This window comes from Myotis lucifugus, unplaced genomic scaffold (genome assembly GCF_000147115.1).
Source record: "Myotis lucifugus unplaced genomic scaffold, Myoluc2.0 scaffold_266, whole genome shotgun sequence".
NCBI classification, from domain to species: domain Eukaryota; kingdom Metazoa; phylum Chordata; class Mammalia; order Chiroptera; family Vespertilionidae; genus Myotis; species Myotis lucifugus.
In genome coordinates, this window is record NW_005871314.1 from 1,407,163 (window position 1) to 1,474,294 (window position 67,132).

General features: G+C 38.3%; 1 non-coding gene across 1 annotated transcript; it reads right to left on the reverse strand.

The window, feature by feature from the left end:
- Window positions 1-36,819: 36,819 nt before the first annotated feature.
- On the reverse strand, window positions 36,820-36,957 carry LOC111828021. The gene has a single exon (XR_002831777.1). It is a non-coding gene; the product is annotated as a small nucleolar RNA SNORA8 (small nucleolar RNA).
- Between the last annotated feature and the right edge of the window lie 30,175 nt (window positions 36,958-67,132).

Below are 67,132 nucleotides of genomic sequence, written 5' to 3' on the forward strand. Positions count from 1 at the left end.
AAAAAGTTACATTATAGAATACTATTAGCATGGATCCTGGTTAGTTTTTACATGTTTCTGTCTGGCTCAAGACTAATTACAAGAAACAAGATGGAACATTTCTGTGGCATAACAGGTTACTTACAGTGACACAACTATTTTAAGGGACTAAGAATGAATTGAGAGAGTGACCATAACAAAGCTTTTAGTATCAAAAGTGTCAGTTAGGCACTGGGTTTCTTCTAGCAGGACTTTCCATTAGAACAACTATGCTTTTCTTCTTCCCTTCCCAGCGGCTCTGTCCTCTCTCCCACTAGCTACTTAGCACTTACACGTTTATTTGCACTGTTAGATTTCTCAAACAATGTTTATTTCAATAATCTTAATTTGTGTCAATTTTTTAAAAGTATGATTTATGATACCCTACATTTTAAGTAAAATCTTTGAGCCAGTTAGAGGTTTTATAGAGAATCATCATTTCAATCTAAGTAAAACTGCCTACCTCCACTGTACATGATGTTTCTGAGAACTTTGTCATTTTAATCAAATCATTGATTGTATCTATTACCAATTCAGGAGCGGGTTTTTAAGTACAGTATGTATTTATTCCAGAGACAAATTGCTAAAGACATAAGCCATGTATGCATTATACTTCCAGGGGTGTAACTGATTGATAATTTGTATGGGGAAAAAACAAACAAACAAAAAATGTGTTTTGAAAGTAAGAACACAAATTACCATCTGATTTCAAAAATACATTTATATATTATTTCTAATAAATGATAATTCATGAGAATGGAAATCAAATATTCAAAAGAAGGGGGGAAATAACACATTGTTTTTTCTGGTCCAATGCCAAAGTAGACTTGTGCAGCTGTGTGTGTGGGGGGGGGGAGTGGGGTTGGGGGAGACGGAAGGCTTTCAAAGACTCAACAGGCATGCTTCAATAAGACATCATACTGTTCTAGAAAATGCCTCAATAGAAAGGTCAGTTTTTAAAGAAATCATTCAAAGGAATAAGCCAAACTTAAAAGAAAATTTGTCTGGGATCCTAGGTAACCTTACTTCGCCCCTTCAGAGCTGATTCTGTTTCATGTCAGAAACACACCAGACAAGTGAATGTGAAAGGAAAGGGCGATTTGAGCTTTATTGGCTGATCCATCACAGCCACTTCTTAGCAATGTTTTCTCCATTGTCAACACTTCAAATAGAAACCATGATATGGATATTGCCAATGAGAGATTTGGAAAAAGCGCCACATCAATGACTTACTCCGCCTCCCGCCACTCCTCCCTCCTCCCAAAAGTATGTCCAAGCTTATTAGTCAGATACTTTAAGAGGAGTTTGAAGCAAAGTAAGAGTCCCCTCCCTGCCTCATTGTCACCTGAGGGCATCTTGGCAGTTTGCAACAAAACCTTTGATGCTAAGTTTTGATTTGGCATTCCAACTCCAGAAAGGATGTTATGGAATTTTAAATGGAAGCCATTTATCCATAAGTGTCAGTATATTCAGGATTTTACTTGAATAGTCCACTGTCTTCAAGTGCAGTAGTTAATAAACTAGAATTGTATGCTGCTTTAAAAATATTTAGAAGGAAGGAAAGACAATTTTTCTCTATGTAGTGATATTGGGGCATCTAAAGAACACACATTATTTTTATTCTTAATTCATTGCTATTTCTAGCACATCATGCTTCCCAGTACCACAATGATGAGTTTTTTTTCTACATTTTTATAGATATTGGAATTTTGGCTCATTGAACTATGAGTTTTGTGTGCTTTGTTTAATAGCCAATGATAAACTCTCCCCACATTGTTTCAGTCTACAACTCTGCTCTTAGAGTTTGCAGATACATATCGGGAATCTACATTTCTACAATCCAGATCGCTCTACTCCCACCCGCATTCCTTTGCATGCTCAGGAAGATAAACCGAGAGAATCCAAAAGTCCATTCTACAAATGAGGTGCCATATTGTAAGACTCTAACAAACTTCACCTCGCTCTCACTGGCTCGATTTCCTTTGTGAGCCCAGTCTAATCAGCATACCACGCTTAGACAGATATTTCGACAACTGAGCTATCCTTGCTTAATCACCTGATGAAGCACCAGTCATGGACTCTCATTTCCTACCCCATCTTGTTCACATACATCAGCCTGACTCCAGCTCTCTGCATAAATAATGCAGCCAAAACCTATGTCCCATTCCTGGAGAACAAAGCAACCTTTCTGGAAGAAAAACTCTCCCTGACTCTTTCCTTTGTCGGTTCTATTTATTCCCAATCTGTGATTTTGATTTTGCTGCTACCTCCCAAGCTAGATGCTTTTGTTGTTGTTCTGAAACTATTTAAATAAAACCGTTATTAATGACTCACCTTTTCCATGGAGACTGCAAACAGGAGAGAGCAGCTCTCTCAAATGTTCTGATTTCACTTAGAGTGAGCAAGGCCTAATTGGTCACTTCATTGTGGACTAAGGTTGTCATGACTATTGGTCTTCTCTTTCCATACTTATGGTAACCTCTGCATGGGTCTCTATAGCTGATAATTATGGGTTGTTTTTGTTTGTTTGTTTGTTGTTAGTGCCTAGTGCTGTCTATATAATTAGGAGCTCCTCTATATGTATATTATTTTTAGCAAAGGTGTGACTTATTTGAGAAGACAGTAGAGAAGAAATGTCTCTCACACTCATCTATAACTCTGTCTCCTTCCTCCCCCCTCTCTGTTTCTCTCTCTTAAGAGATGGCACATATTTGGGGTCAGACAGACAAGAGCTATGTGATTTCATGACTATGTAAATTCATATTAGTTATTGCCTAGTCACTGAAACCCACTAAGTCTCTTTTTCTTTCTATAGATAACAAGATCAGCACCTAACTCACAGTTTATGTAAGGAGAAAATAATATACGTGAGGCCATTAGCACTATTCCTGGAATACAGTAAGTACTTGATAAGTGGTATTTTTTTCTAATCTAGGAAAGAGAACCAGTCAAATTATTATAAGAATAAACCTAAAAAAACATAAACCTGAAAAAAAAACCATAAACCTGGATTCAAATTCTAGCTCTGTCATTTACTAATTTCCTAAAGTCTGTGTGCCTTTTTTTCTCCTTTTCAACATTTGGATAATACTTTCTGCAAAACATCAGGATGATTGAATGGGTAATAAAGATGTGACCAGTATGTCAACAAGCATGCTGTGTGTACACTGTGATCACTGAATAAAGTTTAACAGAGAGCAGGAGAAGATATAACCTTCCGCTGTCCCTGGAGTGAACACTCAGACAGCCTCCTCTGCTCTCCCTCTCATTATTAGGTAAAAGGAGATCCAAATATTACTTTACATTGAAAACACAGGTTCAATTCAGTTACCAGAATGTTTAGTCTGATAGAATAGTCAAAGCTCCAAATCTGATTTAACATGCAAGTTAACCCCTCAACCAGCTGGCACCTGTTTCATGCTGGGACTTACAAATAGTACCGGGTCTTTGGTACTTCTTCCTTCCTCCTAACCATCTCTCCCATTTCACAGCTGCATTTCAGGATCAAAACGGGAGAGAGCAAGAAGTGACACCTGGCTGCTTTTCTGCTTTCTGGTCTGGGCAGATAGTTAATTCTGGCAGCTCTTAGTAGAAGGCCATGAAAATTATGATAGCTAACGTTTCCTTTAGGGGAATTATTAAATAGTTGCTGTGGGCAATCTCTCTCATGGTTCTCTTGGTCTCATCAGATACATTTCTATTTTACTGCCTTGACTCCTGCTTCAGCTAGTCCTCACTAGATGAACATCCTTCCCCTGGGTCTTCTCATGCCTCCAGAAATCCCAAGATAGATGTTGGAAAACCTAAGATAATTCTGCACCAGGGTTCTCTTCCAGATGGCCCACAGCCAGCTCTCACACATCATCTCTTGTTCCAACAAACTAGATCACCGCCCTTTGATCCTCTATCTAGCCACTCTCTTAGATTATAGATTTCCAAGTATGAGTTAGATCTGAGACATAGTCCACTGAAATTTGCTCAGGCATGAGTCAGATATCCATCCTTTCTGTCACTCTTAAGTCCTTATCTTCCCAAACACAAAAGAGAGAAGGATTTCATAGCAAGGGAATTGCTCTCTCTGAAGAGATATCTTACCAAATCTTTTCTCTGTAGCCCCCTTTTAGACCCTTAATCTGGGTGAAGGGTCCAAGACATACAGAACAGGTTCGCATGGCCCTTCTAATGGAACCCTTCCTATGGGGCAGGCAGGTCGGTATCCTAACAGCTATCCTACCATCTATTTTGTTGTGACTCAGTTAAAACTGAGAAGGAACAAAAACTGAGGAGGAATCCTATTATTCATAAGGCATAGAGAAGTGTCTGGCACCACATAATTTTCTGGGCCTGAGCAAAATTCAGATCCTCTTGCTCACAAATTATTAAGAATTTCAAGATGATGCTACAGAGTACTACACTGCCCATCTAAGTGTGGGGTGCTGTGTGACAGTGCAAGTTACATGTCCATGAGGGCAGCCCTGGGAAACAGATGGTACACATGGTCTTTGTTGTCAGTCCTTTGGTCCATATCCCACATAATCCCACTTTGCTCAGATGTGCCCGGATGGTCCTAGCAGCACTGAGATCTCACCGATAATCCATTACCAAAGACCCCATGCAGTATATTTGTGCAAGGCTCAAAACTGATTTCATGCTGAAACAAAAACCAGCCCGTTTAGACCAGAACAGAGTTTCCCCACATTAACTGGCTGCTTCCCTGCTAAGAAAAGAGAGGTTCATTCACATACCCTTTCTCATTTATTTTTCTCCGATATCTCCCATTGAAGAAAGCAAAGATGTGTGAAAGACATATAAAAAGTTATTACCTATAGGGGTAGCCTCTTCGTGTTCGCTTTGAAAACATAATAACAGAGGAATAAGACAAAAAAACAAAGAGCCCTATATCATCAGGAATATTAAGGATGAAAGGACACCGTGCTATCCATCACAGTACCTAATGCGTGTCATTATTCCCATTAAAGTATTTTGTATTGGGAGAAAATAAGACATCGCTTGGAAGGGGGCGGGTCGCCTTTCTAATTCAATGGCACAGAACCCAGCATCCCCGAGGTAAGGTTCAGCGGGAGCTCCTGGAGCCAGCGTGGAGATGCAGACACTGCAGATACCATCCATCTCCCTGACACACGCAGGCCTCATTGTGCGGCTGCCAGACACAGTCGGCGGAGACGAGAATGTCACGGAATACAGAAAAGGAAGCCATGCTGCTGGGCTGGTTACTGCTCTGATCTCTGAATAGCTCCATAAAGCCGCTCCGAAGAGCATTATTCTGAGATGAAGAAATGGAGATTCGGTCCCCGGCCAGCCTAGCCAATGCAGGCAGTCAAGGAGTTAAGTGGAGGACACACTGAGGGAAGGCGGAACCCCTAGGTGTTAGCCGTGATGAGGGGACTGCCTCATCTTCAGAGCAATATTGTTCATGCAGATGCTGAGTCAGATCCGCTGCCGCTGGAGATTGATGGGATCCCGGCCCCTCTCATTCCTTGAATTCTAAACCAAAATGACAGAGATTGCGCCGTAGGAAAGACATCGCTCCATTGTCGTTGGGAAAAAAAGCAATTAAAACGGCAGCGTATCTGTAGAGCAGGGCAGAATACAGAGCGATAAACAGGAATTACACTCCTTGTCGGAGGCTTCCTCACTGATTGAAAGAGAAAACAACAGGGAGAAAAATATAGCAAGTCACCGGGATCAGGCAGACCCTACCAGGGCAAGGGGTGCTGCACAGATAAACATGGCAAACAGACATAGGGTATGACCATTTGAAGTTCTGTGACAAGGAGATGCTTTAGACCAGTCTCAGATGAGGAGCATCTGGGGCGAGGTCAAACCTGTCCCCTATCACACCTCACTGGCATACATGAGGAAGGTAGGGTTTGCTGCTATGCTTTAAAATACATGATTTGACCTGTGCCTCTAAATCTGCATAATATTGATTCTTCTTACAAGGATCTCAGGCTAGATAAGAATCCGCACCTCCCCCTTTCCACCCCATCCCCCACCTTTTATCTTAAACACAGGACTCCTTTCAGGAAAGAGGGCAATTAGTGCAAAATCTATCAGAAGGCGGCTCAACCTGTCCTCCTGTCTCCAGCCAGGAACTCTCTGGAAGAAGGCCATGTAATTCTCATTATTTGTTAGGCCACGGCCTATTTTTCCAGGCTGTTGTATAAGACAAATCCATTGCCTCATTCCTCATAGCCTCTCTACAAAGGAGAAAAGCAGACAGATCTCCCCAAACTCAGACAGAATACTGTGCACAGCCAAGTGGGCTGAAAAAGCACACTGCCAAATTGGCTAGCACAGCTCCACGAATCGCCCTCTTTCCAGAGTTTCAGCAACAACAACAAAGATGCTGATCCCCCAAAATGAAAGAGAGAGCACATATGCTTCTACTTGGATGGAGTGGGGACTCTAAAAAGCAGGCAAAAGAGGTTGCCATCAAGCTCCAGGGCTCTTCAGAAGTATCACAGCAAGGTCTGGTAAAAAATAAAATCTGAAACCAAAAAACTTCATGTCAGATAAATGAATACTGAAATGGTCTAAGTTAGGACCACATACAGGACAAGGCATTGACACAGGAAGGTCCTAGGTCAAGTTCTGCTGCTAATGCATTATCAACATGCCTTGCAAGAACAATAGGGTCATTATAATCCTAATAAATAATAATAGCCACCCTTGATGAGTTGACTAAGCTTGGAACATTGCAGTGAGCCCTCTGCATGGCTTCTCTTAGCTAATTCTCACCACAACCCTGAAATTATTCCAACTTTGCAGACCAGAGCACTGAAGTTCAGAGAAGGTCAGACACCAGCTCCAGCTGACAGCGGCAGTCAAGACTCGGGGTCAGGGCAGTCTGATGCAAACGTGTTCCCCCTGAAAATGCTTCCCCTGCACTGCAGCTGCCCTTCAAATGAACAATTATGGGCTTTTCATCCCCATTGGTGTCACCAGTACTGATGGAGTGCAGAGTAATGAACTTCCGTGACATGATATTTTTGCCCTCAGAGAATTAAAAATTCCAAAGAGGATCTTCTCTACATGAATTTAATTTTGAAGGAAAAAATAGCTTGGAGATTAGCAATGATTAGGAAAGAATAGGAACAAAATCCAGTACTTCAGGTATTTCCTTCCCACATTAGTGGTTGATTTCTCTCTCTTCCCTTCATTTCTCTCTCTCTCTCTCTCTCTCTCTCTCTCACACACACACACACACACACACACACTCATTTGTTTAATCACAGCACTCCTTATGCTAGTGTGAAGGCTGGCTTCCATCTGCCCTTTTTTCTCACAGACCAATAGTGAGGCATTCATACCATAGGGACCACATTCCCAGTTGCTGCAGGGCCACTGGTGGTGGCCAGGAGACTGGAAACCTCTACAGCCTCCAAACACTCCATCAAGCCAGTCAGCCAGTGGCATTTCACATAATGCTACATGATTAAAGACCATGAAGGTTAAACATTCTAAGCAGACACATATGTCTAGCAATGGTCTTTTGAAAACCTCCATTCTGAGGAACCATCTGGACATTCCAGGTGATCTCCATGCCTACTGGTGGGGGTCTCCTCCATCATGCATAATAGTTTGTGTAATCCAGCAGAGAGGGTCTGTGATGGCCCCTTTGTTTTAGCTTCTTTAAGAAGAGAGCCAAAGATTGACTTCACTTTCATCAAAAGAATATTGTTACCCATAAATGAGATTGCCTTGGCTTTGAAAGAGTGTTAGAATTTAGAACTTGTTCCTGAGCAGTGTCAGGACTTAGATTTTAATTGGCACTCTGAAGACTGAGAGAGAGAGAACTCAGAGAATGGACGCTAAAGGTACGGAGGGATAAGTTTCAGCTGGATTCAAGGAATGCCCTTCCAACAGCAAGAGCAGTGCTGGATTTGAACAGATTCTCAGACTGTCAGAGAGTAAGATGTTCATAAAATCCAAGAATCAGATGAGATATTAGTAGTCTCTCCAGTACACTCAGTGCAAAGGAGGAAAAGGTCAGAAGGCTGGGAGCTTCAAGACTGGACCTCAGACTCTTGGACTTCAGATCCATAGGTCAGGACACTTTCCTCAGAAACAAACTTGATAAGTTCAAACAGAGACTGGATTAAAAATCTATTTGGAATGTTGGGGTGATGATTCAATGTTTAGATAAGAGAAAGGGATCAAGTATTATTTTCAAGTCAAATAATCTATTATACTGGTATAATCCAAGTAGGTGACAATATACTAGATAATCTTCTTAAGAATCCTTCCCCATCTTAAGGGCATATACAAACAAAAGCATCATCTGTGACTTTGGAAAATTTTTTTACAGTACATTCAACAAAAATCATTTCACTAGCAATCTATCTGTCCATATATGTATGTATACATATATACTTTATGTATTATATGTATGCAGATATATATGTGTGTACATATATGTATACACATATATACACATGCAATGTGATCCAGATAGTTTTATTCAATCATCTAAATAAACATTGTGCCAGTACAGTACTTTCCACCTCTCTTTAATTTCTTGACATGCATTTTTTATTATAGAGTATAAGATCTTACAAAGAATGTTTAATTTGATTGGAAACTGACTGATTTGTGGAACGCAAAATAGACTTTTATAAAATGTCTCTGAAATGTAGTGCTTTGCAATGGACCACATCTTTCATCGATTAAATATTTGAGGTTTGGAACCTTCAAAATAAACTTTAAGGCCAATGCCATTTTGTGGTGTGCAATCTTGCCGAGTCATGAATATAAAGGTCAGTATGCAAAAAGGAGTCACTTAAGCAGATAAGTGAGATTGTCGGAAAAACACTTTTGCTGAGATTCAATTGAGTTTTTGAATATCTATTCTGTGACATTATCAGCTAAGCAGTATTTCTCATTAAGTTTCTGAAGGATCACTTAAACCTTTCAGGAATGCTTTATTCCATTTCTGTGGGCAATTATATGCCTTATTAGCAGTCATGAATTTGAGGTTTCTTGAACAAATACAAACAGCTCTTGTGGAAGTCCAGGACCTAATATTAATTTTGTAACAAAAGAAGTAAAAATTTAGACTCAAAGAATATAATCTTGCCAGAGCTTTTAGTGTTTTATTTAAACATACATACCACATATTTTTTTACTATCCTTTCCTTGAAAACTTATTTTTATGACCTTATTTGTACATAAATTTCAAATGGGCTGCAATATCTTGCCACATTCAGTACTTGCTAGAGTCAAACGCATGCTGACAGTGGAATGCTGACTAAACTTAATGTTATGTTGTCAATTTCCACTTAAATTTCTTTTTTTTTCATAATGCCATATATTCTAGATTTTACTTATCTTTTAATAAACTGTGCACAAAACTTGTTCCTAATATAAGTTGTCAGTGAATATTACATTCTACATATTTTTAAATTTTTTTATTTTCCTAGCTCTGGTCAGATTTAATTATACTTAGAAGAAGAACTACCTTAATCCTGGCAAGATGAACTGAATCAAGCATAGATACAAGGCCCAGAGTCATAGTTCTGGATCCTGACATGCCTAATCTCAACTGCTTTGCACCCTATTACTGGTTCTGTTTCCTAAGTGCTATTGGTTGTCAATATCACCAACATCTCCAATTACATTCTCACTTATCCGGCCTCTTTGGCCAAGAGGACCACTCTCTTGGTCTTACCTCCCTTCCTTGATCCCATTTCAGCATGCAATGCCCAGAAAACTTGTGGGATGCATTAAATTAAAAAAAATAAAACCCATATCATCACCTTCTCTATTATCCACAGCTGAGAGGTAGGACTTGGACCCAGATGTATTTAACAGTATAGAACCCATTCAAAACACAACTTCAGAATTTGAGTAGTCACTGAAGAAATGTATTCTGTAAGTGACAAATATAGAAGCCATGGCAGTTCATTCTATGGTTTTCTAGTTTTAAGTAGAGTTATTATTTACTCTCTATAATAGTACAATTTGTGCAAGATAGCACATCTCTTTATACATGTGACTATTCTTGTTATTTTTATTATGGTTTTCTTTCTTTTGGTATCTTAGAGTGAGAAGTAAGGATCAAATCATTTGGAGTTTTCCCCCCTTATTTTGTATCAAATGAAACTGTATCTGAATATAGCTGGATCCTGGTAACTATTTACTAGTAACTAGTGATCCAAAAGCTACTGATAACATGGAAATATCCCTGATTGTTATTGATTTATTTTTTGTAGTAGTTGTTGTTGTTGAAGTAAAAGAGTAATTCAAAATAAAACTGTTTTAGTTTTTAATATCACAAATAATTACTACATCATATAGAAGTCAAAATTGTTAATTTCATTGAAATGTCTATACCTAACTGTACTAGACCTTCCAAAGTGGATGGCTTATGCAGATACATGGATACTAGTTTAATAATGTGTATTATCTCCCTCAGAGTTGGTACACTGACATAAACAATGGCTCAAAGTCATCAGCCAAACTGAAAGTGAACTACTATAAAAAGTGCTAACAAATAAATAAATAAATAAAGTGCTGACTGCTTCAATTATGCATTATTTTAGCTAGAATGATGAATATTGTATGATCCTTTAACGTCTCTATTATTCTTAGAGAGTCCTTAAGTAATGTAATGGAGCTAAGCTTAAATGATATTTTGCTGTTCAGCTTATGATTGTTTTGGTGTGTGTGTTTTTGTGTTTTTGCCTACACTTTGGATTGTATAAAATTCTACAGAGGTGAAAAGACCTTTTAAAGATGAAATAGGAGCAATGATAGCTTTAAAGTGATTATTTCCTGGGAAAAACACAAAGCATTTTCACTCATGATAAATGCCTCAAAAATCCCCATTATTTGATTTCTAGGAAAGACAACATTAAAAAAGCATAGTTATAATCATTTTAAAGATCAGGAAATTTAGTGATTATAAAATTAGATGACTTGCTTGAAACTAAAATAGATAGATGATAGATAGATAGATAGATAGATAGATAGGTAGATAGATCTATTATATATCTATAAGGGAAGAAAATTAAACATTAACTGAGTACTAATTGATGTAAATAGGTAACTGTGCCATAAATGATACCTCATATTGATCTTCCTCCACTTAGAATCTTTTTCCAAGCACTAAACCTTTACAAAATTGTAAGCCACTCTTACCAAATCAGTTCTACCATAAAGACTGTTTCCTAGTCATACTTTGTCCAATCAGATATTGTCCCTACCAACCAGACAAAAGCATGGAAGCCCCGACTACTTTTACTTCTTCCCATGACTCACTAGAGAATCTAGTGATGTAGGAATTCCCCCTACATACATTCCAGAGGTCTCTCCTTTTTCTCTCTACCTCCTCCCCAGGGTTCCTTCCCCCTGTCTCCTTTTGTCACTGCCATTGTCAACAGTTGCTCAAATGATGCCCACTCAAGTTTATTATCTATTTAACTCCATCAACCTCTCCCTAATAATAACCATGTTTACAAGGGGGTTTCATTGCTGAGGAGAGTGGACTAATTAGACCCTATGCAGTCACCTTCTTCCTAAAAAAGTGAACTCATCATCTTGCTACACGTGGGCGGACCCTTTCCCATCTCACTGCTATGTGTGGCCTCCAGGGGTGATCACTCTTTCCTGACTTCTTTTCCAACACTTTATGGAACTGGTTTGCTTATTCACTTTTCCCAGGATCCACCCTCATTTACTTTCACAGCTGCAGATAAATGTATACATATATTTTATAGACAGGCATGAATGTTATGTTATTTTATGAGAAAATGCCTTGATAGTTCAACATTCCAACTTATTTTGAAATTAATAAGATATGAACACATCTCATCATAGTCATTTTTTCCTCACATTAAAACTATATTTTATAGGTGTAATGTAAGCCCAACCATTATTTAAATGTAACTATCAAATGAAAGCCTTCAAACATGTATTTATTTCCTTTTGGCCAAAATCAAACTTTTGATATTCAACTTGTCACCATTAGATCTCGACTATGCTTGGAAGTCTACTTTAGATTGCTCTCCTTTTCTTTTTTTTAGCAGATATTGTTTAGAAACAAAACACTTCTATTCCTTTCAGGGAACTGTTACGCAACAGACCAACATCTTGGTGCTAAATTGGTAGGTGAGTAATTCTAGAAGTAGAGGGCTTTATTTGATGAAAGCATTTGGAGTCATGAACTGCTGTTTCTCGATGTCATTTGCTCTCTTTTTCCTAATGAGATTTAAAAATTCATTCTCATCCTCTTTTTGATCTCAGTGATTTTCTCTCTATCCCCCATGCTTCAGATTGTCACTCTAAGACATATGTTTAAATGACAGTGTTCCCCAAAGATCTAGAAACTTCCATTTTTTTGTTAAAAGATTAGCTTGTATTTATTTAAATAAACCATAAAGGAACATTTATGGTTCATTAATCATCTTTCTTCCCTTGCCCTGTTTCTTGTTCCATTCTGGCTTTGGGGGAAAACAGTAAGCTAATAAGGATTATAATCAGATAAAGATACAAGGATAGAGTAAGCTATCACTGAATAGTGCTTGCGTATTATTTCTTTTTTGACTGTGGCTAAAGCAGCACAAAGTGGTGATTCCTAAGTAACAGACTAGATGAATCTGCTAGTAATCATTATTTTAGTAGGAACAAACTCCCTGAAAAAAAAAACACTTCTGAACACTTTCCGTTGCAAAGTAACACAATAAATGTAAGAAAACTCATTCCCATAAACCATGTCTCCTGTTTCTTTTGTATTTTGTTTTTCCAGTTGCTGTGGTTGTTCTTTACATTTTTCTCACAGAATGTTCCCGTATTGAATCTAATCCTGTAGAGGAGCTTGAAGACTTGCACACGGATAGTTAGTACCTGTTTTGAGTAATTTTATAACTAAAGCTGAAGTGCAGCAAGTTTAGAACTAAGAATAATTAAGAAAAAACATACCAGATCATTGGAAAGACCTACCCCAAAGATCATGTATATTTTATATGTTCTATAAAAAGTTTACAGTATTGCTGGCAATTTTAAGTGCCAGTATAAAAAAGATCCAGGCACGATTGAGCTATAACTTATTCAAATTACAATGTCAAAGTTACATTATATTTTGTTAGTCCTTTCATATCATTCCAAATAATCCTCAGACAGTTAACAAGGTCTCAGATATTTTTGTCAAATAAAGTAAATCCAGGAAACTCAGAAAGTTGCAGTTAGCTTAATTTGATCACAAACATCTGTGGTTGGCATGGCAGGCACTGCCTACCTATGTCTCCAATTTAGCGCTCCATGATAGCTATAAATTGCCCCAGTAAACAATCAAATAAAAACCAATCATCGTGAAACATTTTTCAAGTTTTGGTTTTACGTTTTAGTATAAGTTAGCCAACTGTATCTTTTTTTTTTTAATAACTTGACAATCTAAGCTTAGCAGAAGTTCTGTTTGGGGAAATGTGACCATTTGAGGAAACTCCCATTCTGTTGTTAGCTATTAAATTTTTACTAAGGGCTTGTCAGTACAAGTTCAGCAAAATAACTTCATTTTGAACAAATGTTATGTAACCTAAACTCAACATTAGTCATGTAAAACATGTTGCTCAAAATTTGTGTCACTCCTGTCATACAATATTCACAGTCACCCTGAGAAATGTGTTCTTTGATCCCCATTATCGAGGTAAAGAAAGTGAGGCTTAGAAAGAAGTTAAGCAACAGGCTCCAATGCAATGCCAGCTGCTATGAGGCTTACCCAGGATTTGATTTCAGGCTATTCTGACTCCAAAGACATAAATCCAGGTCAAATGCAATTGATATCTCTGCTTTCTTCTTTGCTTTTCTGCCTTTGAGAGAACTGGTCAACCACAGAAAACTTCTCCTTTGTACTATAGAGATTTCTCTTTTCTAAAATATTTCAAAGCATAGATTATTTTAGGGTGTTTTTTGTTGCTCCCATAGCTTTAACGCCTAGTCTTTTGCACACATTGGTAACGAGGTATGTTTTGCTACTTATCAAAATGTCTACTTAACCAACTAATACTAATTTTTCTTCATTTCAGAGAGGAAGGGAGAGGGAGAGAGAGAGAGAAATATCAATGATGAGAGAGAAACTTCAATCGGCTGCCTCCTGCAGGTCCCACACCGGGAATCGAGCCTGCAACCCAGGTTTGTGCCCTGATGGGGAATCAAACCAAGACCTCCTGGTTCATAGGTCGATGCCCAACCACTGAGCCATGCCAGCTGGGCCTAACTTTTCTTAGCAAACACACACTGAGCTAAATGCCATCTAGCCATTATAAATGTATTTCAGTGACACAATTCCAGGTCACCCACCTACTTTTACTCTCTACTATGTTGTTGTTGTGTTTTATTAATTTTTTTTTAGCACAAACAGCTAAATTAGAATTAAAAGGGGGGGGCTTTTTTCTTTCTCTTGGTTCATGAATGTGCCCCTGATCTGTGAAAGGAGGTAAAATATTACCAGAAAACTAAAAGAAGGAAGTCAGCTGCCTGTCTGTTGAGGATGGGATGTAGCCAACTCATTTCAACATTCACTAGAAGCTTTATTTATTTATTTTTAATCATATAATTAGACGGGAGACTATTTTTGCTATAGGTGCTATCCTAGTGCTTTCTAGATTTCTTTCTAGAAAGAAGCAGGGGTGGGCAAGTATGGAGTGCCCTATCTCTGTCTTTTCTGAGGGGTATTTGGAAAGAAAACCCGCTAGCACTTGCTTTGGGTTGGGAATCACCACAGACCTTTTAGTTGTGGTTTTGAGCTATGGATACCTCAGCAGGATGCAAGCTCTTTGGTTCCCGGAAAATGTACTATAAATTTTAATGTTTTCATCTGCCATTGACATATATATTGGAAATTTATTAGTCATGAACCACAGAAAGAACTGCATTTTATAACTGTCCAGATCAATAAAATTAAAACACAAACTTTATCCAAAAAGAAGTAACTGAGATTGTTTCTGAGCCAATGGCTTTCAGCAGTTGGCCTAAGAGGGAGCAGGGTAATGTTTAACCCATACTCATGACTCGATATTTGCCAGCTGCCATGTCCCTTTAATCACTCCAAAGAGAAACTTGTTCTAGTCTCTTGGAAAGAGAACTAAATACCATGTACTTTGGTTACAGGTTTTATGCTTAGTCACCAAATTCATTAGGAGATGTTTAAGATGCAAAGAAATTATGAGGAAAGAAGCAGTTGAAAATTACAGAAATAGTACCTAAAGAAGAGATAAAAATAAAGTGCCTTATGGTTGGATACTGTAAGACAAGGACTCACAATATACTTGAGGGGGAAAAAATTTAGACTTATGAGGAACAATTAGAAAGGAAAGTTTTATATACACTTGTATTTCCAAAAATACAGAAGTAAACAGTTGGGTTGAATAAGCATCTTCAGGGCACCAGACCATCTTGTTGGTAGAGTACTATCTTGTAAAGAATCTCTTTGAAATCTTACTTCCTGAATAAAGCTCCATGAAAACAATCTGCATGCTGTCAATTTAAATATTTAAATTTAATATAAGTTTAAAAATTGGAACTGGAAGAATGTAAGTACCCTCATAAAATCTACACTAATGTCTTCAGGATCACTCTTGATTACTGTGGTAAACAGTCTCTAAAATAGCCTGCCATAGTCCCTGCCTTCCGGTAGTCCCAGCCTGGTGTAATCCCCTCCCCATAAGGAGGCTGGGTTAACTGACTCACTTTTTTAAAATTCCTGTCTTTTTTCTATGTTCATTGAAGTATAATTGACAAATACGTTTAAGGTATATTACTTTATGTTTTGATATGTATATGTACATTGTGAAATAATCGCCACAATGGAGCTAATTAGCACATCCATCATCTCACAGTTACCTTTTTTGTGTGTCTCTGGTGTTGAGAAAGCTTAAGATCAACCCTCTTAGGAAATTTCAAGAATGTCATGCAGCATTTAAGTATCAGTTACATTGTTGTACACTAGATTTCCAGAATTTATTCATGTGGGTTAATTATTCCTCAATTGGAAACATTAATTTTGGAGTTTAGCTAATTATATACATGTGCATATGTTCTCCATATAGCAAAATGGGGTATGAGGAAATACTATATTTTTTCTCACATGGAAATAAATCAAATAATGCCTTTGTATTTGACATTGTAAATATTCCAGGAAGAATAAGTATTAATAATACATATTTAAAAATTGATCATGCACCAACAAAACTATTCTTAAGTAATAGAAACATAATTTTTTTACTATGCAAAGGTGAATAATGCAAAATGCTTTTTACATTTCATATGTGTTTTAATAAAATTCAAGCGGGGTGATGATAAATGTCTGCAAAGCTTCTTGAAAAATCCATTCCTGATATGATCTCATTTGTTAAGTATTAAAATTAATAAAAAAGCAATTACATTAATATGATTAACATAATATACAGTATTCATGCTCAGTAGGCTTACTTTATACTGAATGATAATTAAAAATTGACATTTTCTTACCCAGCATACTAACCAAAAGCTTTTATTTCATCTTGAGAAGATTACATATCAGTGTAAATCCAGAGATTAGAAAACTCTTTGTAATTATACAAATTGTCTCTCTAATATCATGTCAATTTAAATGTTACATAAAGATAGAGCAAGAAAACCATAAAGTTAAAATAAACATTTAACTGCTGGGGAAATGTCCATATAAATGGCACATTGTGTCCTCTAATAAGAAAACAACAAAGAGGTTCAATTTGTTTTTGATCCGCTCATTTCCATAGTGTGGAACCTTCTAAACTATTGAACGAGGGCAGCAGTTCTCAACCTGTGGGTTTCAACCCCTTTGGGGGTCGAACGACCCTTTCACAGGGGTCGTCTAAGACCATCGGAAAACACATATATAATTACATATTGTTTTTGTGATTAATCACTATGCTTTAATTATGTTCAATTTGTAACAATGAAATTGGGGGTCGCCACAACATGAGGAACTGTATTAAAGGGTTGTGGCATTTGGAAGGTTGAGAACTGCTGAACTAGGGGGAAAGGAACAGATAAATTCAAATGTTGCTAATAAATGGTCTCACATCCAGAGGCAAATATAAAACATTTGTTATACTATTGTTTTATTTTGCACATCAAATCAAATCTGTATAGTTGGTAAAATGCATTTCTCATAATATATTGGAGTTATCCTCATATGTTAGCACCACTGATGTCTAAATCTGTAGTCTTTCAATGGTCATATTTAAAATTGTTGCTTTATAATTTTAACAAAAATCAATTAAGAAATAGTTGGGTAGCTAAAATGCTCACTGGTTAGGTAGAGTTGAGTAGGTAAAAGATTCTTGAGTGAGTAGATAATTTCTCATCTTTTGTGTAAGATAAACATAAAAATTCACCATTATCTATATATATATATATATAAAAGGCTAATATCCAAAGGGTCCCCTCAGGAGTTCGACAGGGAGACCGGGAGTTCGATCGCTCACTATGACGTGCACTGACCATCAGGGGGCAGTGCGGAAAGAAGGAAGGCCCCAGCTGGCAGCCAGAAGGCCCCGATTGGCCCTGATCACCAGTCAGGCCTAGGGACCCTACCCGTGCATAACTTTCATGCACTGGGCCTCTAGTTTTTATATAAAGCATCCACAATTCATTCATCGATTAGATTCCAACAAACACTGGTTAAGCACTTATTATGAGACAGATATTATAATAAGTGTGGAACAAAGGAAGACCCCGGCCAGCAGCCGGCAGCCGGGGAAGAGAGCACTCTAGGGAATACAGGGATAAAGAAGAAGATAAACACAAAGAAAATGTTAGAGGTGATCTGGGAAGCATACTATAGATAATGTCATGTCATGAAACTTAACCTCAAGTACTGTATAATACAATATGAAGGTCATTTGTTTTCCAATTTGAAACTTATATTACTTTTTGGAGCTCAGATAAGAAATGATGAAGGGTATTTCCCTGCATAAGTCAGCACCTGAGTTTCCCTTTCTCCTCCTAGACATCATGCAAAAGCCACAGGGATAATAGAACCCTCTCTAACCTCATTTTCAGGGAAACTAGGAGGCAGAATTGAAATGTATGTATCGAAGAGAAGCTACATGGAAGAAATAGCAGAGAAATGCGGGAGTGATAGAATTGTGCAGCAGCAGCATATTTCCGTAAGCACCAGCAAAAAACATATTTCCTGGAGGTGAGTGGCTCATTGTGAATTGGCAAACTAGAGCCCTTTTTTTGCAGTAATGGGAGTGAAAACGGGTCTGAGCGGCACTGATGCCATCCTGCCCCCCGCCCCAACCTGAAGTGGTTTGAATGAAAGAAGCAGAGGAGGGAGCGCTAAGTAAAATTTCCCAGAAATTTTAGCACAAAGCAGCCTAGAGGGTTATTTGTCAGCAGAGGAAAGATCATTTGGAGTATCTGACCCTATAGAAACTTCCTGCAAATAACTTGTCCGGGGAAAGTCCAATTTATTCAGTGATGAGTAATACCAATGGAAGTAGGACAGCATCTATACAAAGATAATATACAAAATGAAGCATAAAGCACAAGACAGAGTAAACACATTTGCTATGGTGCCCACAAAAATCACGAACAAATATGTCAGCATGCACCGTAAAAGGCAAACTCTGAAATAAGAGAGAGCCTCTACTTCCACAACATCAGGCTAGAATCACAAGTGAAAAACTCAGGTAAAAGATGTCAAGAATATTTGAGAGCTGAGACATGGTCTTCCCACAGAAGAAAACTAGAAAAAATAATTGCGGAAATGAACATGCAGGCCATGGAGAATGGTCACTTCAAAAAAGCAGTAGTATAGAGAACAGAAGAGTAAAACATGGAAAATAAAGACTCAAAACATTAGCTATTTAATTTAGGTGAAAGTGCCCCCAATATATGCATAATCTGAGTCCCTGAAGAGGAAAAAAAAAACCCACAGAAAAATACATTTAAAAATATAATTTTTAAAAAATTAATAAAATGTCACAAAAGAACAAATACTGTATGATTTTACTTATGTGATGTATCTAAAGAAGTCAAATTCTTAGAGACAGAAATTTGAATGCTGAATAGTGTTTTCAGGGGTTGAATGGAGGAGGGAATGGGTTTAATGGGTTTAATGGGTACAGAGTTTCAGTTTGAAAAAATGAAAACGCATCTGGCAATGGATGGTGGTAAGGTTGCACAACGATGTGGATATACTTAATGTTACCGAACTCTGTGAAACTTCCGTAGCATAGATGAAGACATAGTCCATTAAAAACACTGGACATTAAAGATACAGAGACAAGCAAAAGAATCACATTATTTTAAAGAGGAAAACAAACCCTGCTGGTCTCCAATTTCTCCACAGAAACTTTCAATCCCAGCAGTCAGTGGAACAATGATCTAAAAGATACTTAAGAAGAGAAGGCATGAACCATGGATTTTATATTCAGGCAAGCTGTACTCAGGCATAAAACTCACAGATAATTGTTTCAAACGTGCAAGAAATGTGGAATTTTATTCCCAAGAGGCCTTCTTCAGAAAACCGCTAGAGGAAGAGACTTCAGCTAATTAAGAAAAGGTTGGTGAAAACATGAGAAGAAAACTGGAAGAAAGCACTGAATATCTTTAACTGCAAAACAAGCACAATGATTAGGGTTAAGTCACAGTAGGCAAAGGTATATTCCTTAGTGATAAAGAAAGAATAAAAGAAAAAATAGGAAAGAGAAGGGAAAGAATGGAAGAGGAATTTTTTAATCGTCTCTTTTGAAATATCTGGGAGCCAAAGAATGTTATTTACAGATGACAAAAGAAATATAAATACATAAGATATAGTATTTGTAATTCACCCATTTGTAATCATGCAAGAAATTAGTGCTTAAGACAAAAATCTTTGATACTCAAGAATCTCCAGTTTGGCTGGGGCAGCTCTGTTTCAGAAAGCAAGTCTGTGGGCCCAAGTCTTCTCCACATGGCTGTCATCCTTTTGAGGACAGTGAGCTAGCGAGACCAGTGTGATCATATGGTTGTAGCAGAGGCCTAAGAAACACACAAGGCCTCTTGAGTTTTAGCCTTGAAAACAAGCCCTCCATTAATTGATGAAGAGAGTCAAACTTCCAGTTATACAATAAATGTAATGGAGATGTAATGTACAGCATGGTGACTATCTTTCTAACAAAGAGGGAATATGCTAATTGACTGTCCCACCCTCAAAGATGGTGGTGCCCATAGCCAATAAGGAGGGAATATGCTAATTGACTGCCCAGCCCTCCATGCACTGGCCTGGCAGCTCCACGTACCTGCCTCCAGAGTCCCCCAGTCCCCTCACTGTCCCAGCTGCCCAGGGCCACTCAAAGCTCAGGTAACCAGGGTCGGTTTAGGCTTGCGATGCCATCAGTGGCAGCAGCAGAGGTGTGATGGGGGCGTCGCCTTCCTCTGATTGCTGGGTCGCCCCCCTCCCCTGAGGGCTCCCAGGCTATGAGAGCGGGGCAGGCCAGGCTGAGCGACCCACTCCAGTGCATAAATTTTCATGCACCAGGCCTCTAGCAATTCATAATACTGTATTGTTATTCAGAAGTTGATAAGAGAATGAATTTTAAAAGTTCTCATCATTTGACCCAGTGATCCCACTTCTAGGAATATATCCCAAGAAACTAGAAACACCAATCAGAAAGGATATATGCACCCCTATGTTCATAGCAGCACAATTCACCATAGCTAAGATTTGGAAACAGCCTAAGTGCCCATCAGCAGATGAGTGGATTAAAAAACTGTGGTAGATCTACACAATGGAATACTATGCTGCTGTAAAAAAGAAGGAGTTATTACCATTTGCAACAGCATGGATGGACCTGGAGAGCATTATGCTAAGTGAAATAAGCCAGTCAGAGAAAGATAAATACCACATGATCTCACTCATTTATGGAATATAATGAACAACATAAACTGATGAACAAAAACAGATCCAGAGACAGAGAAGCATCGATCAGACCATCAAACCTCAGAGGGAAGGTAGGGGAGGGTGGGGGTAAGGGGGAGGGATCAACCAAGGGACTTGAATGCATGCATATAAGCCTAACCAATGGACACAGACACCAGGGGGGTGAAGGCATGAGTGAGGGAGTGGGGGGGTAAGGGGGGGATCAGGACACATATGTAATACCTTAATCTATAAAGAAAAAAAAGAGTTCTTATCACAAGAAAAAAAATTAACTCTGTGTGGTGACAAGTATTAACTAGATTTACTAAGGTAATTATTTTGTAATAATACAAATGTAAAACCATTATATTGTACCCCTGAAACTAATAGAATGTTATATGACAGTTTATGCCAATTAAAAAAAAAAGGTTGCCTAGCCTTTTTGGCTCGGAGGTTGAGTATCAACCTATGGACCAGGATGTCATAGTTCAATTCCCAGTAAGGGCACATGCCCAGGTTTCAGGCTCTGTTCCCGGTTGGGGGCATGCGGGAGGCAGCCAATCAATGATTCTCTCTTAGCATTAATGTTTCTATCTCTCTCTCCCTCTCCCTTCCTCTCTGAAATTAAAAAAAAAATTATTTTTTAAAGGTTTTTTTTAAGTCCTCACCTTTCTGAGCTCATTTGTTTCTTGTAGTTCTTTAGCATACCTAGCTAAAAGCAACAAAATTATACTTCTGCGATTCTTCCTGGAACCATCTTGCCCACCCTTCCATTCTACCTGGGATTATAAAATTATTAGGTATATTTAAAATTGTTCGATTTACAGTAAGTGAATGTTTTATCAAATATTTTGTCACCAACATAGTAAGGAAGGTTGAATAGTGCCCTAACAATGCCACCTCCAAGATGTCCATATCTTAATCCTGGGACCTGTGAAAATCTTACCTTGTATAGCAGAAGAGTCTTGCCCATGTAATTAAATTAGGAATCTCAAGAAGAGAAGATGAGGAGGAGCTATGCAATACTTTCAACAATAAAGATTTAAAATAATAATAATAATAATAATAATAATAATAATAATAAAGGGAAGATGATCCTGAGTCATCTAGGTGTGTCCAAAGTAATCAGTAACAGCCTTTATAAAATAGAGGCAGGAGGATCAGGGTCAGAGAAGATGGTATAATGACTGAAGCAGAGAGATTTGAAGAAAGCACCCTGATGGCTTTGAAAATGGAGGAAGGAGCCATGGGCCCAGGAAGGCAGGCCGACTCTAGAAGCTGGAAAAGTCAAGGAGACAGATTCTCCCAAAGAGCCACCCTTAGGAACCAGCCCTACCAAAACCTTGACTAGAAATGGTGAGACTGATTTTGGACTTTTGACTTCTAGGGCTATAAAATAATAAATCTGGGTGGTTTTATGTCACTAATTTTTTTTGCAGCAGCAGCAATGAGAAATCAATACACATAGGTTACCAATTTCCCAAATTTGTATAATAATTTATTTTCTCACCAATTTTCTAATGTCTTATAATAAATATGACATAAAACTTCATTGGGAGATGGAAAAAAAATGAATCCACAGCAAATCTTATTCACCATCTCACCTAAAATACCTGAAAACTAAATATATCACTTAAATTTAGCAAGTCAATTCATATAAGTTCATGCATATTTAATAGTACAAAGGCAAAGAGTAAAAAAGATAATCAAATGTTGGAAGAGAAAGAGGGGAAGAAATAGAAAAATGTATTAACTTTACTATTATTGGGAACAAATAGACACTGTTGAAATCAGTAAAAAACAAAAAACAAAAAAACAAGGATGTTAATATTATAACAATAGAAAAAAACAAATATTTCTAAACATTAAATACATGTGTGTACATGCATATAATCAAAGAGACTACATTTGAAAGTGTACAAAATACATGGAGAGATGGGAACAGAAAGCATAATTAGAATACTATATAATAAAGAGGAAATATGCTAATTGACCATCATACTCTCACAAGATGGCGGTACCCACAGCCACAAGATGGCAGTATCCAGTCCCCTCAGCCCTCCAGCAGTGAATGTTCTTGCGACCATTACCTTTTTAAAAAATCCTTACCCAGCCCTAACCAGTTTGGCTCAGTGGATAGATCATCAGCCTGCGGACTGAGGGGTCCCAGGGCATGTACCTTGATTGCGGGCATATCCCCAGTAGGGGTGTTTAGGAGGCAACTAATCAATGTTTTTCTCTCATTGATGTTTCTAACTCTCTAACCCTCTCCCTTCCTCTCTGTAAAATATCAGTGAAATATATATTTTTAAAAATCCTTACCCAAGGATATGATTATTTCTTTTAGATCATCTGTTCTCAGGGAGCAGGCCTAAGCCAGTAGGTGGGCATCCCTCAAGGGTCCCAGACTATGAGAGGGCTCAGGCTGAGGTGAGGGACCACCCATGTGCATGAATTTTTATGCACTGGGCCTCTAGTATGAAAATAAAAGGATGGGCAAAAGAACACCAGGCAAATGGAAATCAAAAGAAGCAGAGGCATGATGTCATTATCAACCAAGATGGAACTCATGGCAAAAACAAAAGGGGGAACCTTACAATTCTATAAGATACAGCAATAGCTATGATTATCCATGTACTAAATAGCATAGCACTGTTATTCAGGAAGCATAAATTATAGAATATTCAAGGAGAAATCTACCAAAACACCAGCAGTTAGATACTCAGTTGATCAATTGAATTCAAGTCCACAAATATTTATTGAGTTTCCACTTAGCACTGGGAATATAGTAGTTAAAGAAAAAGACTCCTTCCATTGTGGATCTTGAATTGTTGCTGTGTGGAGAGACAAGTGAAAAATGGTAGCGGGTGATTGGTTCTATGGAGATATTAAAGTAGGGAAATGGGATCCAGAGAACTGGGGGTATGGGTTTTGAATTAAGTGGAATGTGCAAGGGAGACCTCGATGAGATCGAGATTTTGAGTAATGCTTTGAAGGAGGTTACCTTGCTAAGGGTGTGTTAAGAAAGGGGCTGATGAGAAGTAAATAAAAGAGTCAAGGAGTGAATGTACTTTTTAATGTATATTTTTCATAAATTTTGAACCAGTGGTTCTAGTACCCTTTCAAAAAATTTTAGGCAAGCCAGTATGGCTCAGTGGTTAAGTGTCAACCTATGAACCAGGAGATCGTTGTTCAATTCCAGGTTGAGGCATATGCCCGGGTTGCAGTTTCAATCCCTAGTGTGGAGCGTAAGGGAGGCAGCCAATTGGTGATTCTCTCTCATTATTGGTGTTTCTATTTCTCTCTCTCCATTCCTCTCTGAAATCAATAAAAAGTATTTTAATTTTTTAAAAAATTAGACTATACTACTTAGAGAAGTAGGAGGATTTGAAGAAGCAAACAACCATGAGACAAAATATCTGGGTTTTGATTCAGGTCCAGTTACTAACTTGCTTGTGACTGTTTGGATGAGCCACTAAATTCCCTGGTTTTACTAGTAGTTTCTGGATCTGTACAAATGATGAGGCTGGATTAGGTGCCCTTCAAGTCCAATTTTTTTATTTAACATTCCATGGGTGTGTGATTTAATTCAGTGTTCACCAAACTGTGGCCTGGGAAGAGAGTTTTGGAGTCTGGCCATTATTCAACCTTTTTTATCAGCCCTTCTATCCTCTGCTTCCCTGCAACACACAAATGATAAATAAGTGTTTTTCCAATTCTAAAATCACATAAATCAAATCATGTAAAGAATAAAAATTAGAAAAACTCACAAACCAGCACTCTTTCAAAGGGACTCAAAGCAAACGACAATAGAAAAATTCCTTTCAGGCCTCATTATCATCATAATGAAATCATAAATATATTTTAATATCTATTCAATGTAAATCTAAAAAAATTACTTTTTTATTCTTTTGTACATTGTGATATGGCCTTTGGACAAGCCCCAGAAAAAAATGTTCTGTGTATCATAAAATTAAGCGCAATTGAAACAATGGGTAAAATATTTCCTTCTCTATGGCACTTGGTAATTTGTGATGTAGAATCATTTTTGTGAGACTTATAGTTACATACTTAAATTATGACTTCTGTCTGCATTTTATGGAATCATTCCTTAGAATAAGATCTTCCTTACTTCCCTGGTAATTTCCATAGCCATCCTAAGAGCCCTATATAAATATGTACACAAATATGGTTCTATCTTAACTGACCCATGCTATGAGGAAAGACATGAGGTAGAAGGCCATGTGTAGCCCTCTTAGAGGATGACGACTTCTGAATCTTCCTGCTTTGATGTAAATGAGCAAATAAGAAAAATAAGCAAAGTACACAAAATCTCTCCTGCCCCCTAAGCCAGCAGTTCTTCCCAAGGAGAATAAATGTCCAAAGTATGAGATTTTTCCATTTATTCAATAAAAAATTTGCATATCACAAAATTTTAAAAAATGGCATTTTTTTGCCCTCAGATCCAACAGGAATTTGATACCCACGTATTTCCCTTAATAGCAAGGGAAGGAGATCCTGACTGTTATAAATAGCCATTATCTCAAAATATGGATTGAATGAATTTCCTTGAGAGCAAGACTGCCACATTCAGTACAATCTCCATATATCCTCTGGAAACATGGAGTGTGGCTGGTGCGCCATTTTTGTGGAGTGTCTTAAGTCTTTTTCCATAATCTAAATGTACTCTTTGTTTTCCATGGAGACGTTCCTAAAACTGCAGTTTTCTTGTCTAGAAAATGATCAAACCCTTTCAACTCTTGCACCATCCTTGGAATCAACATTCCTAAAACAATAGCCCCACATATTCTCACTCCTATATAATCACAGGTTCATACACTACCTTTATTTCCCATACATGAAAGTACACGTTTTGTGATTTGTTTTTCATCATAAAATTGTATAACTTCCTAATGGCAGAATGGCAGAATGGAATTTTTTTAGCCAGAAAGGAATCATGTTAATAAAAACAAGTTTCAGTCAGGGCCATAACACACAGTCTCACTTCTTTGTAGGTCTGAAACAGCTGCTGTAGCATGGGAGCCAGCAGAAGTTTGGGTGGCTTTCTTCAGAGGAATTCTGGTCTAATTATCCTCAGTTATCGTGGATATCACCTGCTTTGAATTTTTTACTCTTGCTTCTTGACTAATTTTTTATTATATAATTTATTTGTTTGTATGTAGCATGTCAATGACATGTAAAATATATCTAAATATTCTCTTTGTATTTGTCTTCTCTATTCTTATTATTGTGTTAAATCATCATGTGCAAAATTGTAGTATATCTAAACAAAAATAATGGTATATAATATTATTATAAACAATACCAAAAAATGTAATACAGCAGCCCTGGTTGGGTGGCTCAGTTGGTTGGAGCACTGTCCCATACACCAAAAGGTTGTTGGTTTGACTTCCAGTCTGGGCCAGGGCACATACCTGGGTTTCAGGTTCCATCTCTGGTGAGTGCACATACAGGAGATGGCCAATTGATGACTCTCTTTCTCTCTCCCTCTCCTTCCTCGCTCTCTTTAAAATCAATAAAAACATATCCTTGGGTGAGGATTATTTAAAAAGTAATACTACAATAATGACTTAGCAAATTATTTGTCTTTCACTCAAGTATTACAAAACTAAAAAAAAAAAAATGTGCCCCAATTTGTTCAATTATATCCCTTTTCCTTTCTCCCAGCCTTCAGACATAGATGATTAACTAGAAAATGTCTGTATATAGATAAGTAGTTTGTAGAAAACAATGCTTTAAAAATTATAAGTTGGTCAGCTGTTCTTGGGAAATTGAAATCCCATCAATTAAAAAATTCTTTTCATTCCTGAGAAATAGCTGAAACTAAAATGCTATTTTATAGTGCTATTAAAACTAGACAGGAGTTGTTATAAGAAACAAAATCAGTCATTTTTCAAAGTAGAGCAGAAACAAACACAGAAAAGTTGAACTAAGGTAACAAAAAATAGTAAATATTATGTTAGATCCATAAATAAGTCATGACATTAATCTCAAATGAACACAAATTGAAAACCATATTGCCCTGGATGTACCCCTAATGCTGCCTTATTTTCCACCCCAATATATAATGGATATGGTTTTGTTGCTCAAACACAGTTTATGTGGGAAATTTTTAGGATGAATATTTCCAGGGATTTTTGGATTTAAACTTAGGTATCTTGATGCTTCCAGGGGTGATATAGCCCCTGAGATATTGATACATTAATAGTTTTTATCACTTAAAACCATTCAGTATTTTCTGGGATCTTGAATCCAGAAATTGATGAGCTGGCTTAGCAAAATCATAACTGATCACCAATCAACTGTTTTTACTTCTCAGGACGCATGAATTAGCAAAAGCCTTCTGGGGATTCCACATTATCTGCAAGAGAGCACAGCTTGTCTGGAACATCTTCTGGCTAATCACTGATTTCGTTTAAAACCCCTAGGACAGAAGGGAATAAATTCCTTTTTCTTAATGCTAAAAATATATTTTATTTAACCTAATATATTCAAAATATTGTTTCAACACATAATATTAAAAATAATCAGAAATATTTTGCTTTCTTTTTTCTGCCCCAAGTCTTAGAAATCTGGTGTCTTTTTTAATTTTTATTTTCTTTATTGATTAAGGTATTACATATGTGTCCTTATCTCCCCCTTGCCCCACCCACACCCAGCTCATGCTCTTACCCCCCCCTGGAGTCTGTGTCCATTGGTTAGGCTTATATGCATGTATCAAAGTCCTTTGCTTGATCTCTCCCCCTTAACCCCACCCTCCCCTACCTTCCCTCTGAGGTTTGACAGTCTGATGCTTCTCTGTCTCTGGATCTGTTTTTGTTCATCAGTTTATGTTGTTCATTATATTCCACATATGAATGAGATCATGTGATATTTATCTTTCTCTGACTGACTTATTTCACTTAACATAATGCTCTCCAGGGAATAAATTCTTGAACTTTCTTTGCCTCTGAAATCGCAGCAGTGGTCTATTGTAGACTTGAGCAACCAGACCGGAAGAGTTTCTGAGACGTACATAGACTTCTTTCAGGTCTACTCATTCCCAATTTAACTGCTACATGCAAGCCCCTGGATTGTGTGTCATGGAACTATATAGAAGAAAAAGCTAAGATCCTGCCATGTGTGTGCATGTCATTTGTGTGTGTCCATGTAATAGGTGAGGTAATAATTCTAAAGAAACATCTGGATAAATGGTGAAAACTAAACTCACCCAACTTGTAGCTTTATTAATTCTAATTGGACCAAACCTGGCCTTCTCATGCATCTCTTGTTTTAGTAATGATATCCCCCAAGACAGATACATAGCAACCTTCTTAACTCCTCTGTCTTTATCTTACTATCCCCCCTCCCCATGTTTTAGGTAAAAACCTAATCTAAATTATTCCCGCTAAATAATTATCTGAATGCTCCCCCTCATCCCATAATTTTGTAAAATGGCATTTGTAATATGTTCATCTTATTGTACTCCTTATTTACCTACAACCTGTGCTCCAAACTCTTGGGTATAGAAGCTAAGGTTTTTAACACCGTCTCACTGCCTCTCCTGTCTTACTTCTTACCACTTCCCTCTGTACAACTTAAGTTCGAGGCATTCTGAATTATTAAGTTGTCCTCAAATATGTGATTAAACATATGTCTTTGCATGTATTCATCTTTCTGGAATGCCCTGTTGCACCTTGCTGTATACCCTATCTGGTTCACTGTGAACTCTTGTTCAACCTTCATTCTCAGTCCAAGCATTTTACCTTCTATGACATATTTCATAATGTCCTAGATAATAATATAGCCATTCATGTATATAATAGCATTTGTTGTTTTGTATTTACAGAGCATTTTCAACATGATGTCATATTTATTCTCATGTCTGTCTCACAAGATTGTAAACACCTTGAGGGTAGGGGCAGTATGATTTTCCACCTCTTACTGCAACATAATAAATTCAGTAAAAATACAATTACAAAGTAATAACCCAAAAAACCATATGAAAAATGCTATAATAGTAGAGAGTTGATGGCCAATAGGGTAGTGAAGACCTCGGGCGGGGGGGGCGGAGATGGTATGGGCTAGGTGGAGGGAGATAAGGAGGGGAGGGTGAATGGAAGGTATCTGTTATACTATCAACAATAAAAATAAATAAATAAATGTTCTATAAAAATAGCTGAGTTCAGAAAATCAGGAAAAGCTTCATGGTATTAGGTATACTTAAGTCAAACATGAAAAAAATGCATAGAATTTGCAAACATAGAAATGAAATGGAGAAAATACTTAGCTCCTTAGGAGACTGCATGAAATGACAGAATATGAAAAAATATTTTTCTGTATGTGAGGAATTGGTCTGAATGGAGAATGGGGGTCAAGATGAAGAACTATAATAAATAAAGTAGAAAAGTCAGCTTGGAGAAAAGAGTGTTAGGAGCATCCATTATAAAATATTGTGTAGGAAAGTTAGCTTAGAAAGTGTATTATAGAAATTCATATACAATGTTTTTCTTTAGAATATATGTATATATTAAAGCATAAATAAATGATACAGCTACAAGTCATGCTCTAGATATAGCAAGTCATGATATATAGATTAGATATAGATATAGATATAGATATAGATATAGATATACACATGGCATAGATATTTTGGCAAATTGAAGGCCAAGAAATGAAATAATAGGATGCCGACATAGTGTGGAAGAAGGGTTTTGGCAACCTGAACTTAGATAATTTCCATTCAGATTATATAAAATTCTAGAAAAGACAATCTACATAATTTGGTATCTGGTTAGTGGAAATGGAAGTAGAGGAAAGGGAAAAAACAGAGAAGAGAGAGCTGAGTCAAAGAAGCCATTGATTTGGCATCTTTTATCTATTACTTGTATTATTATTTTGCTTTCTTTGCATACACCAGACAAGGTTACTGAAGGTAGGGCCTTCATTATCTATTTTGAAACTCTACCACTCAACAGAGGGTAATCAACAAAATTGAATTGATCTGTCCACAGCTGGATAGTTAATGTGACTTCTGTCTACTATGGCTGCTGTCGTCTATGGCATTTGCCTGTTTTTTTCTTTGAAATTTGGATTCCCTGAGCCATGACAAGGGCATAGCTATGTTGACTTACCTGTCTGTGGTTTGTCTCATGAATGCTGCTCACATATCAATTCCATACACTGTGCCTTTCAAAGACCTGAGACCATAGCACTTAGCTTCAATATTCTTACACAGTTCAATGGCCTCTGCTGTTTAATTTTACTGCACTTGGAGGGAAAAAAAAAGGTGCCATTGGGGGAAGCACTGTCTTATTGTAACTGTAAATACACTGTTTTAGGCTAAACTTAGTGAGAGATACCATGTTTGCCAACAAAGTATTCCTAGCCAAAATAGCAACAATTCTGCATCCATCTAAAGCTCTAAATAAAACACTATTTATCTTTCAATAGTAAAATGTAAATTTAGAAAACCAAGGGAATTAAGGCACTGAATCTTTTATGTCCTCTTTGTTTCTCTTTATGAAAAACAAGCTGTGCTATATTAAGTATCACCTTGAAAAAAATAAAAGAAGAAATGGCAAAAATATGTGTGGCTACCACTTTAAAAAATCCTATTAGCTACTTTTTGCAAATGTGTTCCCTTTTCTTTCCGAATGGTTTTTATTATAATTTAGACATAGAGAAATTACCTCCTGAAATATGCCTGTTCTATCTAGAACAGCTATTACAAAGCTTTCTAAAAACCCTTGTAATTCTTAGGGAGATATGGGGGTTGCCTTTTGAACCAGCAATTTTGGCTTTTCTCTCTCTGTTTCCCTGGCAAATTCTAAAGAATTGGAATGCATGTGTCTATCATGATGTATTTTGAATTTTTAAATGTCAACGTTTTTTAGGGAATTGTCTTTCCATAAAGCGGGTCGTTGCAAAGACACTTGTGAATTATTACTGTCCTTTCTGTATGTCTACCCAGGACAGGATCTCCTGTTCCTATGGCTAATTCGGTCAAAAAAACACATTGGATCGACTGGCCAGTGATCTGACTGAATTCGCAGCCCCCGCGGCTGCCCTGGCCGTGCGTGTCCACCCGGCTTTGTTTGCCTGCTGGCAGCCTCGGCGTGGAGCACACACAGCATATGCCAGGTGGCCGTGTATCTGAGGCAGAGGGACGGGAGAACAAAGCAGGAAAGGCTTCCATTTGGACAGAAATGCTTGAAGCCATCCGACTGCCAGTCACATATTAAAGAGAGAGGAAAATGCAATGATGCCTGAATGCACTCGCCGGTAAACAACTTCAAGCCCGAGATGCAGATCACAAATCTTCCTGCGCTGCTGCTGACAAGCTCAGCTTGAGCGTGGCTGCAGGAGACAAAGAAACCCGCTCCAAGAGGAAAATAGGAGAGGCGATCCTCACACCGCCTTTCATCTCTCTCAGAAACACGGTGTAGGGGTCTACTGCACCAGAACCTGGGTGTCCGTATGTCAGAAACCTGTTGTGTTGAAGGTGGGGATGGGGGAAGAAGGTTCTAGAATGCCCTGTCCATCTTTTTTCCTCTTTATCTCTGCCCTCCACTTGGTACTTACCCTACTGCTCGCCACCATCTTCCCCACACACTGCAGCACAGAGTGGGCAGATGCAAATGCCATCTCAGAAGTATTGGGGGCTACAAAATATTCTTTTGGAAAGAAGGCAGGATGGCATGGGTTCCTGAAAAGGGGGGGATGTATGATTTCTCATATAAATAAAGTATTGGCCCTACATCATGTGTTAGGATAAGTAGCCTGGTTTCTCTGCATCATTTTTTCGGCCACTCATTTACTGAGCAGCTGCTACAGGCCAGCCAGCGTGCTTACCTTCAGTTTAGTATTGACAATCTTCCCAACAGTGCTAAGCCCCCTAGTGCTGACTTTACAGATAAAAACACAGACACTCAGAGCAGTTGGTTCACTTGCCCAGGCTCACTCAGCTAATTGGTGCAAGAGAGAGTGAGGCCCCAAGATGAGCTGATTCCCAAACCTGTGCTAATCAACTTCCTGCATAGATAAGTCACTTTGCAAGGCTCTCTCAGGTGCTCTGGAATGTCTGCAAGCTGTATTCTTTAATCAAAACAGCATGGGTGTTCTAACGGAGTAATTACTCTCACTATTTAGATGTTAGAACAGTAAAGCTCTTAGCAGCCACGTGACCCAAAATTCAAACATGGGTCAACCTCAATATCTATCTCACTGCTCGTTTGAAAGCTCTACTGATCCGAACTCAAGAGAGTGTAAAGAGTTAGAGCTACTCTTCCTGAAGGTCTTATGTCATCTTGAAATTAACCAAATGGATACACCTAGGAATGGACTGTATCATCATCATAGGTCTTTGTATAGCTGAATATTTTGTTCCCTCTGCTAAGGAATGAATTTCTGTCTATTACATCTGACAAATCCCATCCCTTTGATCTTTCACAATCTCGTCCTAAGGATGCTTTTTGGACACACGGAACCACTGCTCCTTGCTGTGCTCCAACAAGCCCTGTACTCACACCAGTATCGGAGCGTTTTGCCGTGGGGCACTGGAGTGTTACTTGTCTCTGCGGTGCCTCCTCCAGGAGACTGTGATCTCCCAGAGGACACATTTGTCTCTTGTTGCCCTTTGCACTTCCGGTACCCAGGTCAGTGTCCCATCATAATAGGCATTCAAGAGCATTTGCTATGAGAGTCTATAATTAAACGAGGCAAGAATGAGAAGCCATCAGAAAAAGACGTAGGTGTGTATATGTCTGTGTGTTTAAAAGCCAATGTGGGGGGGAAAGGAGAAATGCCATTTATATTGAAGGGACAAAGTTATATTACCCCTTATCTGGCTTTTAAGGGGATTCTGCTGAGCTAAAAATCCTGTATTCGTAGGAAAGCTTTACCTGAGCTGCCAGTACCGTGTAAGATTATGAAAAGAAGGATTTTAAAGAACCTATTTACTTTGTGTCACGCACCGCTTGCTGTTTGCATTCCACTCTGGTTGAACATTGAAATGAGACAAGCCTTTATCACCTTTGTGTCTGGTCACGTCTGCCTCCCAGCCTCCCCTGCTAGCACAGCGACACAGTACCAGGCTGTAAACACAGCAGCAAAATGGTTCAGGAAAGGGAGAAGGGGGGAAAAAAGAGACCTGCTTGGGTTCATAATTGGATGAAAATATATTTAATGAAAACATTTCTATTGGTAGCAGGCTTTTTATAATTTCTTCATTTCTTTATAATTAAATTTTCTAAAATGCAGACATTTGGCTTTAAGTATCATATTGGCACCGGATCAGTGCCGTTTGCTTGCCAAGCTTAAAAGGGAAAATATAATGGGGAAATACTGTAATTTTATAGTTCTTGTAAAAATGAGGAAATCACAACCCTCACAAAAACCCCAAGGAGGATGTCCCTAAATCTGCCCACAGAGAGACCAAGATATGTGTTTTCCGTTTGGAGGATGACCTTAGAAATCTATTTGGGCTTTATTTTCGTTTTCCGGAACATCACTATAGATCCACCTCAGCAAACAGATGTGCAGAACATGAACTGAATGCTCATTGGCTCCGCAAACAGAGCTGAGGGTTTCAGCTAATTTCCATTTTTATTATATAGCCTGACTTTTGCTTCTTTGTTCTCTCATAATCAACTTCAGTCCCCTCTGAAAATACCCTAACTGATGGCTTCTAACCGGGTTAGATTGTGTGAGCTGAATGGAGACTTATTTATGACAGCCTTATCCACATATGCACCTGACATACTTTCTCTCCGTGGAACAACAAATTGGATTTTTCAAGAGCAGGAGAGAAGTACAAGCTCCTTCTAATAAAGTAAATATGATACCACTTGTGTGTAAGAGACTCTTTTGAACCAAATTAAAAGTGCATTTTTGAGACATTCAGCATAGGGAACTCAACATCTGCAACCTTGCTAAAGAACAAATTGCACCAGAGTCCCCGGTGATGGTGAGGAAGACTCTGTCAGAGAATAAGCACTGGCTCATCTTCCTTTGCCCACAGAATCTATTTCCCTCCCTTCTCTGGCTTGTCTGCACTTGCAATAGTTAATTTGGTGTGTCAACCTGACTAGACTAAGGGATGCTCAGAGAGCTGGTGAGACATTGTTTCTGGGTGTGTCCATGAGGGCGTTTCTGGAAAAGATGAACGTTTGAATCACTAGATTGAGTAAAGCAGGTAGGTGGTCCTCTCCAATGCGTATGGCTATCATCCAGTCTGTCGAGGGCCCATGTAGACAAACGATTGGAGGGCCTGCCTGAGCTGAGATATCTGTCACTTCCTGCCCTTGGACATCTGGACTCAACGTGGGATTTATACCATCAGGTCTCTCACCCCATTCCAATCTCAGGCCTTTGGACTCAGACGAATAATAATACCAGCTTTCATAGATAGATAGATAGATAGATAGATAGATAGATAGATAGATAGATAGATCCTATTGGTTCTGTTTGTCTAGAGAACCCTAATACAGTGTTCATACAGATTATTGCATATCCTTGGTTCTCCTGCATGCTGACCTCCAATTAGATTTGGCCAATGATATCATCATCAGAAGTAGAGGATGGGAGGAGATAAAAATCTACATTGACCTTTCCTTGCCTCCCTGCTTTGGTACCACAAGTGTGGGAATGACTACATCTCTCACAATTAATGTTCTCTTCTGAGAGCCCTTCCTCCATGGTCCTCACTCCAGTAGTCTACCATAACTCTGTGGCCTTTCTGTGTCCATTAGGCTCCCTAATATTGCTAATATTGGGGTGCTTCACAGACTCTTGTTTGCTAACTAATCCCTGCTTACAACTTTATGTGTTACTCTTTTTAAAAAACTTTTCAGATAAGCCATCTGAGATGAACCCAGGCTTTGTAAGAATCCTAAATGATGAAGAAAGCAAGTATTTTTTTTTCTTTTAAGAAAATGGTATCTTGAATAAAATAACTCGCTGGATAGCCATGGATTGATCAATTGGCTTCCAGTAGGAAGGTCATAGTGAGCAAGGCTGTCTGCCTTCTTCACCTTTGACATCCATGGCAAAGACTGAGAAAACACCAAGTGACTAAAGGCTTCATCCTCTAAGGAAGTTAAAAGAGCTGTCACACACCTTCTAGATTCTTTAATGAATCTGCTAGGCTGAGAGGAAATGATTTCATACCAATGAAAGCACAGGGGCTGACTCATCCTCCTGGATGGGGCACAGCATCAAGTCAGGAGGAAGCCACAGAGAAGTCCTAACACAACCTGACTCCCTTTCACTCTAAATGGCAAGTACAGGCTGGATTCCAGGACATCTTAGCTGAAGAGTACGTTTTCTAGGACATCTTTTTGCTCAGAAAATAAGACAGCACTCAAAGATCATCTGAGCTCTCACTGGCCAAATCGGAAGATCGTGACCTCTAAACACATAATGATAATCAATTCATTGAATAGAATAAAATGAGAATCCTTCATTGAATAGAATAAAATGAGAATCCTTGGAGAGAGAGAGAGAGAGAGAGAGAGAGAGAGAGAGAGAGAGAGAGAAGGGAAGGAAGAGAGAGAGAGAAGGGAAGGGAAGGAAGAAGAATGAAGTTAGGGATGGAGGGAGGGAAGAAAAAAGGAGTGATGGCAGGTAATAAGCATATAATTATGGAATTAGTAACCAATCTTTAATAATCAATGAATGCTAAAATAGTAAGTAATAATTTGATGAAGAGGACATTTCAGTCTCATAGAATCTCACCACAAATTACTTCTTAATTACTAAGTGGAAAATGGCAACTTCACTATGGAGAAACCTAGGTAATGCCACCCCTACCCAAAAAAATGAAAGTTAATATCTTCAATATAGGACAAAGCACTATCCCTTGTCTCCTGATATAATGTACTAGGAAGAACACAACATCTTTTTTGTGATAACCTTGCCAAAGCTGAATGAAAGACTATGCTATTAGTTCGAAAATCTTGATGCAAAGAAATCATTCTCACTTTCATGTTGCTCAACTGACAAACTTTTCAATCTAATGTGTTGGAAAATGTTGGAAAATACATACCTGTTGAAAATCTGTAAGATGAAGCATTTAGAGAGGAATCTTCAAAGACTGTTGGCATTCCAAACTAACTGTGCCTAAGGGCATACCGTAAAACTTAATACCATGAGATGACTATAAGTAGATGAGAGGGCTGGAGACACGACAATTAAGGAAGAGAACAGAAATGAAAGGCAGAGTGGATTGACAGAAGACCATGGTTCTTCTACTCTTACATCTTTTTTTTTCTTGTTTTAACTATAGAGAATCCAGATCTTTTGCTTAGATATTTTATTTTATTTTGAATCTATGGCAAACCTATTAAACATTTTTTCTCCTATTTTTCTTCTCTCACACCCTCAACCTGTCACACATATTCCAATACCCCATTGGTTCTATCACATATTTAATCTGCCAAGATTTTAAATTTGTTCATGATTTTTTATTACTCTTCTAACATTTGTCTTATTTAACCCTAGATCCCAGTTATTGGTAAAATCCCTTCTTACATCAGTGTTGCTATTGGTTGTCAAGAGGTTTCAGTATTATTTGTGTTTCTCATTTTCTGATGGCAAGGATTTCAACATATTTTGTATTATTCCTCTGGGTTGGATGCCTATTTTTGAGTATGTATACCAATTTTGCTATTGCAAATTGTGGGACACTTTAACCTTAATATCAAACCCACCAGAAATACTTTTTAAATAAAAGTAAAGGGGGTAGAATCTTTCACATTTTTTTTAAATAGTGAAATCATAGACATTGTGTTTTATCTCTACCTTTAGATTTAGAATGATAGGCACAATCATATATCAGAGGCTTTGTTAGCAAATACTGAAACATCCATAAAATATATATTGGCACATATACCTTTTTATTTATTTTATACTGTATCAGTGAAAATCCAGGTTTAACATGAATGAAGCCAAGATAACCAACAATGCCAGATACTGAATTTATATCATACTGTCCTTTGAACACCCAGCAGGAATAAACTGCTGAATGTAGACACCAGTGCAATACATTTGTAATTAGTACTCTTGGTACTTCTGTTTAAAAGGAGGTCATGGAGATGTTTTCTAAACATGATCTTTTGATGAAAAATAGATATATTTAAAGAATTTATGTGAATACAAGCATGCCCTGGTTTAATAAGAAAGATTTCAAATCAAAAGCCTTAGATGTAGAATACTATAAAAGAACCAGATGCCATGAGTTTGCTAATTGTACTCTAGTATACAGGTTATTCAGGACTCCTTTATTATTATTATTATTATTATTACCTGTAAGAGACCCTGAAGACTGAGGGATTTTTCCACGGTGGCACTCACATGTCATTATCCCCATAGATGTTCTTACCCACCCTCTTTTGCCCACAACCTTATCCCCTAACTCTTCCTCCTGAAGAATAATTCTTGCCTCTTCTGAGAACCATCCTTGACCAACTTTTCTCTGAAATTGGCTAAACTTCATCTGATGCTCTTCTGCTAAAACCCTATAAAGAATCCCATCCTCTTTCTCAAGATTTTTCCTTGAGAGTCTGTCTTCTCATACCCAGCATTTTTAAAAATTTGCTTATGCTAATGGTATTCTGGTTACTTTTCTTCTGCAAAATGAACCTTGCGTGTGTGTATATTGGTATATGTATGTGTGTGTGCTTATACTAAAAGAGTTTTTCACAATGTTTTAAAGTGAATGAAGTGTTTAGCCTTACTTTTTCATTTAATCATTACAACAAAGGATGAATTTCCTCACCTGAGTTAGAAAAGGAAATCTAGGTTTAGGTATGATATATGGTGGAGGAGAACAGGAGATTCTCCATGTAGTTGGGCACATGGCAATCCTAGTCCCTAAAACAGGAAATTGGGAAGTAGGACAAGGTTTGAATAAATGTGACTTCAGTTTGGACATCATGAGTCTGAAGTCACTCCTCTGAGATATCTAAGTTCAGATGCAAATAATTGGATGTATGGTCTGAAGGTCAAGAGTTAGATTCCAGAGATTGGAAGTCATCATCGAAAAGATAGAAATTGGAAATCTTGGCCTAAGAATAATCCCACTATGTAGATTAGTTTTAAAAAATGAATTATAAATATAGTCTAACATAGCTCAAGGACTCTTAGATCATATAACACCTGCACAAATAAACATAAAAACCCTGGTATGATTGTTCTACTGAATCCTCTTGCAATGAATGCAGTAAAGGGGCCATAACAAAGAGCTTGTTATCATTCCTATAACAGTGGGCCTACAACATGCTTAATCATTACAATCAACCTTCCTTTTCCTACAAATTATAAAGAGTCCTGATCTCAATCAGATTATGATGTGTCACATTAGGATTTGTGAAATGGTCACAGCTGTACCTTTTGTAAGTTATGGACTTAGAACTACTAAAATCATATGTGATTAAGTCAATTATTTTCATTTCCTGGCCTAATATCTTAGCCTACTTCAAGGGTTTGGCTAAAGACTGAATTTGATAATCATCCTTTAAGAGACTAGACTTCCATTTTGAAGAGGCTTAAATCTCTGATAAATAATATAATGAAGTGATTAACTATTTCATAATCCTGCCAATTCCTAAACCAGGATTTAGATGGCCCATTTGAAAGAGAAGGTCTCCTTAACATTGAAATCCTTCTACTGAGAACTCTAACAACTTACCATATTCTCTATTTAATCCCATAATCCCCTAGTTGCTTCCTGTTGAGAGCTTGGGTCCCTTTGTTTCATTTGCATTTTCCATAAGATACAACTTGAGGTAAGTTTTCCCAGGTTCTATGGTGAATTTGGCTCTCTACAGCAAATTTCATGAACTATAGAGCCTGCAAATATTTCCTATGAGTAACTAGTCATACTATTTGCAGAATGTACTTCAGCCAGCAATTCGGGATCAGCATCTCTTTGAGCTGAAGGTTGTATCTTGAAAGGGAACAATATCTACATAGGAAAGCTGAAGGTTATATCTTGAAAGGGAACAATATCTACATAGGAAATTTATCAAAGACTAACACTCCTCTTCCAAAATGCAACAAAATAAATTTCTATAAGAACTTTTCATTCAGACTGTAACATTATTTTATTAATTATGTATTAATTTATTACTTTCAAAAATCAATCATTTATAATACTTTAAATTTCTTTTCAGATTATAAAGACAAAATAATTTCACAGAATTGTGTACTTTTCCACAGACTCCTTTTAACTCATTCTCATTTCATTTTGCAAAGCCTCAGGATGGCTGTGTGCTAATTTTGCCAATTGTTTCCCTCCAGATCTAACTAGTCAAGGTCACTCAATGGTGCTCAAGGTCTTTCGCTAACTCATATTCCAGAAGAGTTTCTAGCTCTCCTTTAAAATGTGTGTGTACTTTCTCCAAAATTCTGCTTGCTTAACAGGTTCGTGTTTATTCTGTATGGCCAACCTAAGGAAGCAGAAAAGCCAGAATTATATTTCAGACTTTCCCAACTGTCAGTTTTGTACTCAAACAAACTAGTCATTGCTGTCCCTCAGAAGGAAAGCTGCCTCTCACATATGAAGAGCCTTCCTCTTGGAAGATTCTGTATCTTACAAGGTTGTTTTGAAATGTTGACGTAACATATAAGTAAAAAAATTCTCCAAGCAGATTAAATGCATATATAAATTTATAATAGCCCACTAACTCCAGTTGGCAGAGTTATAGCTTTAAGATAAGTGGCAAAACACTTTCCAAAGAAGTTTGGAGACTCTTTTTTGTCTTTCTGCCAAGTTCTCCCCACTGAATCTTATGCACTGACTAATGCATATGCTTGTTTGTGTGAGATTCCAGGGAATGGTGTCCACTGAGGATGGTCGGTGAAAAGACTTTCAGCAGAGGCCTATGTGAAGTCATTTCTTGGACAGGGTTTAGATTCTGCTATATTTCTAATAGTTGTTCTGTTGCATATGCATCAACATTAGCAGAATGGGAATCCTGTAGCTTTTAATTCATATGTAGTAAACTCAAATATGAACTGTTTTATAATTTAAAATATTCATTATGAAACTATATATATATATTATATATATATAATCTTAAAATTTCTATTTAATCAATTGGTTTTCATCTTTTCCAGTATTTATACCTCACCTCTTTTTATTGACTTATCAATATTACAAAATATTTATTTGCTACCTATTATGCAAATGTAAAACTTGAATTCCAAAATTTCTGTCTACCTACTGACCTTCCTACTTCTGACATGCAATTTTTTTCTTCTGCATTACATGTGTTTACAGATAATGTTAGTATTCATTGTTGCTAAATATTTCATTATATAAACATGCCAGAGTTCTAGTGTTTCATATTCTTGAAATAATTACCTCTATCTATTTTAGCAGTTTGTGAGCTAACATAGATCAGTTCAAGCACATTCATGAGAAAATATATCAGATATCAATTCCAGTCACCTCTGAGATTTTACCATCCCAAGTAAGATATAAATTCAGAACTGCCTGAAGTCCTATCTCCATGGCTTCTAATATTATGGGGGGGAAAAAAACACCCACACAGTTAAGAATATATCATGTTGAGTCCCACTTCAGTTTACGTAAAAATTGGGGACAATAAACATATATATTAATATCAATGATTGCCTTTTAGGATAGGTATTAAGAAAGATCTTCATGAAAAACCCATTTACATATTTTATTTAAATGTTGCCATGTACATATTCTTTTCAAGTGAAAGTTGCAATTAGCTTAAAACATGTCATCTCCTTATAGAGTATTTTTTTTAAGAAATTGAGGTGGTGGTTCGTTCTGTGAATGAGTAGCTCTGGCCTGTGATTATGATATTATCCCCTATTTTTCTGCCAAGAGAAGAAAGAAATAGCAAATGGAACACATGTAGGGAGACAATGTGATATCCTATTTGTAGACACCACTAGTTTCCAACCAATAATTTTTTTTAAGTATCAAATAGACATTCAGGTAAGCTTGATGACTCATATATAAAATTGAAAACATAGAGTTTGTAATTCCTAAAAAGGGTTTCAGAATGCCTATGTTTCTTTAACGTAATTGCGTTCCTGTGGTTTGAAAAGGATAAATACCTACTGTAAGGTCTAATTCTCATCACAAGTAGCTAATTTATTCATCTGGGTGTGTCTGGCTTGAGTTATTGAAAAATTATCAAAACTTGGTTAGTACTTAGGGCTTCCAAGTAAGCAGAACTTTGCTACTGAACTCACTTCTAAGCTTTAGTAGATTTGCTTTACTAAAAAAGAAAGTTTATGCATTTTAATATTATTTTATATCCCTTCTTAATTTTTTCTGTCTAACCTACTGGAATAAATGTCTCTCAAAATAATCAATGAAATTTCAGTTAGACTATTTGTCTCAGTGCTGTAGGAATCTCACTTAACAAAAACTGTCCCTAAAATGTTATTGAAATCTTTCCAGAATCAATAGAAACAGAGATGCCTCCTTTTGCCTATGGTTCCAGGATTCCGGTATAAAACCGCTGCCATTTGCACCGTACGCTAATGACAAGCTGGATGTTTGCATGAAAGCCAATATGTTCTTACACTGCTTTCTGAGACAAGTAATAATCAGTCTGTCATCAATGTCATGCTGCAATCAGGCTTTGACAAGGTTTGCAAATAACGTGAAAGGAATTGCTCATCCCTGAACGCTGCAGATCAAAACCAGACCTGAACAAAAACGAGAAGTCTGCTGCGCGTCAGCTGCACAGGCTCTGGGAACGTGCTGTGAATGAGCAACAGCAGCAGCAGAGGGAGCGGCCAAGCCTTTTCCCCACGCTCACCCTCCATTTTTTCTTTTTTATGGAGAAGACCTTTTCTCAGCTACCAATCCTGGAACATCACTGCGGTGATATAGCCACCTAAGCCCGACCTGATTGGAAGTGCTAGTTGTATTATTCTGAGGAATGATTGGAAAAGCAAATAACACCTCCATCCTGGGGTGATTCTGTCTCTTAACTCATGGGCTGGAGTAGGCAGGATTTCTGATCAGACCCGGCACTCCCATCAGTGAGAGAACTGTGTGCACATGAGATTGAACCACCAGTTGCTTTCTTTTCCGGTCCTCCCTCCTCAATCCTTCCTACCCCCCAGAGGAGCTGAGATGTGTGTTATTTATCCACTGCTGTGCCTGACACTTGATAATCTGAAGGCTTGCACGTTCATAAGAAACAAGCTAACCTTATATACCTTTGAGAATGGTTATAGAAGTTAGACTTATAAAACTTTGAGAACAAGATTATTAGGAAGGAAAAAAAAGATTTTTAGAAGTGTCAACTGACCACAGGTCTGCTCAGAGCTTCAAACGTGGTTGTACTTCATGTTTGTGCAAATAGCTGGACAGCACACGACATATGGATTCAAGCATTCATGATTTGTGCCTAAGCATGAGCATAGATTTCAGATGTGAATTAATTGTTGATCTCATTTTAGCATAAGAGACTAAATGTTCCGTTATTTTGTAGTTTTTACAAAAAACCTTGAAAACCAGGTGCTACTGAGGGACATTCAAAGTTAAGTGAGGATGGTCCTGGCCAGGTGGCTCAGTTGGGTGGAGTGTCATCCCATACATGGGAAAGGTTGTGGGTTTGACTCCCGGTCAGAGCACATACCTAGGTTGGGGGTTCAATCAGTCAGGATACATATGGGAGGCAAGCGATTGTTGTTTCTCAAATTGGTGTCCTCTCTCTCTCTCTCTCTCTAATCAATTTTTTTTACAAAGCATATCCTCAGGTGAGGATTAAAATAAAAATAGTTAAGTAAAGATGGTAAGGAAAGGATAAAAGCAAATGCATCCTAAGCAAAAAGTCTACATTCCAAAGAGAAAGGCAATGTAAAGCATATTTAAGATCCTTTTTCATGTTATTACAGTCATTTGAGACTATGGACCATATAGTCATAAAAAGAATTGTCCAATAAAGTGTTCATTTAATAAATATATGCTAAGCACCATAATATTGGCTGAGTACCACCTTAGACATTATGAGAGGTAAGCAAGATGTAGACTACAATTTAAGCCTTATGTTTTCAAGGAGTTTATAATCTGGTTAGGGGGAAGTTATGAATGTAGTCATATCTCTTTGAAAGTGGATAATGTAAGCACCAAAATATGAGACAAGAAGCACTCATGAACTACACTAAGGATCGGTACTAACAGATATCCATAAGCAATTTCTTTAACCCATAATTGTGAACCCCCCAACTTTCCCAGACTTCTGACCTTACCTGTTACCATGTAATTATAACCCAAGTATATCATAATGAATACAGAAAGTCCAGACCCCATCTCTGCTGTTTATGAGGTCCCCATAATGTGGGTTGCACTTATATATATTTGGGCTGTTACTTATCACCTCTCAATTTTGACCAGAGAGCTGGGATTCTTCAGCTATTGCCTCTGTCCATCTATCATTGGATATGTTTGTTGATCCTGTTCTGTCTAGTCAATTTCACTCCAAGACAGGGATATATACCCACTCTTTGGCTTCCCTATAGCAGTATACTTGGGATTTACTGGTTTCACAAATTGAACTGAAGCCTTAAGGATTGTATCAAGGAATTACAATGCAGAAAATGAAATTTAAAATTGGTTATAGGCCCAGCTGGCATGGCTCGGTGGTTGAGCATCGACTTATGAACCAGGAGGTCATGGTTCCATTCCCAGTTGGGGTACATGCCCGGGTTGAGGGCTCGATCCCCAGTGTGGGGCGTGCAGGAGGCTGCCTATTAATGATTCTCTCTCATCATTGATGTCTCCATCTCTCTCTCCCTCTCCCTTCCTCTCTGAAATCAATAAAAATATTTTTTTAAATTGGTTATAAAGTAGCATGTCTCCTGGAGTGTATCACCTATGCCTGCTCTTTTTGTCCAAGCCATGAGGCAAGGACCTTCTACCGTCCCCTGCAATCAGAGATCTTTCTCTCCCAACTGCCTACATCTCCAACCTCCTTCCTCTGGTTTCCTCATTGCAAATCCCAAAATCAGTTCACATGGCAACATCTCAGAAATGAGGCCCTGCTCAGAATAAAGCCCGACTTTGATATAATTGACAAAGCCCTTTAAAGTCTCTCATCTAGCCCTAACCAGTTTTGCTCAGTGGATAGAGCGTCGGCCTGCGGACTGAAGGGTTTCAGGTTCAATTCTGGTCAAGGGCAAGTACCTTGGTTGCAGGCACATCCCCAATGGGGAGTGTGCAGGAGGCAGCTGATCGATGTTTCTCTCTCATAGATGTTTCTAACTCTCTATCCCTCTCCCTTCCTCTCTGTAAAAACTCAATAAAATATATATATATTTTTAAAAGTCTCTCATCTTAAACACTTCTTGCAGAATAAGCTTCAGATTTGTAAATTTGATGCACCGCAGAGGAAAACAAAGACTCATTTCTGGGCTTCTAATAATCTAATATGATTAGCAAGACTAGGTAGACCCTGAAATCATTTGTTCTTTACACTAGAGTCAGTAATATTCAAGCAATACCTAGATGATTTGTTGAATTCTGCTTAAAAATACAGTAATGCTCATACATTTTTTAAATTAGTCATTGAACTACACAAATTTACCTTACATTTTAACAATTTCTATGTCTGCAATTGCTGAAAGAATTACATAATACAGATACAATTTTTCCTGTGGAAAGAAGGAATTCTAAATCATTGTCCATTTTATGATTGAAGCCCAATTATTAATTGATAGTAAATTTTTAAGATAATTACATTTCTGGAAACTCTATAATCTTATGCAATGTCAGAGGTCAGTGATACAAATTTGTGTACAGTCTCACTATGTGATATTGAGGGCATAAATAAATATACTTATTCTTTCCTTATTTCCTAGATTCATCGTCATTTTTCTTTTCATGATAGTACTGGGGGGAAAGTTAAATTGCAATCCTCATTAGAGAATCATCTCCCTTATGAAAAACTAAACTGTGATTGCAATTTAGATATTTTGAAGAAGCCGTAAGATAGTCTTATTCCAAAATATTAATTTAAGTACGGTGTTTCTCAATTTCATTTCAAATAGCTGAATAAGCTTTCCAAAAAATCCTGAAAAATAACCAATTGTTTTAGGAGATTCAGAGGTAATAGGGCACAGAATCAAAGACAGACTTCTGGAAAGTACATGAGAGATCTCCAGATAAACTCACATTATGAAGTCATTTGTACAATAAGTATTTACTAAATGTTTACTAGAAAAGGTGCTGTACTGGAGCTGGGAATCAATGATGAACAAGAAAGCTGAGTATTGACCTTCAAGGAGCTTGTACAATAATAGAAGAGACAAATGATGAACAAGGACACAAATAAACAAAATAATTACAGATTGTACACAGTGTATTGAGTACAAAGAAGAAGATGTAAACAGTGTTATGACAAACTGAAAACAAATTCAAATGTCCTTAAATGTATGAAAAAATCTAAATTCTAAAATAGAAAAAAGATTGAAACTACTGACAGCATTTTTTACCTACATTAACAATGATTGAAAAGTTTGATAGCACATTCTACCATCCAGACTGAAACAAAGAGTATTTTGATTGTGGATGTAAATTAATTCATCCCAGATGGAAAGTAATCTGGCAATATCTATCAATGTATAAAAACACATAACTTTTGACCCTTATTTCATAAATTGGAATATGGCTCATAAATTTGTTCTCATTTGTACAAAATGGTGCCATGTACAAGGTTATTCATTGCAATGTGTTCTTAGTAAGAATAATTGGAAAATATCTGAACATTCATTACAAAATACCAATTTAATAAATTATACTACACACATATAAAATATGTATGACACAGAATGAGAACACAGTCTTTTGTTTGTTTGCAGATATGGGCCAGTTTCCAAAAGTGTTAAGTGTAAACAATTAAGACAGTACAGTGCAAATACTATGCTAAATAGAATGTATATATCTTATTCCCGTATGCCTAAAATATCTCTGAAAGTGCATTGGGAAGAAGTGTTCTACTTTATGTACATATTCATATTTCTTTTTGTACCTGTAAATTTTAAATTAAGTGAATGTGAATTTGTTTTAAAATATTTAAATATTTTTGTAAAGATAAAAATTCCAAGTCGTATCATCTATTCTGGTATTCACATTGCCAACTCTTTAAGCTTCAGGGTCTGAGAACAAAGTTCTTGAAAAATTCATTGATTATGTCAGATTCAACTAAAAAACACCCATTAGAACATATTAAGTTCAAGATCCTCTGCTCTTGGGACATAAAATTAAAATATAGCCCCTGTCTGTCTTCAAGAGAATATATTTCAATGGATGAACTAGCTATTTCTGCAAAGAGTAAATTGTGATTAGAGTAATTAGTAGGAGTACTAAGACTTCTAAGTTTTATTATACCTTTCAAAATTCTTTCAGTTTCCATGAAGTATTGGGTTTAAATAATTACTAAGTTTTCCAATATATTATTTATAAAATACAGTTTATTTTATGTAAATCCCTACAGTATTGTGGGGTGTATCTTTCCAATATTATTAAAATATCCTATATAATAAAAGGCTAATATGCAAATTGATACCTCGGGAGTTCAACCAACTGGGAGTTTGACTGCTCTCTATGATGTGCGCTGACCACCATGGGGTGGCGTGGAATGAAGGAAGGCCCCAGCTGGCAACCGGTAGCCAGGGAAGGAAGACCCCGAAAGGCCCTGATCACAGGCCAAGCCTAGGGACCCTGCTTGTGCATGAATTCCATGCACTGGGCCTCCAGTATGTAATAAAATCTATTCATTCAAAGTATATGGAAAAGGAATTCTAAAGAAACCTGCACTGAGCACCTATCCTATATAATAAAGAGGTAAAATGCAAATTAACCCTCATGCCCTAACAAGATGGCTGCCTATGACCAGGCCAGCAGGGGGGTTAGTGAGAGACAACCAAACGACTGAACAGCAGGCTATGTGGGGCAACCAGGCCGGTGGTGGGGGGGGGGGGGCGTGAGGGGTGACCAGGCTGGTGGGGGGGGAGTTGGGGGTGGCCCAGGCCAGCAGGGGGGGAAGTTGGGGGCGACCAGGTCAGCAGAGGGTGGAAGTTGGGGTGACCAGGCCAGCATGGGGGGGCAGTAAGTGAGTGGAGTGACCAGGCTGGTGGGGGGAGAGTTAGGAGCGACCAGGCCAGCAGGGAGGGGGCAGTTAGGGGTGACCAGGCCAGCAGGGAGAGACAGTTAGGGCCAATCAAGCTGGCGGGGGGGGGCAGTTTGGGGCGTTTAGGCAGGCAGGCAGGTGAGCGATTAGAAATCAGCGGTCCAGGATTGTGAGAGGAATGTCGGGTCGGACCGGCAGTAGGGCATCCCCCGAGGGGTCCCAGATTGGAGAGGGTGCAGACTGGGCTGAGGGGACCCCCCTCCCCGTGCACAAATTTCATGCACTGGGCCTCTAGTTTAATTATATTTACTGTTAAGATTACATAGAAACTTTTTCCAGTCAAAAATCTGTTTTCCACAGAAATTACATAGAATAGACTCCAAATAACATGGCTAGTAGATAGATTAACTATCTTAAAATAACTCTTGATTAGTCCCATTTACTTTCTATTATCTACCACTTTATTTTACTCTTATAATTTTATTAAATGCTTTTGAAAGTACAATGACACATGCAAACTACGTGTTTTTTATTATTGTTGTTTAAAGATGGACAAGCATGAGATTAATGGAAGATCTATAATATCCCCCAAAGCAAGAAAGAGAAAAAAGTGAAAACAGGCATGAGTATTCAAAACACAACTACAAGGTTAGAAATATGAATATCATTTAAAAATGATATAATGGCAATAACATATGATCAAATAAATCATTTATATTTCCTCTTTACATTTTCTCTTTGCTTCAGAAATGGGTCCAGAATCTATGGAGCTTAAAGTGTATCTAATCAGGGAGTGTCTTTTTATGAATAAAAGTAGTATATCTACCAATGCAAATTCAGATGGGGGCCCTTGCAAGTGAGAGACCCTGAAGCTTAAGTGTCTTTTGCTCCACAGAAATCCACTCTGCTTTCATATATATATATATATATATATATATATATATATATATATATTTGATTTTTTACAGAGAGGAAGGGAGAGAGATATAGAATTAGAAACATTGATGAGAGAGAAACATCAATCAGCTGCCTCCTGCACACCTCCCACCGGGGATGTGCCCTCAACCAAGGTACATGCCCCCGACCCGAATCAAACCCAGGACCCTTCAGTCCGCAGGCCGACGCTCTATCCACTGAGCCAAACCGGTCAGGGCCCACTCTGCTTTTCTTAGTAAACAGAATTTTCCTTAAATTTCATTCTGTGGTTTAATCTGAGTATTTATTTGGAGGAAAGGATGTACATCTCAATAAAGCCACAGGTAATTAATAGAAGACATGACACTGGGATGGGGGTTGGGGGAGGGAGTGTGTGACTGCATGTGCCAGGGAGTAGGGGAGGCCCGGGGGAGGTCAATGCGGGGAAAAGGAGACATATGTACTACTATTTGTAATACTTTAAACAATAACAAAAAAGACGTTTTCCATCTCATTGTCCAGATTACACTCCCATTTTTTTTAGGGTTTCTTCTTTTAAGAGTATAAAATTAAATCTGCCATGTCAGATTCAGAACAGACCAGAAATTTCCACTCACAGGACAATGCATCTTAAAATCCAAGTTACGTCCTGCTCTCTTAGCCCACGTGTGGAAATTCAACAATGATTGTTTTCATTCCTGACTAGTGGTTTGCAGTAGCAGTCCTGACAATGAATTCTCCCACCACTGAGTATTTATTAGTGAGAGCACACAGCTCTTTTCTAAGAGCCCCCTTCCTTTCCGCCTGAACTGCATAGATATGCTGCATTTCCCCTGGTAATAAGGAAAAGGCAGACATTTCTAAGTTTTTTCTTTCATTATGGGTGAGGAGACGGAACCGCCTCGACTAAGTCTGGTAACCATGTTATCTAACTCTCAAACCTGGGAAAATGATGGGGAAGAGATGAGGCAGAAGTTCTGAGAAGCATCCCCTGGTTATTGTTGCTAGGGCAACTGCTACTTGGCATCCTCCAAATAGTTATCGTCTGTCACACTTGGGGTATAATTCACAGGCATGCAACGCATCTGAGTGGATTGGAAATACAAATTGGGGGAGGGGATGAGGATTCATGTAAATAAAGGAGAGCATTTTAAATAGGCACATAAACAAAAGTGCATGCCTAATATTTAGGAAGAGAAGACAGATTAGGCATAGAAAGAATACAATTTTGAAAATATGAGTGTCACAGCTAAATAGTGGTGTTTTTCTTATTCCACAAATTAGACTCTACCCCATTCCCAATAACTGTCTACCCATCTGCCTCCTTTTATAAGAATCCCTTCTTCCTCCAAATATTAGTCTTCTGCCATATGACTTCAAACTAAATATATGGAAAGATTTAGATGTCATTTCCTTTTCATAATTCTTAAGAGAGCAAAGAATATTTTAAAACACCGTTTCATTGTTTACCAGAATGTCTGACTCAGAAGCAGAACTGGCTTTGTTATAAGAGAAGATGAAGTATTTATTACCCAAATAATCTTTGACAGAAACAGCCATGAGCCCTGAAATACCCTTGGTTAAACCTAAGTTGCACATCTCATTTCTATTATGCCTTCATTTCTTAGAGCCACGGTGTCTGCTTAGTCTTTCTAATCACTGTTTCTTCTTCTAAACATGATAGGAAAGTTATTTTATACATTGGGGGGGGGGGTACTATTGCTCAAATCATACAGAAGAAAAAAAAAAACTTAAAATATCTATCATCATCATCATATAAAACCCCAACAGTTTCAACCTCCTCTTAGCATTTGCTGGTGTCAGCATCATTAAAAAGCAAAGAAAACTCACATTAATGTATCACATTTACAAAATTGAATTTAATAGCAAATGCATTTTTGGAAGCAAGTGGGAAGAAGGAGAAAGAATTTTAACCAGATTGTACCAAATTATTTTAAAAGAGTATAGCAAATTAAAGAGGCAGGAATAAAAATTTAAAAAAGCAACAGTTATTTGATTTTTCCATAACATGACATTTTTCTTTCCTTTGAGCTTCATGTATGTTTTATAGATTATTTCTGAAATGTATACCAGGAAAATCAAGTAATGATTTCCAAACATTAGAGATTTTTCAAAAAGTTACTGCATTTGCCCAGCCTGCGTGGCTCAGTGGTTGAGTATCAACCTATGAACCAGGACTTCACAGTTCGAGTCCAGGTCAGGGCACATGCCTGGGTTGCGGGCTCAGACCCCAGACCCCAGTGTGGGGAGTGGGGAGTGAAGAAGGCAGCTGATCAATGGTTCTCTCTTATCATCTCTCTCTCTCTCTCTCTCCCTTCCTCTCTGAAATCAATAAAAATATATACTTTTAAAGAGTTACTGTATCTTGTATCCTGCCTTAGAGTGAATAGATGCCTGGACCTTCAGACATAACTGAGAACTGGGGGGATGATACATGGGACAAAACTGAAAATCATCCTCTGAAAATCCTCCTCTTAAGAAGAGTCTATCCTTGAGGTAACATGAATCACGGAACCAAGAGTTTGGCCTGGTTATAAGACTTTAGCAACGGGGCAGAGCATCCCAGATCTGCAGACCCCTCACTATGGGCAGTGGCCATAGCAGCAAGGAACAGTTATGTGACACAGAACAATTTTTGACAATGTCCAGTTATGTCTCTACCTGTGGACTTTTGAATGTTTGACAGACCCTTGAAGACTAACAAATGAGTCCAGCATCTTTGCAAGAAGCTAAAGTACATACATGATTAGTAGATGAGGGTAATCACCTTTCTTATTAATTTAGACAGGTGTCTGACCGCATGTATACTCATAAGCTAGTGAGGCAGAGAAAGTTCAAATTTCTGAGTGTCACCATTTTCAAACATAAGTAAGTTTGGATTAAATTATGCTGCATGCTTGTTAATGGCAGTTCAAGGAGAAATTTGGTTCCTCTATAAGTTGTTTGCAAAGCAACACCAAGGATGTAAAACTTTAAGAAAGATTATATTTTGAAATCTGATCCTAAATAGGTTATATGGATTGTTCTTAGCTTAATGCACAAGAAACAATCCTTCCTTACCTAAGTGTTTTGTGTTTTTCATGATCTGTTTTAATTATCTTTTGCCCTTATAAGTTATTATCTGAAATATTGACAATCCTTTGAAAATATAATTACTCTACTTTTCTGCTAAAGAACATGCCAGGTCAACAGTTGTTTTGAGCTTCCTTTGTTCTTTTTCTGTCTGTGTTTTGGGTGTGTGTGGGGTGGTGCATGTATCAAACACTTCTAGTAGTAATACCTCTCAAAGGAAGCTACAATTCCAAATAAGGGAGTGGAAAAATAATTTCTGAATCCCTTCTGAAATGAGAGTTCGAAAATAAGCTCTCTCTATAGTATAAAATAATTTCCTTGGGGGTTTGCATGTACTGGGAATGCAATAAATTTAATTAGAGATTAAATTGAAAGCTCACTTGATCTGTTATCCAAGAATATGCAAAAATGGCTTGTATGCCCCAACAGACAAATTCAGTCTCTAGAACAAAATAAAAGGCACGGGTCCTTCTATATTGTTAAGTCTCTTGAGTCCACTTGTATACTTTTACCTGGAGAATTCCTATTTATTATGAGTTGAAATTTTGTATCCCTGAAACATCCATTAAGCCTACTGTTTTTCTATGAAGCATCACAGAGAATGTCTACCACTCAACCTATATAAGATAACTTCAATATTTTAAAGTAGTCATTATATGCCCTATTAGGGGTCTCTTCAGTTTAATGTTTCTAATGTTAACTATTTTTTTTCTGTACCCTTCACCACCCATGCCATTTTTCCCTTTATTTCATCCAATTTGTCGTGACATGGTTAAATTGTGATGCTTCAAATTGAATGCAAAGTTTTAGATATTAACTAATCAGTATTCATGGTTTACTCTTTCAGTAAATATTTAATGAGCACCTGGGATAAACCAGCTATTATAGTAAGGACTAGTGGTTAAACAAGACATGGAGCCTTTACCTGTCTTAGAATAGTGCTGGAACTGCAGTAGAGATAACCCTATTAATACTAAATCACAACTATGATAAATTTACAATAAAAACAAAGGGAATGAAATGTCTTTCTCTGGACATTATAATAATACTCCAAAAAATCTAAAATTATGCTGGTATTTGTAACATCCACAACAAAATTTTAATTAAAATAAACTGTAGTAGCTGATTTGCCTCGGTGGATAAAGCATCAGCCTGCAGACCAATGGGTCTTGGGTTGGATTCCAGTCAAGGACACATAACTCGGTTGCTGGCTTGAGCCCCAGCCCTCGCAGGGGCACATTCAGGAAACAACCAATTGATGTGTCTCTCTCACATTGATGTTCCTCTCTCTGTTTCCTCCCCTTCCCTTCCACTCTCTCTAAAAATCAATGGAAAAGTATCCTCAGGTGAGGATTAACAAAAAAATAAAATAATCTTATCTAATAAAGAGGGAATATGCAAATTGACCATCACCCCGAAATGGTCAAGATGGCTGTGCCCACAGCGGAGGCAGGGATTCCGTAACACAAGATGGCTGCGCCCACAATGGAGGCCTAGTTCCCATAATGAGCCTTAATGAGCAATCAGTAGGGACCTGAGGCTGTGTGGCACTGGGCTGGGGCAGGGGACCTGAGGCTGAACCCCCCGCCTGGTGGGGCTTGACAGGGGACCTCAGGCTGTGGCCCCCCACCCAGCGGGGCTGGATGGGGGGCCTCAGGCCACGCCCCCCACCATGAGGAGCTTGATGGGGACCTCAGGCCATGCCCCTCACCCACAGGGCTTGACAGGGTACCTCAGGCCATGCTCCCCACCCACAGGGCTTGATGGGGAACCTAAGGCACATCCCCTGCCCCAGCCTGGGCCGGGGGACCTCAGGCCAAGCCCCCCACCCTGGCACTGGGCCAGGGGGCCTGAGGCTGTGCCCCCTGCCCAGCAGGGCTTGACAGGAGACCTCAGGCTGCGCCCTCTGGCCCGGCCCAGGAGACCTCAAGGCACACCCCTCACCTAGCAGGGCTTGATGGAGGTGGGGCTGGCCAGGTCTGGATCTAGCCCACTGTGGGTGGGGCCGGCCAGGTCTGGGTCTCGTGCATTTTCAAGGCATACATGGGTGGGCGGGAACTTGACTGGTTCCCATGGTATGCCCAGACTCTGACAGGTGGAAGATTTTCATATATGTTTTACTAGTTTTCTTTCATCTCTGACACTTCTATTATAGAGAAAGGGCAAATAGCAATATTAAAATATTTTCTCCAATTAATTCCCTTTTAATGTGCATGAATTTCATGTACCGGGTCACTAGTATAGTATAATGTTAAAAAAGAAAATAGTGGTCATTCATGTTTTCATATAATTTTCTAACAAGGTCAGTCATAAATATAGACACACCTGATATTGAATTTCTCAGAATATGTGAAAGAAGCAAAACCAGAATAAAAACATTCCCTTCTTCCCTGATTATCATCATAAGTGTTAATTCATCCGATAATGTTTTGAGAATAACATTAGAGAATGTGTGAAAGTGCTTTAAAAAGAATAAGTCACAATGCAAAGGTAACTATTTGTTTTCACAGAGAAAAGAGAAATTGTGATTAGAGCCTATATTGAAGAATAGGTGTTGATTGACTTTGCCACCATAAACAGCTGTGAAATGGTGTTGTCATGAACAGATACTGCAGGTTATAATCCTTAGAAAAGGAAACACATGCCAGGTGAACTTCATATTTATGTCAGCTACTTATTGAGGTCACTTTCCAAACTGAGCCATAGAGAAGTGGAGAAAAATACAGAGCAATAGTATCCTGGGCAAACAGACAGACATCAGGAGGGTTTGGGGCTGCTGAGGTGTTTGAAATTTATGAGCCAGACTATTGGGAAGCAGAGACAAGTGTAGAGAAGGAAATCCAGAAATCTGCATGGAGTCTCTATTGATTCTTTTGTGAAATAGTAAGCTGCATCTGCACAGGGTGTGGCATCATGGGATCTGAAAGAGATCTGAACAGAAGTCGAATGAAAAGGTTTCTCTGTGCTGACAGTACTAGAGTTCTAACCAGTCAGAGTAGATAAACCTCTCTGAAAAACCAGACTTCCATGTCCAACTTCCAAAAGTCCAAGTTTTAGAAATAGGGCTATTCTAGACATTTCTAAGCCTTTACAAGATCATGCTGATCTGTGAGTAAATTAATTACCTGCCAGTACAAAACTTAATATTGTTTAAAAGAGTCTACATATTTTGAATCTCAGCAATGTAACATCCACTTTCAGTATGCAAACAAAAATGCTAGACATGTGAATAAACAGAGGAAACTAAAGAATAGACAGTCAATAGACACAGACATGGATGTCACAGTAGAATTATGAGACAGGGGTATCAATAGAGCTATAATAAGTATAGTCAATAATTTAAAGGATAAAAATATAACAAATAAAAATATGTAAAAATCTTAGTAGATAAATGATAACTATAAAAATATGTTCTAAAAATACAATATCTGAAAGGAAAAAAATCAGCATGCTGAAAAAAATATCTGAATTGAAGACAGGTTTCAAAAAACTATGCAAATTGAAGCACAAGCTGTAAAAAAAAATAAAAAAAATGAAAGCCATAAAAGGCCTCAGTGATCTATATACAGGTCAATACCAAATGCAGATGAATATGTGTAAAAATGTTTTTTAAGCCCTGACCGGTTTGGCTCACTGGATGGAGCATCGGCCTGGGGACTGGAGGGTCCCAGGTTCGATTCTGGTCAAGGGCATGTGCCTTGGTTGCGGGCACATCCCCGGTGGGAGGTGTGCAGGAGGCAGCTGATCAATGCTTCTCTCTCATCGATGTTTCTGACTCTCTATCCCTCTCCCTTCCTCTCTGTAAAAAATCAATAAAATATATTTTTTTAAAAATGTTTTTTAAAATATCAGCCACATATCCAACAACATCAAAGAAACACTGTTCAGATAAACACAAAGAGTACTTAGATATGTCATTATCAAATGGCTAAAACTCAAAGACAAATAGAAAATTCTAAAAGCAGCCAAATAAAAAGACATATTATGTATAAGAAAAATATAATAGAAACCACTAACTTTTTAAATAGGACACTATACATTCCAAAAGACAATGGAACAACATTTTTAAACACTGAAATATAAATGTCAATCTAGAATTCAATACATTGCACAAAAAGTCCTTCAAAAATAAAGAGAAATAAAAACATTTCTGTTAAATGTTGAAAGAATTTGTAACCGGCAGACTTAAAATTCAATCAGTGCTAAAGAAAATTCTTTTGAAGGAACAGATACCACATAGAAATCCAAATTTACTTGAAGGAATGAGAGTAGGAATAATTAATATAAGGTTAAATGTAAAATATGCTTTTATACTAAAGATAAATTGGATTCTATCAATATTAAAACAGTTGGGCATCTCAAAAAAGCTGTTAAAGTGAAAAAACAAGCCACAGACTGGAGAAAATATTCAGAATACTTGTATCTGGCATGAGAATTGTATCTTGGAGATACAAAGACCTGTTACAATTCAGTAACTACAGAAAAAAAAAACACCCAAAGTCATTAAATGGCATAAGACTTGAATAAACACCTCACAAAGGAAGACAAAGATGATGTACAAAAGATAAGTAAGTACATTAACAAAAAGTGCTCTGCATCACTAGTCATCAAGGAAATGCAAATTCAAGCCACAATAATATATCACTTCACAAACTATAATAAAAATGCTTGATAAAATATTGGCCTTTTGGAGCAACCAAAATTCTCATATATTGCTGGTGGGAAATGTTTGACTATTTTTATAAAGTTAAACACATATCTACTCTTTGATTGAGCAATTCTACTCCTTCATTTACCCCAGTAAATAAAAACATGACAAGCAAAAGATTTCTAGAAGAATGTCCACAGAAGCTTTATTCATAACTAGAGACCCGGTGCACAAAAATTCGTGCACGGGGGTTAGGGGGTCCCTCAGCCCAGCCTGCCCCCTCTCACAATTCAGGAGCCCTCAGGGGATGTCCTACTGATGGCTTAGGCCCGCTCTCCACTGGGAGTGGGCCTAAGCTGCAGTCTGGCCTCCTTCTGCAGGAGGCAACCAACTGATCAGGGAAAGGCACCGCCCCCATCACCCCGCTGCTGCTTCCACTGCCGACCGTGGCGGCTGCAAGGCCTGAGCCCCGGGCCTTGCAGCCACCAGGGCTCACAGTTGCCATGAGCCCCGGGCCTCGCAGCCACCAGGGCTCACAGTTGCTGGGGCTCATGGCTGCCTGAGCCCATGGCTGCCGTGAGCCCAAGGTTGCCTGAGCCCTGGGCCTTGCAGCTGCTGTGTCTTTGTCCGAATGGATGTCCAAAAGACATCCACCCAAATTAGCATATTACCCTTTTATTAGTATAGATAGCTCTTAGGTGGAAACAATACAAATATACATCAACAGTAAAATGGGTAAACAAATAATAGTGTACTCATACAATGGAATACTACTCAGTAATAAAAAGAACTATTGATACACTCAAGAACTTGGATGATTTAAAAAATCAATTTATGTGAATTTCTACAACAGATAAAACTAATGGATTTATGATAGCAATCAGGCAATAGTTGCCTGTGAGGGATGAATGGACTGAGAGGGAAAAGGAAGAAAGTTCCTAGGATGATGAAAGTATTCTGTCTCAAAAGGTGTGGGTAACACAGGTATATGCATCTGTCACACACTCTACATTTAAAATTAGTGTAATCCTTTATATAAAAGTTATACCTCAAAAAATGTAAAAATAGGAGGTAGAGTCCAGCAGGAATGGCTCAGTTGGTTGAGTGTTGTCCAGGGCACTAAAAGGTTGCTGGTTCAATTCCCTGTCAGGGAACATATCTGCATTGTGGGTTAGGGAGCATACGGAAGGGAGCATATGAAAGGCAACCTATGAATGTTTCTCTCTCTCTCCATCTCTCTCTCTCTCTTTCTCTCTCTCTCTCTTTCCTTCTCTAAGCATGTCCTCAGTGAGGGTTCAAATTTTATTTTTAAATAGGAGGTAGAATTATGTTAGGAAACTACTAAGAGGCAGCATATTGCAAAATTTCTGGGAAGGTCAGAATCAAATTATGTTTATTCTTTTTAGTGACCACATTACTCAATTTTGTCCACTCTTCCTCCATATAAAAAGTTCCTCTTCTTTCTGTCAGTCAGCAGATAAATATTTGATGAGCATTCATTATATACTAGGCCCTGTAATCTCGGGTTTCCTATGTCTAATATGTTATGGCAGATAGCCAGCTAGTTAACTAGATTACAAATTGTTTGAACTTCGTATGTTTCCTTTTCTTTATGATATGTAAGAACACTAGAAAAATTAATTGAAAGAAAAAAATCAACTGTTCAGAAATTTTTCTGTCAGTGATAAGACAGTTGGGGAGAGATAATTTTTGTTTGAGCAATTCCTAGCCCACATGAAATAACTGAACTCTTACAATCTTCATGTTGAATTCTTTTCAACTTCCAAAGAGCTTTATGAAAACACAAAAATAAAATCCTATATAATAAAAGCCTAATATGCTAAGTGCCCAGCCGGCCATTCGGCCATTCAACCAATCAAAGAGTAATATGCTAATGATATGCTAAAGCCACTCAACCACTCGCTATGATGTGCACTGACAACCAGGGGCAGACCTCAGACTGGTAGGTTAGCTTGCTGCTGGGGTTTGGCTGATTGGGACTGAGCGAGATGGGCTGGACACTCCCTGGAGCCCTCCTGTGGTCCCTCCCCAGCTAGCCAACCTCTTGTGTTCCTCCCTGGACCTGATCATGCACCGGTGGGGTGCCTCGGCCTGGCCTGCACCCTCTCACAATCCGGGCTGAGGGACCTCCCCCCCCCCCGCCCCCACCCCGAGTGCACAAATTTCATGCACCGGGCCTCTAGTAATAAAATAAAATAAAAACCTCATTGAGAGTAGAATGTTACTTCACAGAGCCTGCCTTGCTGGCAGTTTAAGCATCCTGGGAAGAGCCTGATAAACATGCAAATTTTGAATCCAGATCTTGAAAATTCTGTTTTAGCAAGACTATGCAGCCAGGTTCTTACCATAGCATTACAGAGAGCTAGGGTTTATAAATAAATACAAAAAAAAAAAAAAAGCCTCTGTGAAGAAAGGGGAGAAGTCTATATGTAAAACTGCTATAGACTGAGAGTTTGTGTCTGGCCCCTCAACCCCCACCAAACTTAGTGGGTTGAAATCTAACCCTCAAATGAATGGTATTTGGAGGTGGCGCCTTTGGGAGGTGATTAGGTCATGAGGGTAGAGATCCTCTTTTAGATTAATGTCCTTATAAAAGAGACCCCTTGATGACTTTTTCCACCATGTGGGGTGAAAGACAACAATCTATGAAGCAGGAAGTGGGCCCTCACCAGACAGTGAATGTGCTAGCACTTCCATCTTGGATGTCTCAGCCTCCAGAACTGTGAGAAATGAATTTCTATTGTTTATAAGGCAGCCAGTCTAGTTATGGCAGTGCAAGTGATTAAGACAGAGATCGTCATAGGTAAAAAGAAAGAAAGAAGAAAACATGGCTGTCCGAATTACTTCTTTTTCCAGGACTCAAACTCCCTCTTGGTTCTCTTGTCTTTGCTTCAGCCTCCAGGGGCACTGAGTTGTCTCCTTGCTTCAAGACCCAGAAGAGGACAAAAATTTCTTTCCCATCTAGCTCCTTGCTTAACAAAGGAAAGCTAAATTTTGAAAATAACTTTCATAAGCATTAAGGAGAAAGTAAAGGAAAATAGAGAAGATGCAAATAGAGAAGAATAGCAGTGTAGAAAAGGATTCTCCTAATAAAATACAGATTTCTGATCCAAAGATAGTTGAATTGAAGCCACAAGTTAACTGATCTAACTTACCGAGATTCAGGCCAGGGTTTTGCTCACTTCCTCCAACACATTCTACTGATTAGAGATTCATTTAGGTTTGAGAGGAAAGTAAAAAAACACTCCTTTTAAATTTGCAAATTACTCTTTAGGGAGGTTAACTCTATCATAAATTTCATTTAGATAACCCTATGTTTTTCTCTTTTGCTTTTTTCCTGGTACAAAGCTGAGATAATTGGGGAGGAGCAGTGTTGAAAAAACAAGTTTGGACCAAGAAACACAGGTCAGAGTCTAAGCTTTTAGCAACTTCTTCTTTTTTTTAATATATATTTTATTGATTTTTTACAGAGAGGAAGGGAGAGGGATAGAGAGCTAGAAACATCGATAAGAGAGAAACATCGATCAGCTGCCTCCTGCACACCTCCTTCTGGGAATGTGCCCACAACCCAGGTACATGCCCTTGACAGGAATCAAACCTGGGACCTAACAGTCCGCAGGCCAATGCTCCATCCACTGAGCCAAACCGGCTAGGGCCGTGGTTGGCAAACTGCGGCTCACGAGCCACATGCAGCTCTTTGGCGCCTTGAGTGTGGCTCTTCCTAAGCCTTAGGAGTACCCTAATTAATAACAATGTACCTACCTGTATAGTTTAAGTTTAAAAAATTTGGCTCTCAAAAGAAATTTCAATTGTTGTACTATTGATATTTGGCTCTGTTGACTAATGAGTTTGCCAACCACTGGGCTAGGGCAACTTTTAGCAACTTCTTAGATGCCCATGCTGCAGGCCCCAAGTGCCCTTTACAAAACAACTAGTCCTTCTCTTCTTCCACTCAGAATCTTTCTTCAGCCCCCCACACTTAAAGATTCTCTCACTTCTCCAGGCATTTTTAATTGTCTTTTCCTGGCCTCTTCTGAACAGTGACAGAGTTGGCCAGTCTGTGACCTGGTTGTAAACGACTCCCCCATACAGTTCCTCTCATTTCATTGGCTTCAAGCTCTACAGTCTGGCCTTTCCCCTCATCTTGGCCTAGACTCCCAAGACACTGCACTACAGCTTAGTCAGTGCTGCAGGGGCTCCTCCTTGTCTGGAAGTTGACTCAGATGCATGAGATGAAATGCAGATCTGGATAAGCAGAAACGCTAGCAGGGCACTGAGTGTGTGAGTAAGGGTTGTGTCTGGGGATTCTAAGTTAGAAAGAAATAAAGAAAGTGAAGTGGAGACAGTTAGAATTTTGTCAGACCCTGGGAATTACATCTACCCACATCACATATCAAATCATTTGTTTTGTCTGATGTCGTGAATGCCAGAGGTTTCTGACCTCAGGGCTATTTAAGTTATTTTGGTTCCCCACACACCTCTCTGTTTTTCCTCTCACCTCGAATGAATTTTTTTCCTACTCGCAAGATCTAATCCTGGGCTTTCTGCTCTTCCTTCGCTTTGCTCTATTTAAATAATTTTAATATGTTTTTATGGATTTCAGAAAGAGGAAGGGAGAGAGAGAGAGAGAGATAGAAACATCAATGATGAGAGAGAATCATTGATCGGCTGCTTCCTGTAGGCCTCCTACTGGGGATCGAGCCAGCAACCTGGGCATGTGCCCTGACAGGGAATGGAACTGTGACCTCCTGGTTCATGGGTCCACAGTTAACCACACCGGCTAGGCTGTCTTTGCTCTATTTAAATCATTCTTCCATTTATACATTTTCCAGCTCTGTCTCTATGCTTTTGATGTCTAACTCGGTTGTGTTTGTTCAGCACTATTCCTCCTACTCACTGTTTTCCTTGCAAACAAATGTCACTTGACCTGTGGCTTCCAATAGCCACATTCCTCTTGCTGATAGAATTATTTGCTGACAAATTTATTTGAAAGACTTTATATCCAAAGCATCTGTTTTCTGTTTTCCAGTGTCTTACATACTGTCATCTGGTTTCTGTTCCTGCTTTATCTCCATCTACATTCTCTCTTAGACCTTTGCTGCATTAAAAAGCTATGAAGGCTGCTTCATGGGAGACTGTGGAAAAGCTCGTAGTAAACTTCACTCCTTCCTGTGTTACTTAAACCTAGTAGGGCAGGGTAGATTAAGAAGGAAAGTAGTAGTAGTAAAACTAGATAAAAAATTGAAAAGCTGCCTCTTTCCTGGTTCACGTTAACATGATCCTACTATATCTCAGATACTTTTGTAAATGCTGGAGAAATAAAGGAGGGAGAAAAGAGATGGGTTGTTTAATTCTTGGATAATTGATGAATTCTTGAAAAGAATTCAAGACACTGAATCTGAGTCACCCTCTTCCCCCTCCCCTCCCATGAACTTGAGTTCTAAAACTCCATTTGCAAAGGCATAATAGAAATATCTTTGCCATATCTTAACATCAATAAAGCTAAACTCATTAGCCCCTCTTCAATTATCTCTGAAAAGGTTGTTTTATGTTATAACCCAACATTTTGCCATATTTTTATCTCTTTCTTACATCCCTTCATGTATAACCAGTCACCAAAACTTACATTTTCTGAGGTCGGAGTACTGCACTGGTAACACCTCATAGAATTATTTATTGAGTTTGCTTTGTAAGCCTATATAGTTATGGTCAGTGGCATCATTTATGTCAGAAAACTAAAATTTAGGGTTAAGATCATTAAAAAATACAAAGTGGGATATTTCATGTTGAAAAAGAAATGAAACCCACACAAAAAAGATTTAACAATTATGAAACTTTTAAAACTTAACAAAAAGGAAAATAAGCATTTTTTAAAATCATAAAACAAGGGAGGATTTTAATAACATAAAAAGTAAACAATACTGCATTTGAAAAGCAATACACATTCAGTTGAAACAGACATACAACATTTACAAAGGATGACTACATACAAAGTCACAAAGGAAGGCTTGAAAAGTAAAAATTAACAAAATTACTTCATGCATGCAAGATATATTCACTATTAAAGCAAATAAAGATAAAATACAATGATCTTACAAATGAAAAAAGCCATAATTTAGAATGCAATAAAAATAAATTACCAGAAAATGAAATTAATGACAGAAAAAATATATTTTTCATAAGTAACATAGAATAGCCATAAATTTACTCTGTCCACTTACTTTCAGTTTTTCTACGTACCTATTGGTGGACCAAAAATAAACCATCAGTAGAGCAACACAGGCTCAGAGATCACTCTTTAAACTGAACAGATCTTAAAATGTCCTACAAATCAGTATGAACATGGTAAAAGGCCAAACACAAAAATGAATCAAGTGTATTAACATGGAAGTCACAAAAAAGCACAAATATTCAACACATGAAAATATGCTAATAGGCCCTGGTAATCGAGATTATGTAAAGTAAATTAATAAGACCTTTTAAAAAGTTTGCTAACATCGAGTCTTAAGGGGACTTGTAGGGAAAATAGGCCTCCATGCTTTGGTGATGAGAGAATAAATTGGCAGAGCCACTTTGGGAACAATTTGATACTATCCCTTATAATTACCCAGGTACCAGTGAACCAGATACCATGTCATCTTACGCTGTGAAGGAAAACTTGCCTACTTGTACCAGGAGACATATACAAAGATGCCTATTTCACGGTGTTTATAAAAACAATAAATTGAAGAAAAAAATAACCTGAAAGTCTTCAGTAGGAGAGTATGGAACACATACTATGGAATACAGATTAAACTTGTTAGATCTATTTCATTAACACATCTTTTAGAATGAAAACAAAATCTGCATAGTACTCTATAGGGAAAATACATTGCAAACTCAAGAAGGTAGTTTCATCAGATGGAGATGTGAAATGAGGAAAAGAAAACCAAGCTTGGAGGTAATGGTCAAAGGGGAATTCACTTTATTCTAATATTCTAGAATATTCTCACGTACTATTTGTATGGCGAGGCCAGTGGTCGGCAAACCGCGGCCCCTTGAGTGTGGCTCTTCCACAAAATACCACGTGCAGGCGCACATGTACAGTGCGATTGAAACTTCGTGGCCACACTGAAGGGGCCAAAGAGCCGCATGTGACTCGTGAGCCACAGTTTGCCAACCATGGGGCTAGGCAATTGTATCTTTTAACAAGATTTCCAAGTATGAAAATCACTGGTTAAAAGGGAACAATAATAGCCCTGACCAGTGTGGCTCAGTTGGTTAGGCATTGTCCCATGTACCAAAAGGTTGCCAGTTTGAGACCCAGTCAGGGCATGTGCCTAGGGTTTCATGCTCGATGGCCAATAGGGGGCGTGCAGGAGGCAGCTGATCAATGTTTCACTCTCACATCAATGTTTCTCTCTATATATCCCTTCCTCTCTCTCTCTAAAAAATCAATAAAAATATATATAAGGAAATAATCATAAATGTTTTTAATAATTTTGTTAGTCCTGGGCAGCAAGCCATCTCTACCTTACATGAAATTTCGGGGAGACCTCTTTAGCCATTTAAATCACAGACACGCTTGAGGTTCCTGTAGGCCAGTAGTACATACGCAGGAGATTCTGGGACTTTAACCAATTTCATCAGTTTCTCCCAGGTAAGGATAAATTGGGGAACACCATCATTGTTTGTATGTGTCCAAACAATGTGAAATGATGCAAGACTGCAAGAAACAGTGTGAGCGAGTGTCTAAGGAGCCTGCTGCAGCCTCTGCAAGAGCTCCAGGCCCGAGGAGAAGGGAACCTGCTCCCTGGCATCATCACTGCCCTGAACAGTTTCCAGGCTGCCCTAGAGGAAGCTAAGAAGCAGATAGATAATGTTAGCAATAAATCCTATTTCCATACGTTTCTAACATCAAGGAGGGACAAAGGCCTCTGTAGAGATGTGAACAAAAGGCTGAGCCATGTCCACCAGGAGCTCTCACTGCTGCTTCGGGTGCATCAGTGGGTGCCTAGCTCAAGCATCAGCCAAGAAGCATGGGGACAAGAGGATCGGCAGGATGCAGAGGAGGACTGGCAAGTCTTCCAAAGTCTCAGTGGAAGTGAAATTATCGAAACGTCAAAGGAGCACTTGAAAAATGATGTGGAAAAAATTAGGAAACACCACTTAGAGAAATGAATAAAAAATCAAGGAGTTTAAGAAGGAAGGGCTTTTAGAACCTGATTGGATCCTGCTAAGGAAAAATAAATTCAGCAAAGTTTTTAAAGGAAAATACCACCCATCTCCAGTGGCCATAAAAGTACTCAACAACGTCCAGGCTAGAAACACTGGAACAGGGAGGCATATTTTCAATCATGAGATCAGAACCATGAAGAAATTTGATTCTCCTAACATCCTGCATATATTTGGGATTTGTATTGATGAAACAGTGACCCCACCTCAATCCTCCATTGTCATGGAGTACTGTGAGCTCGGGACCCTGAGGGAACTGCTGGATCAGTAAAATGACTTCACATTGGCTGAGCACATCATCCTGGCCGTGCGGGGCAGCCAATGGCTCATATAGGCTGCACCATTCAGAAACCCCCGAACTCCACAGAAACCTCAGCAGCAGGAGCTTCCTGGTAACCAATGGCTACCAACTGAAGCTTTCAGGATTTGAGTTGAGCAAAACACAGACTTCCATCAGCAGGACAACTAAGAAAAAAAGAAAAGAAAAGAAAGCACAGAGAGTCAGTTCCACAGCATACATCTCACCTCAAATACTGGGAAATGGGTCTGATAAATATAACATAAAAGCTGAAATATACAGCTTTGGAATTGTCCTTTGGGAAATGGTCCCTGGGAAGATCCTGTCTGCAGGCTGTGATCCTAAGAAGATCCACCCGCTGGTGCCCAGCACCAGGAGCCAGTGGGTGAAGATCGCCCTTCACCGTTGCAGGAGCTCATTGGTGATTGCCAGGCATAGAAGCCCTCCAGGCGGCCCTCAGGTAAGGAAATCGCAGAGAAGCTGTCTATTTTTTACAAAGCTGGGGACTCAAACGGAAACTAAGGAGTCTCTGGACAAGAACCTGGAAGAGGCGGAAGCTGGGCATCTTTCTCTCTCCTAGCCTTTGGCCTGGAGTTATTTGTGAGTGCAGGGAAGAAGCACTTCTCTGCTACAAAGAGAAAACAGTTCCAGCCATGCAGAGCACATCCCCCTCCAAACGACATTGTCAAATATATGCCTTTGGTAGTCACTGTGACAGATGTTTTGCAAAAAACGTATCTCTCTCTGTCTTGACACCTCTTAGCACTGTGACTTTGAAGGTCCTCCCATCGCAAAGTGGAGTCTACACATGAAACTAATATACTATCATATGTCAATTATATTTCAACTAGAGGCCCGATGCACGAAAATTCGTGCAAGATTAGGCCTTCCTTCCCCGGCTGCCAGCACCAGCTTCCCTCTGGCACCCGGGACCTGGGCTGCTTTGTTCTAGCCACCCGGGCTGCTTCGCTCCAGCCGCCACTGCCACCCACCCGGTTCCCCATGGTTCCCTGTTCGCCATGCTGCTATCAGAGCCTGCAGGGAGGGGAGGGGAGGGATCGAAAAGTGGTCAATGCAGCACAATGGTGACTGGTCCAGTGGTCGTTCCAGTTGTTACGCTTATGGTCCCTGGCCTTTTATTATATAGGATGGAAAAGAAATATTCTCTCTTACAAACTGAAATGTTTATAGATGATGCAATTACATATCTGGTTGCAATTTTGAATATATCTGGTTTCATTCAAAATAATCCAGGGGGAGGGGAAATAATTATAAAGAAAAAGTTAGCTATGAGTTGCTAACCATTGAATCTAGATGATGGGTAGGTAGTGGTTCATATGGTCTTTTCTTCTCTTCTGCATATGCTTAAAACTTCCCACAATAAAATGATTGTTTGAAAGGGAAAAGAAATCATAATAATTTTGTTAGTCCTGTTAATTGTTCCGCCTCAACCCAAGAAAGGTTCTTCAGAGAGGTAGCAAACCAGGATTTCCATCTGTTGATCTTATACTGGTATTTACTTACGGCTTGTCTGTCTTTAATAGAATAGAGAAGAGCACCTGATCATATAGAGTATCATAGACATAAACTTCTAATTAAATGATAAATTGGTAAGCAAATAATTCCACTAAATATTTTGAATGGGTGTATTGAAAAGTTCACAAAATCCATTTCACATTTTTTGGTAGACTGAGTACCCATTTAATGTATCATAATTGTGAGATTATTTCATAGGGAAAAGAGATAGATTATCTTAAACAAGCAATTTATTGCTGTGTAAAACGAACATAGCTGCATTTCAAAATGATTGTAATTGCCAAATAAGTAAAATTTCAAAGCAAGTAAACCAGTATTTCTTCTCTTTCTAGCTTTATATGATATATAATTGACAAATAAATGTTGTCTATATTTACAGTATACAAAGTGAAGTTTTGAAATATGTACACATTGTGAAATGATTACCACAATCAAACTAATTAACATATCCATCATTTCTGTTCATATATTTTAACCACATGAGTCTTTTAGGAGATTTCTTTATAAGCATTCTGTGGCTGTTTTTAGTAGCACGAACAACTATCATGACACATGTTAATTTAACAGTTACAATGTATTGACAAAGTGCTATGGGAGTGAAAAAATAAAATGATAGTTGTAGGAAAATGACAAAACAAATTAGATGATATAAATTAATTGAGTGACTACTGTAATGTTTCTTAGAATAAAGAAATAAATCAATGCCTAAGTAAGCAGCACGGATGATTTGATTTTGTTTTAATTGAGAAAATTTTTTAAAGAACATTAACAAGAGAATAGTTGTTCTGATAATGTCATAAACAAAAAGCATAGATAAGAACAAAGTACAGAAAATGTAATATTAAATTGGTAACCAATTTGCAAGTAATTTGAGAAAAGAAGAGAGTACATAGTAAATGATAAATATAAAAGATGTGATAAACAATAAAGGAAAGAAACAAATTCTTAAATAAATGATTTTGGAATGAGACCAACTCACTGAGGGACTCAGAAATTCATTCAGGTTCAGCCACCACCCAGAGACCCCTGACAGAGATATAACTGGAAGTCCAAGATCAGGGTATCAGCAGGGTTAGATGCTCTCAAACCTGTAGGAGAGTATCCTTCCTGCTTCTTCTAGCTTCTGGTGTTTGCTGGCAACCCCAGGTGTTCCCTGGCCTGTGCCAGCATGATTTCCCTCCCTGCCTCCCTCTGCACATGATCTATTCCCCTCCATGTTTGTGTTTCTGTCCAAATCTTCCTCTTCTTATAGGGACACCGGACATATTGTATTAAGGGCCAGCCCTAATGATCTCATCTTAACTAGGTTATATCTGCAAAGACCCTAATTCCAAATAAGGTTCTCCCTCTCTCCCTCCCCTCCCTTC